Genomic DNA, 72,089 nt, shown 5'->3' on the forward strand with positions numbered 1-72,089 from the left:
TTATGTGCCAATTTGATTGGACCATGGTGTGCCCAGATTAAACATTATTTCTGCGTATGTCTGGGAAGGTGAAGTTCTGGATGAGTTTAGCATTTAAATCTGTGAGCTCTGTAATGTAGATATCCCTCCATATTGTGGATGGTATCATCCAGTCTCCTTGATAGCCTGGTTATGAAGAGGAAAATTACGCAGAGCAGACCCAGGCCCGGCAGGCCCCAGAAGATGGAAATTTACTAGAGATAACCAGAAGCCCCACTGGGAGCAAGAGATAACCAGCCGTTTCTGCTTCTGTAAGCAGGCTTCCCAACACGAGCTTCCTGCACTGCCCTAACCACTGCCCTAACCGCTGTTCCTGCCTAAAGCAACTCCCCCCACCCCCAATTAAACCCACCTACCAGCAGTCAGCACAGTCCTTGGAACCTGGCCCTCTGCACTGTCCTATAAAAAAGTGGAAGAAGGAAGGATTCCTTCTTCTCTTGCCTGCCTGTTTGAGGTGGAACATCAGTCTTCTTTTGCCCTTAGCCTGACATTTACATTATTGGCTCCCCTGGTGTGTATATCTTCATACTTGGACTGGAACTACACCCACTAGCTCTCCTGGGTCTCCAGCTTGTAGATGGCAGATCATGACAAGATTTCAGATGGATCTCACTTCTCCCACTTGCACGTCTCAGGTTCTATAATTGCATGAACCAATTCCCATCCTATTGGTTCTATCCTATTGGTTATGTTTTCCTGGAGAACACTGACTAACACAGATTTTGGTACCAAGAGTGGTTCTAAAGGAACAGGATTTTAAGATGAGTTTTCTGAATTGGTTTTGGGGTTACTGGAATTGGTTCTGTAACCTGATTCGGTTTAAAGATGCCTAGACAGTATTGTTAATAATGAGAGCACCGATAGTCCATGGCATGATCAGGTGATAGAGATATGAAAAATATCTGCATTGGATATTTCTAAGCAACCACTTAGAAGAATCAAGGAGCTGAGTCCCTCTGTATATGATACTTTCAAGCACTTTGGGAAACTAATGTTTATAATGATGCTGACCAGTTGCTCCTAATGTGGCTGGATAAAGTGATAAAAGAAAAAAATAAGCCCAGGGGGTTCACATTTTGAGCTCAAGATCTGGGTTGTCACTCCCACCAGACCAAGGCCATGCCATATCAGGGAGACTGTGGGACAATGGCAAACAAAAATGCCACAAAATTCCCTGCTGTTCTGAATGTGGCTTTTTTCTTGGGTAGACGCTCTGCAAGTCTTTGACTGTTTCCCAGAGCACTTATACAGTAATTTTAGCTAGTCTTTAATCATCATTTTCAATATTTTTATGGGGGAAACAAGGGCCTGGAACTTCCTAGTCTGCCATTTTGTTGACATCACTCCAACTCTCTCCAATTTTTTGTGATGTATATATATATTTTTATCTGTGACTAAAATATTTTTTTAAAATCTTGGCTTCTCTACCTTACATTATAAGTATTTTTATGGTTGTAGAGAGAGAAGCTTGTTAACTTGCTAGATGATTTGGTGAATCTAGCTCAGGTCAGATGATCCCTGCCACTCCCATTCCCTCTATAAACATATGAATCTGAAGGAAATCAGAAGTCTTTTCCTGTTGTGCAATGTATAGTATGTTCAGTTGTGCTCAGCCCAAGCTCATCTTTCTTTGGTCTGATCAAAGTCTGTGGCACCATGTGTTATCCTTAGTTTTCTTGTGCCTTCTTTCATGAGTCATTTGTGGTGTTTGTCCTATTGAATTAGTAGACAATTTTTTCCCATCATGGGACATAAACTACTCTTTCCCAAGATAATGGCCTTTTGGAAATGGAGCAAATTCTGTCCAGCAACTTTGGGGTGAGGGGGTGTCTTCTTTTGAGGAACAATAGTGGGGCATTCAGCCTAAATAAGATAGTCAATGATAAAATGATAATGGGAATTATGTCTGGGGACTACAAAATCCTGGTGCAGAAGATCTATTGAAAATAGAAATTGAGATAATACATATGTTTCAAATCTCAGGTATTGAAACAGTTGGAAGAATCAATTACTACCAGTTCCACATAGAGACAAACTAGTCTTTACAGAAACAGATATGTCTCAAGGGGAGGAAATACTGCAAAAGAGACCTTTGAAATTTATTGTAGGCCTTCACTTGAGACTGAAAAACAAAGGGAGAGCAAGAATAACGTGAAGATGAAGCTTCTAGGGGTACCTGGGTGGCTCAGTTGGTTAAGCGTTTGCCTTTGACTCAGGTCATGATCCCAGAGTCCTGGGATCAAGCCCCACATCGGGCTCCCTGCTCAGCAGGGAGTCTGCTTCTCCCTCTCTCTCTGCCGCTCCCCCTCGCTCATTTTCTCTCTCTCAAAAATAAATAAATAAAATCTTTTAAAAAAATGAGGCTTATTAAGATGTGACTTCCTCACAAAACTACATGGCTATTTTTCTAGAAAAAGAGGTTGAGAAAAATATATTGTGGGTTACCAATCTCTCTCTCTCTCTATAAAGCCAAGGTAAGTGATTCTGTAAGAACTGTGGAAAATTGTGACTCAGAGGTACCTGGGGATGCTTTCACTTTTGCCCTTAGAATCATTCATTCTCATTCTCCAATATCCACCCTCAGTACTTTATGGGCCCTTGAACACTCAGAAAAGACCCAAAAGATAAGGCTGAAGTTCTTGTTTGAACTCCTGCATCTTTGTCTAAAAATGATTCTGATATGAAATCTCTTCCTTCATTGACTTCATTGAATATAATTCTACTAATTAAGTTATTCAATAAATTATTGTTCCATTAATTGAGATAAATTCCTTCACTATATTCATAGTTTTATAAAATTTTGTTATTATTTTAGTGTTTATCCTGAAAATCCCAACATGTGTCCTTGACTTATTAATGTCCAATATAAATAATTGTTTTACCTCTTCTAGACATTGTGATAAACTTAGGCCCTTTAAACTCCACTTATCCCCCTTTTGGTTTAATTGCTACACTTATAGTGTACTTTAAAAAAAAAAACAAACCTTTTATTTACTTATTTGAGAGAGAGAGAGCACACGAGTGGGGGGAGGGGCAGAGGGATAGAGAGAGAGACAGAATTTCAAGCAGGCTCCACACGCAGCATGGAGCCTGATGCAGGGCTCAATCTCATGACCCTGAGATCATGACCTGAGCCAAAATCAAGAGTCGGATGCTTAACCGACTGAGCCAGCCAGGCGCCCCCACTTAGAGTGTACTTTGATTTTACACAATTTTAAACCATAGACATTAATATTATGGTTTTATATAATCACTGTTTCAACTTATACCCACATTTACCTATTTCATTGTCCCTTCGAGGTTCCATTTGGAATAATTTTCTTACACCTAAAGAACCCACTATAGTTTATATCCTTAGTGCAGACCCAAAGTAATAAATTCTTTTTTCTCTATCTTTAATTACCTTTATTTCTTCTATGAAATATGATCATGTACCCATACGATTCTTATATATTTAGAATATTTCCTCTGGGAATAGAGTTTTAGCATGGCACTTTTCTTTCAGTAAGTATGTGGCTTTCATGGTTTTTTTGTCTTATTTATTATTTATTTTTTTAAAAAAAATTATTTATTTGAGAGAAAGAGAGAGAGAGAGAATGAGTGGGGAGGAGGGGCAGAGGGAGAGGGAGAAGCAGACTCCCCAAAGAGAAGGGAGCCTGACATGGGACTTGATCTGGGACCCTGGGATCATGACCTGAGCTGAAAGTAGATGCTTAACCAACTGAGCCACCCAGGCGCCATCTTTGCCTTTAAGAGTTAGCTGCCAATTGCTCATTTGAAGGTAAATTCTATTTTTCTCTGACTGCCTTTCAACCTTCTCCTGTCTTTGGTTTTCAGCAATTTACAAGATACACATAAATTTGTTTTCACTTTGTTCACCTTCCTGGGGTTCATAAGGCTTTGTCAATATGTAATTTGATGTCTTCTGTCAGTTCAGGAATATTCACAGACATTATCTCTTTCACTCTAGGTTATAGGTAAACTGATGTACAAAAGTGAATTTTGAGGTTTAGGAGACATTACCTTAGCAAACTCATTATATACATTTTTACATGCTTTTCCTGAAAGAGTTCACTGATGATCTGTATATACAAGTTTAGTTTAAAGCATAGTGTGTGGATGAGATGAGAGCATCACCACTGGGGAAAACTTTTAGGTGTGCTTTGTTGAAGATTACTCAAAGTGGAGTTCAGCCTCAGTAAGGAAGAGTGTTGTAATTATGAACGAGCCTTCCCCAGAGCACCATATAGAAATCGTCAGCATATATGCCACAAATTTACCATCGCAGATGTAGATTGAAGTCTTTATTAAAGGCAGTAACAACTTGAATACAGTGCAAAAAGAGCAACAATATAAATGCAAGAGTCACATATTGGAGGAGAATTAAAAATAAAGGAGATTTATATTCTTTAGGCTTGTTAGAGTCTACTAGGGGAAAAATCCCTTCTATTAATCTTTTTTTTTCATATTCCAAAGAATAATTAATATAAACATGTCAATCCTCATGAACAGCTATCATGATATTTGATTCTTGAAAGTTCTTTTTATTTGTCCGTTTCTGAAAGATACATCCAGGGGAGAAAAATATAAATCTGCTTGTATAAGCGCATCTATTTCCAACAAAAGCAATATTCTTACAACTTGGTTTAATATGATCTATTGTTCTGGGGTTAGCATAGCATAATGATTATGCTAATGATCTCTAGAGTAAGACTATCATGGCTTAAATCTTGTTTCTAATTCTTGCTAGCTACAGAATCCTCTCTGGACCTCAGTTTCTTTATTAATATGACAACAGTAATGACAGTATTGTCTCATAAGATTATTGGGGCAGTACATGTTTTAATATATGTAATCACTCAAGTATTACTAGGAATATTAGAAACAATCAATAAACATTAGCTGTTTTAAGGTGCCAATTGTGACCAGATTCCCTTTAGTTCGTATGTCTTATATGATTTCTACTCCTCCCCATTTATTTACTAAGGTATGAAATTTTTATATATTAGTATATACTTCTATATGCAAATATATTAAAAATTTTAAAATCACATAAACATTTTAAGTCCATTTTTTAATATTTTCAGTTTGATTGAGATCTCCGCTTATAATATGTTGAGAATTCTTGAAAGCACACAAGATATTAAAAGGTTTATAATTATGTTCTGTATAAGAAAATATGGTAATGAGTATCATGCCATACACTTCCAATTCTTCCTTGCCATTTGTCTTGATAAGACTGGAGCTCAGTACTTCAGAACAGTTTTCTTGTTGCCAAGATTTTATTTTTCAGTGGAAATAAAATACCAGTTTTCTTCAGAAAAGACCAGTTACCTTGACAAAAAAAAGTACATGCATGAAGATAACTTTGTCATCATGTTTGCTCAATGTATTATAATTTTTGTATTATTATTTTTAATTATGCTCCCTAATTTCAAGAGTTACATGAAACTTTTTTTCTGATACCTATGCCATAGTTATCTAACTTTGATGTTATATTTATTAATTGCATATATACATCTAGATTTAAACAGTTTATATGTGATGCCAAGATTCCCATTGCAATCCAATACATACCTCTGCTTTGTTATATTATTTTGCAATATGTCGTGTCATTTTGCTTAGCGGTTTCGTGTGTCATCAGAACCCCTTCTAGACAACGAACTGAAATTCATAAAATTTGCAAAGAAAAATACATTTTAAGACTATTATCATTTTCAAACAGTGTTGCAAATAAAATAGAAATCTAACATTTCTTCAGTACAACTTAGCCATTTATTTTTTATTATTAACTGAGGAATGAATTGTAAAATATCATCAGCAAGTAACTGATCTAAAATCTGAACTTTTCCTTATGGCACATACTTAAGAGTTAATTACTGGTGCTTTGATAATTGTAATTTTCTACATCTGATTGATGCCATTCTAAGCAGTTAGTAAACCTGGACAGTCTGGACATAATGACCTAAGTTATATTTGAAGCAAACATCTTTGACATAGCACACATCCAATCAGCCACAAAGTACTATTTATTCTATCACTACATTGCTTCATATATCTGTTCCCTTCTTCACAGTACCATAACCTTTTTCCTATTCAGATTTTCATTATTTTTGTATTGAGCTATTATTATATTCTACACTGTTTCTATCTCTACCTCTAGTGCTTCTTTATCACTATTTTCTTCAAATTGCCTCTAGAATTCACATTTCCAGTGCACAGCTTGAGTTATGCTACTCTATCAACCATCTGCAGAGACTATCAATTATTTATATGCTAAAATTCAAACTAAAAGGAAAAGTTTACAAAATTGTATCATTTTTCTTCACAGCTCCATTTCGAGCTATCTTCAAATATGAAAACTTTAACCCACATCATTTCACATTGATGTGCTTTGTTTTATTTTGAAGGATCTGGAACTACATGGCATGACCTGAATTTAAAAAATAATACGCAAACAATGAATCATGGAACACTACATCAAAAACTAATGATGTAATGTATGATGAGTAACATAACATAATGAAATAAAATTAAAAAAATAAAATAAAATAAAAATTAATAATAAAAATAAGAGTGAGTGGAATGTTCCTAGCTTAAATTTATTTTAGTCTGAATGGCTCATGGTTACTTCTAACAGATTTTGGAGACTTCACACAAATTATAGAGAAAATCTTCCTGCATGCTTCCTTTACCAAGATTTGATTTCAGTCCACTTACAAGAACATGAAACTTGCTGGACATGGGGCTTCAACTTAGTCAAGTGCAGACGCATATCACCATGACTTTAAGTTCTCTGGACCATATTACTCCAGCTTGAGTCCCAAATGCATTTCTGGACACATGGGAATCAATGTAATAAATATTGCTGGGTCATTCCCTCATCAGACCACTTAGAGTATTAAAGTTGAGTATTTTTGCTATGCCAATTCAATGGATAAAGAAGAAAGTATTATCATCAACTTTCCATTCCCTCACACTTGCATCTTTCATATTTGTTTCCTAAACAGTATTACATATTTTAAACATATTCTCCTGTGAAGGATGCTGCTAGTCACTGATGTGATGTTAGTTGAATACAGACCTACAACTTTTCTTTCTTGTTTAAAATGAGAAGCCAAATAATTAAGCTAAATCTTATCAATTGAATGAGCAAGCCATGCTTAATTAAATTTTGTACCAAGAACATTCTTGTTTGTTTACAAAGTTGCCCTTCCATTTCTGCCATATGTTTATTCATGCATGGTTCATTTACATACTAAAACCTAAGTATCCAGGAAGATCTTCCTTCGGATTGGTAATTCACAGATAAGATTAGCTACTTGACACAGGGAAATACTTCCGCTGGTTCAACTGCTTCTCTCCTCTCTTGCTTATTAAGACAAAGTTTACTAATAGTAAAACAGAAGAAAAAGCTGTGTTTATTAGGATATTTCACCAATTTATTTTATTTATTTCATTCACAAGTTAGTATTCCATATCTAAATTATATTGGTGTCTTCATGACTTTTCCAGGATATGCTGATCAAAATAGTATGTGCAATTGCTTCTAAGCACAGCTTGGTCCTCACAATAAAATAGTCTTCTATACTTAGTGATAATTTTAAAACAGGCTTTAAAAGCACAATATCTTAGATGAGTACCCATCAGAATCCTAGTTACACTTTATTTTGGTATTTACTACCCTATGTCTGTCATACCCAAATACAATTTCTTCATTTCTAGAATATAATATTTTTCTTTTTAAATTATTTTCTCTTTTACACAAGTAATACATGAATTTATTTATTTTACAAAAAAAGTGAGTAAGTGTATGCACCCGTAAGGAGTAGAAAAGAGTCCCTTTCATTGTCCCTACAATACCACTTACTTCAGCAAAGACAATTCTGTAAATAGCTTTATATATATCATTCTGGTTGTTTTCTAATTGTTTACATGTCTAAATACTCCTTAATATTTCCATCTTCCATATTAACAGGCTATTGCTTGCTTTCATATTAATAATTGTTTCCATATTAACAGATTATTATATATCTGATTGCTTTGTATGAATTTATATATGTGTATGTGTTTGTATGTATGCATGTATACTTCATCCTTATATTTTGTAAATAAGCTTGATAATTTCATACATCAAATGTGTATGAGAAAAAAAATGTGTATGAGAGTGTTTACTGTCCAAGTATTAACCCAAACCTATTGTTAAATATCTGTCATTTTGAAGAGCTTACTGTATTATATACTAAATATATATATGCCATAGGTATGAGCATGCATGTGATTTTATTATTAGGCTGTTTTTTCTTATTTTGATATATTTATTTTATACCAGTACTATAATGTTACTTATAGCTTAATAACTTTATAGACTATTTTGATACCCGACAAGGCTAGATCTGTACCTCTCTTGTCAATATATTTCAATCTGTATTGTGTTAATCTCATACATTTTTACTTCTTTGTATAATTTTAATTAATTTATTTATCATGAAAATATACTTGCATTGGAATCACATAAATCTTAGATGAATTTAGAAGAGTATTATCATCTTCACACTTTTTTTTTTAAAAGATTTTATTTATTCATTCGAGACACAGAGATACAGGGAGAGAGAAAGAGAGCACGAGCAGGGGGAGAGGCAGAGGGAGAAGCAGGACCCCCACCGAGCCAGGAGCCAGACGTAGGGCTCGATCCCAGGACCCCGAGATCATGACCCGAGCCGAAGGCAGACGTTTAACCGTCTGAGCCACTCAGGCGCCCCTTCACACTATTAATCTTCCTACCAAGGAACATTTAATATATATTTAATTCATTAATGCCCTTCTTTATGCCTTTTAACAAAGTATTATAATCTCATATACATTATTAGGTATATGAATTTATTTAATCAAAAATGTTCACTGAGTACCTATAATGGGTTACCATAATATTCGAAAGCAAAGGATAAAATGTAGAGCAAATACAGATATGAGCTGTGTTCTAATGAAGCTACCAATCTAGTGGGAAAGACAGGCATTGAATAAATAACCACACAGATGTACAGGTAAGACTGTGAAAGATGCTACAAATGGTGGTACATAAGATACTGTAATAGAGGAAGCTGGCTTAATTATAAAATTATAAAGGAAAATTTATTTTCTGGGACAATTGATTACTCTAGGATTTAGTTACTCCAAAAAACTGTATAAGTAAGGGTACATAGGGTAAAAGGAATAGTTTATGCATATGCTCGGTAGCCAGAGAGATCATGGATCAAGTTACAATTCATGTCAATCTGCCCAGAGAAGTCCTGATTCATGCTGGTTGTCGTCCCAGAGTAATTATTAATAGCATCTACCCCATTCTTAAAATTATCTTTGTCTTTTTTTTTTTTAATTATCCTTGTCTTTACAATAGTAACTTTAATCATGAGTCATTTAATGAACTAAAAGACAGCAACTGTGGCTGGAGCCTAGAGAGTGAGAAAGTACGTGGTACTAGCTGGGGTAGAGATCCATGGACCGAGTAAGAAAGGACTTTATAAACCATGTTAAGGATTTTTAGATAATATTGAATTTAGAGTATTAAGAAGCTAACAGTAAAAGTATGGTGAGTTTATAAAATTTATATTTTTGAGGAGGTTACTCTGGAAATTGATTAGAAGTCATGAGTGAATGTAGTTAGATCCCTTGGTGGCTTGTAGAGTAGAAAGAGAGGAAGGGAGAAAGAGAGAAAGGGAAGGAGAGGGAGAGAGCAGGTGAGAAAGAAGGAGATTGTCTTGGATTAGATGGGTAGTAATGCAAATGTAAAGAAGTGTATTAATTCACTAAGTTGAGATAATTAGTAGCACTTAGAAACAGAGATGACTCCTAGGTTCATTTCACTAAACATCAACCACCAAGAAAGACAATAGTATTAAAACATCTGATTTTTCCCTTGATGTTGATAAGGATCCAGGTTAGGAAGATAGTCTGTTTGGAAATATAGTATGCTAGTTGTTTTTTAAAGATATCTCAGAAGAAATGTTAGTAAGAAACTTAAAATGAGGACCTAGATATTGGACCTTAGTTCTTGCTTGTATATAGTAACACTACATTAACTTTGTATCTAGCTTCCTTATTGAAGTGTTCTTTTATTCTGATTTTTTTCAGTAGATTTCCTTGTAATATATGGGTAAGAATGCACGTCATCTGCAGATAACTTCAGTATTTAATTTGTAATATTTATATTATATCTAAATAGGTTTTTCTGTATGTTTGCTTTTCTTTTGCCAGGACATCCAAAGAAATGTTGAAGGATAGTAGTTCTATCAGTCATCCTCGTCTTACTGATTCTATTGAAAATGAGTCTAAATTTTTACTATGAAAGATATTTGATTCTTACGAATCAAATTAAATATATTTCCTTCTACTTGGAGCTCTTTCTTTTTCTCCTCAATATGACAAATTTCTTGATAAATGTACAAGCCCATCCCTGATTTTAACCAGAATTTGGTTATCACATAGTATCCTTTTAGTATAATAATAGATTATGTTAGCTCTTGTATGTAGGATTTTTGCTTCTATGTTTGTTAGGGGTGTTGTCCTAAAATATTTTCCTGTGTATGGAGATAATTTGGAATAATGCTATGCTTCTCTTCCTGATCTGGGTGGCACTTTTCTTTTTTGTTAGTTTATAAACAGTTTATCTTGAAGTCAGATTTGTTATTAAGATATTTTCAAATTCATCCTTTAAAAGTTATCAGTCAGGGACGCCTGGGTGGCTCAGTCCATTAAGCATCTGCCTTTGGCTCAGGTCATGATCCCAGGGTCCTGGGATCGAAGCCCGCATCGGGCTCCCTGCTCTGCGGGAAGCCTGCTTCTCCCTCTCCCACTCCCCCTGCTTGTGTTCCCTCTCTCGCTGTGTCTCTCTCTGTCAAATAAATAAATAGAATCTTAAAAAAAAAATAAAAAAAATAAAAGTTATCAGTCAGGTATCTACGTGAAGGTATATCACTGATTATTTATCTACAGAATATAGCATATATTTATCTATAGAATATAGTTATTTTATTCAATTTTTCTACATTATCTTGAGCCTTTTATCATGTGTCTTTGCAGGAAATCATACATTTAATCAAGTTTTTTGTGTTTATTATTAAAAATTATATATTCTGCTTTATTCTGAAACAATTCACTTTGAGATTATAATTGATTTAGATGTAATTATGCTTCTTAAATAAATTTATTTGCTATGTGTTTTGAATTGCTGTTTTCTCTGACTTATAAATCGTATTTATCTTACTTTCTATATTTGATGAAATTTTTCACATTTCTGGCCTGTTAATAGTGCTGTGTTATAGATTTATTCTTTTAAAAGCTAAATATTTTTTATAATGTGATGAAGTATTGAGTTTGAGCAATGTGTAGGCTCAGTACAGTATCCTGATCATTTTGCTTTATTTTTTTTGATGAATACCTATCCACCATCTTTTCTTTCCCCTGTTAAATTCTCTTTTTCAAATTACTTGATTTCATGCCCTTATAGTTCATTTTTAACTGCCCTGATAGATAAATTCTATAACTGTTTCCAGTTTTTATTACATCTCACAGGTGGTGAATCTAATGTCATTATGATATTACAAAATATAGAATGCTGGTATTATTTTCCACTTTTATTAAATACCCAACTATTCACTGACATCTTTGATAAGATCACTTGGGCCTTTGCTATTGATAATTCAATAAATCACTGATTTGATAAAATACTCATATAATTAAAATATATAATATAAGAAAATACCTTCAGGAAAATATTGTAATCAATTTAAAGACCTTTAAAAATTATATTCTAGTAATTTAAAACAAATTAATGAAATAGCTCTAAAAAGTACTTACCCTTAGCTGTCATAATCGCAGCTAGTCCCAGAAAAATAAGGTAAAGGAAGGCAAATAATATTGCAACAAGGTACCATGGAGACTCTGTCCAAAGAGAGGGAAGTGAGCTACTATGATGATCAATGAAAACAAGATTCTGTAGTTGGGATTAGAAAGAATTCTGGACAAGAACATCCAACTCACTTGAATTGGACTGAAATCTAAGCTTATGAGAGCACCGAATTGTGGAAAAATATACCCCAGCCTGAGAGGGGAACTCCCAAACTTATTTTGCAGATTTGGGTACAGCCAGAGAATATATGAATATTTTTATGTAGGAAGGGATTATGGACTAACAAGTTGCCCTATTAAAGAAGTCTTTTTAAGACTACAAATGAGTACTTTTAAGTCATTTTTAAAAAATGACTTCTTTGTTTTTATAGTAGAACTAGGTTAAGAACAAAATTCCTGCATTAGCTGTTGGTCCAGACCGATATTCTGTGACAGTTTTGATAAAAGTCTATTTATCATGAGATATCTCACAAAATACTATAAAAGGGACACTGTGCAAGACTAAAATATCAAACTGAGAAGGTATATATGAAACATTTTTTAAAATTATTATTCTATGGGTATGGTACATTATTCTAAGCCATGTGGCCATCAGTAATACATTGTCATTGGCTTTTAATGCAGCCCTTCATGTCAATATGACCACTTTAAAGGTGTTGATATGAGAGATGAACTCCGATTCAGAGGTTTGTCCAGGAATATTTGTTTTTATGATTGGTTCATTAAAATATTCAAGCAAAAAAGGAGAATCTAGAATTTTAAATGTTTTTTACCGTTCATCTTCAAATTCCTAGTTGTTTTTCTCTTCTCAGTACTTGAAGAGCCATGAACTTTGACATCTGAGTAAGTTACACTTTCGTCACAAAACTCTAGAAAATATGTAAGAAAAACACATAACAACTATTTATATATAATTAATATATGTATGTGCATATACATATCTGATACATAAACATACAATTGAAAAGCATGCTAAAACTAGAAACAAAAATTATGTTAAAAAAAAGAAGAAGATAGTAGGAAGGGAAAAATGAAGGGTGGGAATTGGAGGAGGAGATGAACCATGAGAGACTATGGACTCTGAGAAACAAACTGAGGGTTCTAGAGGGGAGGGGGTGGGGGGATGGGTTAGCCTGGGGATAGGTATTAAAGAGGGCACGTACTGAATGGAGCACTGGGTGTTATATGCAAACAATGAATCATGGAACACTACATCAAAAACTAATGATGTAATATATGGTGATTAACATAACATAATAAAATTAAAAAATGTAAAATAAAAAAATAAATAAAAGAAAAAAATTGTCCCATCTTATGCTTATGAGAAAGTATTAAAATTTGCTCAATCATGGAGCTGCTTTGTGAAATATGACAATTCTTTTTCTTTTTTAATTCTTTGTTTCTTTATAAAATAAAGATAACAACAGTATTCATTCATAGATATATTGTGGAGATTAAATGTATATAAAGTCGATAGCACAGTGTTTGAAGCAATCATGTACAAAGGTATATGAGGAAAAAAAATCATGCAAATGATCTTATTATTGTAGAAGTGGTAATAGTAGCCGTGTAGAGTAGTGATTGTAAGAATATAATGGGCAGTAGCATTAAGAGTAACACTGGTTGCAAAAGCAAGAGTAGAAATATAAAACTTAACTTAAATGCCTATCTTGCCCCTTCCTATAGTTGAATTTAATCTTAATTAAAAGAGCGTGAAAAAAATTCATCTGATTCTCATTAGGTAGGTAAAGTCCCTTAGCAATATATTGCATGTACTCCTTTAGTACAAGTAAAGTAGAACTCAGCCACCAAGTCAGTAACATTTTCTGAATGATCTTAACTCTAACCCCATTGTAAATATTGACTTATCAAATGATGATTGTCTGAAATTTAAATCATCTTCAACTGGAAAATCTTAAATTGATGCATACAGAGAAAAGATTTTCAACTCCTCATTTGAAAGTATCTGGCTATGAACTTTGTTGTTCATAATATTATTTTCTCATTAAATAAAGGGACTACTTAGCAATAACGGCAGTATCTGATTTTACCTGTATTTATTTCATGAAATTCCACTGGCGAAGCATGAAGATCAAGACAAGGACTGGACATTGCTGATGTGTCTGGTTCCATAGTTTAGATCAGATTGCACGGGTCATATGATGAGCAGAGGGTTAGAATGAGACAGAATCCAGAAAACAGATCTCCCTATTGCATCATCAGACAGGATGTTTACTCTAATTTTAATATGTAAACTACTTTCTCCCCTTAAGAAAATAAAAGGCAATGTAATCCAGTCCCTATAGATTAAATTTGTTATTCTTCTATGCATAATGAAGCACATTTTTATTCCCAAAGATAACGTTTAAAATTATCTTAACCATACTAATTTCTTCTCTGCCATATTTTTAAAAAAGAATGAATAAACAATAAAGACTAAAACATTTATATAAATAAATGATATACTGTATTTGAATAAGATTATAACAGATACTGATTTTTGGAAATATCTTTTTTATAGTTATAAGTATCCATTCTCATTACAAATAATTGAAAAGATATTAGAATGTCTCCTATAGAAAGTGAAAATGATACAACCCTGTTTCCTCAATGTACTGTTAACATAATTATTCATAACTTTCTAATTTTTCGAGTGACCAATGAATGTTTTGTTTAAAAAAGTAAAAAGAATAATTTAACTATCAATAAATTAAATAATTAAATGAATTATAATGTCTTCCTACAGTAAAGCTTATACAGTCATTAAATATAAATAAGAGTTCTTCAAATACTGATATGGATAATATTCCATAATATATTAAGTGGTGAAAAGTCACAAAGTATTTCATAACATGATTTTATATTGTATTTTGTAGAAAAATAAATGTTGCTATGCATGTGTTTCTAATACAATAATATCTGCCTAACCTGGTAATTTAAGACTGTAGTGTAATAATATTTAAGTGACTAACTTGGTAGATTTTTAGTTTACCTACGTGGTTTTCCATTTTTGTATGACTGTTGAACATTTATTTTTATCATTGGTAGGAATAAAGTGTTTTATATTCAGCTAATGTATGCTTTGATATATTCACACCACAGTGACCACAGGGGCCCCTGCCCTCACCTTTGATCAACAGAATTAAACTTCATAACAAAAGTATATAATTTGGGAGGCCATAGACCATTCTTGGACCTTATATTGTTTTGGAAGAGTGTAAAGATAATGATCAATTTCAGACACTGATAATTTGAGTACACAGGCATTAAATTCTAGAGTAAATGCTGACAGGATGGAAAATATAACTTCAAAAATTAGGAAAGAAACATAGATGGAGAAAAGTAAATAAATACAGAAGAAGCTAGAAAGGAGGGGGGAAAGCCCAAGAGTAAGTAGGACAAAGAGAAAGCACAAAGTTATGATATTGATAAAAAAGAAAATATATCTGGGATGCCTGGGTGGCTCAATCGGTTAAGCATCTGCCTTTGGCTTAGGGCATGATCCCAGGACCCTGGGATCGAGTCCCACATCCAGCTCCCTGCTCAGCGGGGAGTCTGCTTCTCCCTCTGCCTGCCGCTCTCCCTGCTTGTGCTCATTCTCTCTCTCTCTGACAAATAAATAAAATCTTAAAAAAAAAGAAAATATATTGTCAATAAATGTGAACCCTCTAAATGCTCCAGTAAAGAGATAAAAATTAACACATGGCTTTAAAAAAAAAAAATGTTATATGCTATTTACAAAAGCCACCTTTAATAGGTAAGGATGAAGTGTTTGAAAATAAGAGATGAAAACATGCGTGATGCACACAAATTAAAGCAATCATAGCTTCTAATATCTGACAAAATACACTGTGCAAAATGTAGTATTTAAGGTAGATTTCTTAATGATTATTATGAAAGTTTCAATTTGATAGTAATATATCACAATTTTGATATAATCTTTTTTTTTCAAGATTTATTTATTCATTTTAGACAGAGAGCATGAGCAGGCGGAGGGGCAAAGGGAGAGGGAGAGAGAGGATCTCAAGCAGACTCCCCACTGAGCATGGAGCCAGACACAGGGCTAGAGCTCACCATCCTGAGATCACAACCTGAGCTGAAACCAAGAGTTGGACACAACCGACTGAGCCACCCAGGCGCCCCTAATATAATCTTTCAATATAACTTCAAAATATAACAAAGATAAATGATATGTGTATACAGAAAGAGAAATAAACATAATGCAATTATTTAAGGAAATTTTAACATACTTCTGACAAACATCAAGCAGACCAAAGAGATCAGATTTGGACAATCTAATGAAGATTCAAACAATACTGTTTCTTTATTGAATGAAAATGCCAATTTCTCTCAGGTTTTGTTTGAAAAATACATATTTTTTTTCCCTCATGCTTGGGAAACCTGCCTGGGTATTGAGTTTTATCTTGATTCATTTTCTGTCAATATAGCACATGCATCATTCACTTTCCTCTTATTTCCATTTTGCTGTTGAAACAGCAGGTAGAATACATGTTGCTTATTTGCAGTAATTGCCTTTTCCTTAGTGCTGCTTTTGGAAATTTATCATTGTTCTTGGTGTTCTTCAGTTTCTACTATAATGTGTCTTTTTGTGAAATTCTTTTTTTTCTTTTATCCTGATTGATGTTAATTAGACTTCATAAATATGTGGGGTGGTGTGTCATTATCAGTGGACTGAAAAAGTCTTTGCTATTAATTTCACAGAGACCACATCTTCTCCTTTTGCTTTTCACTCTGAAATGCTACCTTTGGCATGTAGTGAAGTTGCTTCATATTTATCTTTTTCTTTTTGCCTCTATATATTATATTTTGAACAGTAGCTTCAGAAATGTCTTCCAATTCATTAATTTTCTCTTCATCTGTGCCAAGGTAGATGATAAATCTATCCAATATTTTATTTATTTTATTTTATTATTTTTTAGAAATTCTATTTAGTACATTTTCAAACTTATTTGATCATTTTTAAAGTTTCTTGTTCTCTAAACACATTTCTAAATTCGCCCTATATTTCTTTAAACATAGTAAAATACAGTTAAAATTAAGAATATAAATATACATATAAATTTATACAATGTGTTTGATAATTGCAGTAATGATTTAGAATCTTCAGCTGTCATTTTGTTCCTGCTGCTTCTTTCCAAAATGACTTGTTTACTTGTGTGCTTAATTTTTCAGTATGTTTGTTTCTGGCTCTGAGTTTCTTATCTGCCTCACTAATTTATTTATGGGAATTTAATAAGCCTGGGATGAAATGAGTTGTTCTAGAGAATATTTACATTTTCTTCTGTTAGCTGACAAACATTACTAATTTTGGATACTTTTAAAATACCGGGGGAGTGATGTCATCAAGATGACAATAAAAGCCATTCCTGACTTCCATCCCCTTCAAAGAAGACCGACCAGCAACTATCCATAGACAAGACACCATAGGGAAAATCCTAGAACACAACAGTGAGGGTAAAGTACCCTTTTGGACTACAAAGACCAAGAAGGACTGCATTAAAAGGTAAGAATAATTGTTACACTCTGATCATCACATTAATAAAATGAAAGAAAAAAATCATATGCTCATATCAATAGATGCAGAAAAAGCATTTGGTGAAATAAACATCCGTTCATGATAAAAACTCTTAAAAAATTAGGTAATGAAGGAATGTACCCCAACATAATAAGGCTATATGTAATAAGACCACAGCTAACATTGTACTTAATGGTGGAAGGTTGAAAACTTTTCCTTTAAGGTTAAGGATGAAACAAAGTACCCACTCTCACCACCTTCATTCAACAGAGTACTGAAAGTCCTTGTCAGAGTAGCCAGACAAGAAAAAGATATAAAAGACATTAGAATTGGAAAGGAGAAGTAAAATTATCTCTATTTGCAGATGACAGGATTTTCTATATACAAAATCCTGTTAGAGCTATATACAAAAATCTGTTAGAGCTAATCAATTAATTCAGAAAAGTTGCAGGATACAAAATTAACACCTAAAAATTGCAGCATTTCTATACACTAACAACAAATAATCTGACAAAGAAATCAAGAAAACAATCCCATTTACAGTAGCATCAAAAACAATAAAATACTTAAAATACTTAGGAATAAATTTACCCAAGGTGGTGAAAACTCTCTACTCTGAAAGCCACAAAACATTGATGAAAGAAATTGAAAAAGGTACAAATAAATAGAAGGATATCTCATGTTCATGGATTGAAAAATTAATATTGTTAAAATGTCCACACTACCGAAAGCCATACTTCCTGATTTGAAGCTATATTAGAAATTGAATTGAAACAGTATGGTTCTGGCATAAATACAGACACATAGACCAATGGAACAGAACTGAGGACCAAGAAATACACCTTTGCATATAAGGCCAACTAATATTTGATAAGGAAGACAAGGATACTCAATGGAGAAATGCTAGTCTCTTCAATAATGTTTGGAAAATTGGATATTCACATGCAAATGGATGAAAATAGACCTCTCTCTTAACTACTCACAAAATTTAACTTGAAATGGATTAGAGATTTAGATGTAAGACCTGGAACCACAAAACTCCTAGAAGTAAACATAGGAAATAATCTTTACATGGGTCTTGGCAAAGATTGTTTGGACATGACAACAAAACAGAAGCAACAAAAGCAAAAATAAACAAACGGGATTACATCAAATCAAAAAACTTCTGCACAGCAAAAGAAATGATCAACAAAATGAAAAAGCAACCTACTGAATGGGAGAAAATATTTACAAACCACATCTCATAAGGGGTTAATATCTAAAATATACAAGGAACTCATAGAACTTAATAGCAAAAAACCCCAAATAATCCAATTAAATAATGGACAAAGGACTTGAATAAACATTTTCCCCTCTAAATATTCAAATGGTCAAGAGGCAAAGGAAAAAGTGCTCAACATTACTAATTTTTAAGGAAGTGCAAATCAAAACCACCAGATATCACCTCACACGTATTAGAATGACTGTAATAAAAAAAGATGAGAGATAACAAATGCTGGTGAGAATGTGGAGAAAAGGGACCCTTGTGCATTACTGTTGGTAGTGTAAATTGGTAGAGCCACTATGGAAAACAGTATGGAGGTTCTTCAAAAAATTAAATAGAACTAAATCTGCAGCTCCAAGATTTTAAAGAACATTTATCGAGAACATGCGAGAAAATGAAACTGTTTCATTAAAACTGTTGTAGTGGCATCTCTAGTATGTCACGTGGCCTGATCTCATTGTTCCCAGTGACTCCTCGGACTTTCTGGAATGTGTAAATTATGTGAGGCTGGTGAGAGTGGATGGTGAACCCATCTTAGTTCATTGCAGTGCTGGAATAGGTCCAATTGGTGTGCTGGTCACTGTGGAAACAGCTGTGTGCCTAATTGAGAGAAACCTGCCCATTTACCCCTGGATGTTGTCTGGAAAATCTGAGACCAGTGTGCCATGATGTGCAGACATCAAACCAGTACAAGTTGGTATGTGAAGTGATTCTTTGTGTTTATGAAAAAGACTTAGTCCAAATGCTGGATCCCAGTTAAGACAACTGTGAAAACATTCATTCCTCTTTTCCAAGGATATCCTCCTTAAGGACAGACTTTCACTCTGGAAACAGCAAGAGGACTTTGTAGGCCATGGGAAAGGAATGAGCACATTTGAACCCAGATACTTGAAGAGGTCTATAGAAGAGGTATCGTGTACATAGAAACTGTGTAGATAATCATGCAGTTACACCATCCTTTAGGCCCCTTTTTCCTCAGATAGAAATAAGTAAAAGGGGATCTCAGTTTGGGGCTGGAGAAACAAAAGCATATTATCAAGAGACAGAAGCTTGCTTATGTAATGAATTCCTATAGAGAATAGTGAGGGCACATAAAAATACACCCCTTTCTTGATGAACTAACAATCCGTAGGACTAGACCAACAATCCCACAGTTATGGTTTAAATATCTGGAGGTATGCTATGGGTTTGAGAAAATGAGACGGTAACAGTAAGTAGTCATAAAGGATTAGAGGGAAGAAGCCCTGTGGATAGCAGGGGAATACCATTCCAGAAATGAGAAACAGCAGTGTTAAGGCTGTTATGTTGGAGGAACAACAGCAAGGAGACTAGTGTGATTGGTGCAGAGTGACCCAAGCTTGAGAGTAGTGTGGGATGAGTTAGAGAAATAATGGGTATAGGGGCAGGTGGGGGTACTGTGAGGACTATGGCTTTCATATTGAGAGAATTGGGAAGCCATTGCAAGGTTTTCATCAGAGGAATGATGGGATCTGAGTTGTGTTTTAAAAGGATAATTGTAGGTACTGGATGAGAAAGAACTGGAATGGGATAAGGGGAGATGTAGAAGATACTGGAAGTTGCTATTGAAGCAATGCAGACCTTAGGTGATGATGGTTTGCAACAGGTAGGGAGTGAAAATGGTCAAAAGCCAGACTTTAGATCTGTTTGAAAGGCAGAGGAAATAGGATTTCCTGGCTGACTGAAGATGGGTATGATACTAAGCCTTTTGCTCTGAGCAAATGAACAATACTGTGGCCATCAACCGAGATGAAGGAGAGTGGGGAAGGAGCAGGTTTGGGGAAGTAAGACATTAGGAGCCCAGTTTCAGATATGTCTTACATTCAAATGTTTCATGTTCATTTAGAGTCAAATATGCCTAAATATATATTTTTTATAACTTCAGGGTGTTGTCTTAACAACCACAGCATACCACAGCATAACCACAGCAAACACCTACACATTATGGATGCCTGCATGTATAAAAAAGTATTTGATGGATTTTCATGCTCTCTACCATCCACAGGTGTTTGGTATTGTTGAGTTTTGGTATGGCCTCCTCAAAAATACACAAAAGAAATGTCTGGGTCTATCTTTCTCACCCCTTCTTGGTCCACATAATATGTACTTAAGAACAATCCCTGAAATAATGATGTTCTAATTATTCCTCTTTATTTTCTGACACTTACTTCCCTTGTGCATTCTGTACAGGCTGTGTTTCATCATAAGCATGGATTTATAAGCCATTAGCACTATTTGCAAAGTAAGACCTTAGTTTTAAATTATATTCTTCTTAAAACTGCCACTTATGGGAGGGATGGGGTGACTGGGTGATGGACACTGGGGAGGGTATGTGCTCTGGTAAGCGCTGTGAATTGTGCAAGACTGTTGAATCTCAGATCTGTACCTCTGAAACAAATAATGCAATATATGTTAAGAAAGAAAAAAAGAAGAAGAAGAATGTAGCAGGAGGGGAAGAATGAAGGGGGGGAAATCGGAGGGGGAGAAGAACCATGAGAAACAATGGACTCTGAAAAACAAACTGAGGGTTCTAGAGGGGAGGGGGTGGGAGGATGGGTTAGCCTGGTGATGGGTATTGAGGAGGGCACGTTCTGCATGGAGCACTGGGTGTTATGCACAAACAATGAATCATGGAACACTATATCTAAAACTAATGATGTAATGTATGGGGATTAACATAACAATAAAAAAATTAAAAAAAAAAAGTCCCTCTTTTGAAAAAAAAAAAAACTGCCACTTAAATGCAGAGTTTTTGTTACTGATCGCTAAGAATGAATTGTTTCTTTCAATATATTCAGCAAACCATGGCTATTTTACCTTATTGTTTCAGAAATTATTTTTATCATGGCCTCGCTTTCTGTTTCTCTAATATGAATGTCTGAATATGTTTTACAAAAACTTCCTTATCCATCAATTTATTTTTGTAGAAAGTTTAAGATTATAAAAGAGTGTTTCATATAAATAGTATGACAGGGGTTCTTCTATGCATTTACTTGCTCATTATTTTTATTTACAAAATATGTTACTTAAATAGACCCAATTGAGAAAAAATTTCCAAGAAACACATACTTGGAAATGACTAACATTTACATAGTCATATGTAGGACTCGCATCAGAGATATTTTCTTTTCTTTTTTTTAAATTTAAATTTAAATTTTTTATTTTTATTAGATTTTTCAATTTATTTATTTGACTGACAGAGAGAGACAGCAAGAGAGGGAACACAAGCAGGGGGAGTAGGAGAGGGAGAAGGAGGCTTCCTGCAGAGCAGGGAGCCCGATGCGGGACTCGATCCCAGGACCCTGGGGTCATGACCTGAGCCGAAGGCAGACGCTTAACGACTGAGCCACCCAAGCACCCCGCATCAGAAATATTTTCATCCTCATGTTGTATCTCAGTCTCATTACATCAAAGATTTTTCTAGCCTCATGTTATTTCACTGTTAGGTTTCTCTTCATTCCTCCCTCCTTCCTCTTTCAAGGAAAAAAGCAGTTATGATGCTGAAGCTAATGTTATTAGTTGTGATGATGTGTGTCCAACTCATAAGGATGCAAATGTGACTGTTTCAGTGGTAGTGATCCCTACATCCAAGCTTGTAAATCCCAGTCTTGATTTCCTTCTCTTCCTTGAAGCTAATTCTACTGCTTCTTGGCCAGCTACACAGGTTTTACTTCCAATATCTTCTACAGTAGAATTGTTTTTTCATCAGAAATTTCAGTCTCTTTTACTATAGCCTCCTTTGTGATCCCCAAGAGTCATTACAAAAACATCAACAGTGGTTTAGGTGCTAAACGCACTTTCAAATATTAGCAACACTGTGGTTGGAAATATTCTGTACAGAGGAGTGGACAGTGAGTATATATGTCAGCAACAGCTTTAGTACTTAGAGCATATTGACCAGAAGCATGACGATTAAACTAAAAATAACCGCTGGGTTAAATGCTAAAGAAAATGTTGTATCTTTCTGAAAAAGGCCACATATATCATATCAGAATACAGATGGTTTATTTATTTAGTAATTATATGACAAATATTTTTTAGCAGCCAATATTCTAGAAAACTGCCACAGAGCACTTTATCAGGACTCAGTTTTTATTCCTTAATGAATAGAATACATTGATTTTTTAGTAATATATATCCTAGGCAATGTTTCGTAGGGCATCAGGATAATGATCATGTTGTGTTCCACTGTTGAGTGTCAGAAGGATACCAGGAGTTCACAGGGACAGATTTTAGCCATTTCCAGGTCCTGATTAGTCAGGGAGAAACTGAAGAATTAAATAATTTGCCTACTTTCTCCTCTCACCTTTCTTGTCAATGTCTCCCAGTGGCTGAAACTAGCCAGAAGCCAAAGCGCAGGGAGGGCTGAGTGATGCAGTTGTTACGAGTTCAGCTTCCAGGAGCATAGAACGCAGCAAAGAATTACGGAGAATGGATGTGGGTGTGACATTATGAATAAAAGATACTAACATCATGCCCACTGAAGTAGCCTATGTGACAGAGTAGTGAAAGTTCCCTTGAGAACACAATGGCATGTCTGCAATACCGGGATAAACTGTCTGAGTGTTTCTTGTGGGCTAAAAAGGGCCCAGGTGGGGGCAAAACTCAACCTGGGGCATCTTGGGTTATATGGTAGTCTGAATAATGGCCCCCAAAATATCCACATCACTATCACTGGAAACCATCAATATTACCTTCTATGGCAAAAGGACTTTGCAGAAGTGATGAAGTTAAGAATCTTGAGATGGAGTGAGTATGTTGGATTTTCCAGGTGGGCATGAAATGTAATCACAAGTATTTGCAGAAGAGGGAGGCAGAGGGAGATTTGAGTACAAAAGGGAAGGCAATGTCATCATGGAAGCAGAAATTGGAATGATTCAGCCATAAGCCAATAAATGCTGGAAGACATGAGAGCTCCATGAGGCCCGGGATATATTCAGCCCTGCTGCAACCGTGATATGAGCCTTATAAAACTCTTTTGGATGTTTAGTCTCTCATGGGACACACGGTGTCTTCAGTTCCAGGGAAGAATTGGAACTAGACCACAAACCAATGGAGGTTAATGGCCCATGTCATAGGACCTGCACGTATAGGGTTTCATGGGGACTTCTCCAGGAACTCCCTGAGACTGCAGTGGGGCAAAGAGAGAAGTCAGACACACCCCTTATTCTGTGCTGTTTTTCTGTTCTGAGTTCAGCTGAAGCTATAAGAAGGAGAGAAATTTTAAATTTGCATTATATTCCATAATTTGTTATTGTACCGAACTGGACATTTGAATTGCTGAACTGGCATGTTCTTGTGGTTGACAATAACTGAAAGATGCAACTATCTGAGAATTACTTATATTATTGGAGACCCAGGGAAGCAGGTAAAGAACAAAACTACATATCAAGTTCAAAGGAAATTGAGAGAAACCTTGACCCTAAATTTACACAGGCAATATCTGAATTATTTTAATTGTTTTGCTTTTATGAACAGGATTTTGGAACCCTGAGTAACACTGATTAGCCCAGAAATATACTCCTTTTTATCAAAATTCTGTTAAAAATATCAATAATCTAAAATCTCTTTTGGTTCCAATCTTCCTAGGGTATCTGGTATTCTTGTCTGTTTGAAAATCAACTCTTCTGGTGGTTAAATGTCCCTGTTTTGTTTATTCTATTTATTAAAATCAAACTATCTGATCTCTCTAATATTTGTCAGTATTACCTAGTCATAGAACTGTCTATAAAATAAAGTGCCTATAAAGATATAGACATTCAATAAAAATACACTTGACATAAAACTTACATATAAGAATACATTTAAAATAGTGAATCACTTTAGATTTTGAATTTCAGTTGTTGGTCCTGTGAAGGAATTTTGGCCTCTTTATCTGTCACAGGAAATATTATAGATCATATGGAATGATAAAGGCACAAATTAAGAAGGTGTGGTCAGAGAGGTTCACATCTTAAAGGGGTGACATTTGAGTAGGCCCAAATGAAGGGCTCTAAAATAGTTGGGGGCGGAACCGTACAAACAATCCAAAGACTCTAAGATGGAAGATTGCATGCTTTGTTTGAGGAAGACTAAGAAGGCACCGGGACTGGAGCAGTCAGTGAGGTAGGAAAGGAAATCAGAGGACTAGCCAGGAAAGTGAAGGTGTGGCAAATAGTTTGGATCTTATTTAAAGTAAATAGTGTACTGGTGAGGGTCCAGGAGGTAAACAAAGCCTATGGCAGATCATTAAATGGGGGGAACTTAATATAGGAAAATGGAGGGAATTTAATATAGGAAAATATTTATAAAGCAGTTGGAAAGCCCAAAAGGTAACAGGAGAAAGAAGACAGCACGGAGATGATCAAAACAGAAAGCTGGTGCCGTTCCTAGAGATGGAGGGACTGAGGGAGGAGGAGGGTTCACTGGAACGACAGTGGATGGTTCCTGGTGAGAGCTGGGAAGAAGAGGCAATTGTGTGGCAGGACCACGTTGTATGTGCAGCCCTGGCAAGAGATAAAGCCCGAAGCAGAGAGAGGAAAGAAAAAACACCATGCTTCTCCCCTCTTCCCACCTTCCAAATATCAAGCCAGTTGCTCCCATTGACTGAACCTAACTGAAAGCGGGTTGGCCATGGAAACTGTGAAATGTGTTTTGCAGGAATCAGCACGCCGAGTTATGGGCAGAGCAGGGAAAGGCCATGGAGACCAAAGAGGAAAATGATTGTGGAAGAAACCAGATTGACCACGGCATAGAATCACAATATCTGGGGACAGATGTTTCTCATATCCAAATAAAAATATGATTTGTTAGCACAATATTCTGTAAAGAGAGTAAATGTATCTTATCCAATCTGTGTCAGTCTCCTTACTGTAACATGTGGGTAGGATTTCTCAGATAAATTATCAGTATGAAACTACATATGGAAGGGTTTGATAAGAAGGGAAAGAATTTTGGAAAAAAGGTTTTGAAGAAAGAATTGAGTATACTTTAATGCATATACTGACTTGGGAGATACAACTTCCCACTTGCTTATCTATAATGCTAAAAGCCAAATATCTATAAGATAAAATATTTTTATTAGTTTGGCTCCAAAACCTGAACTCAGTTGATTATGAGTTTGGTTTTATATATTTTGCTAAGGAAATATTGTTGTGCTTAGTTATAGGGTGAACCACCACCAAATTCCACTAGTATTGTTAACTTATGACTATGCACAGATTATATTTTAAAAGACAAAATTGTGAATCTCATAATACATTTCTTTCCAGGGATTTTGGGTATAGGATTAGGGGCTATACTTGTATTTTGCACATCACTTAATTTTCAGTTCTATCTCTTTTAAAGAAATGGTGAGAAACCACTGTATAAAAGAACAACCTCTGATCTATTCTGCTTGATTTCTCCGTCTCTGTCTCTCCATCTCTCTTATTTTTTGGCTATATTGGTGTTGTTGGTACACTATGACAGTGATGTTGTGTGTTAACCTGGATTAGAATAACATTTTCTTATTTTCAGAAAGACTTTACTATTTACAAAATAAGCTCTCACCTTTAGATCATGTTCTTGATAAAATTAACATTTAAGTATGGTGTCTTGCTACCGATTGTAAAGAATGGGTTGCTTTTTTAAAATACTCAGCAAAATCATGACCGATTCACTTGTATTCCTGGAATGATTTTTGCCATATACTGACTTCTTTTTCCTCTCACGTAAATCGACTGTCTATTTTGAAAACTTTCTGTTCCAGTCACTGTGTTGTTATGATAACAGTTCAGGAGGAGCTCAGGGAGAAACAATTCTTTTCACAAACTTTTATATACACAGGCACTCCAGTAACTTTTGTATTGTATTATTTAACCATATTATTTCTCCATGGCAGTTTAAATGTTAGTTTTTTGTGTCCTTACTTATTTACCTTTTCCATCTATAAAATATGCTACCGGTAAGCATTCTATCAGAAGAAAAGTCCAGATAAAAGAAGACCTCATCTAAAATATAACTCCAGTATTTACAGTCTAATCCATGATTTATGATCTTCATGTTATTTTTCTCTGTGTTTGGCTCTTTCCTCTAACTTCCTCCCCTCTTAGTGGGTAAATGCTGTCATAATTCTGAATTTAGTGTCATTTCCGTGGTCACGTTTGCCCACATGATAATGACACAGATAATGACATTAAAGTGATAATGATCTCCACATCCAGGCTTGCAAACCTCACTTTTGGTCTCCTCCTTAAACTTTTTTTTTTTTAAGATTTTATTTATTTATTTGACAGAGAGAGACACAGTGAGAGAGGGAACACAAGCAGGGGGAGTGGGAGAGGGAGAAGCAGGCTTCCCGCTGAGCAGAGAGCCCGATGTGGGACTCGATCCCAGGACCCCAGGATCATGACCTGAGCTGAAGGCAGACGCTTAATGACTGAGCCACCCAAGGAGCCCCATCTCTTCCTTAAACTTTATCTTCTGTTCCATGACCAGGTAAACTGCTTTGATTCCCAGTATCTTTTATAGTAGTTACAAAATAGCAGACATGCTATTTCCTCTGCCCGATACCCATTTACCATCCCCAGGATGGTACAGTCATGTCAAGGCTAGTGTGAGCATTAAATGTTATTTCAAGCAGCAACAAGTCTGTGGTTAGAAATATTTTGTACAGTAAGTGCAACTTTTACACACATAATGTGCACTGAGCTGCTGATGAAGTCTGACCAAAAGAGCCAGAGTCATATCCGAATCCAGACATCCTTCTTGAAAAACTTTAATCTCCAAACTGAATGTAATTAATGGCCTCTGTCCATAATATATATACATTATATATTACGTATACATTATATATGTATATATCCTAATGTTTTTGAGCACTTATTAGATGTTAAAAGTATTTATAAGTTATCTTGGGCGCCTGGGTGGCTCGGTTGGTTGGGCGACTGCCTTCGGCTCAGGTCATGATCCTGGAGTCCCGGGATCGAGTCCCGCATCGGGCTCCCTGCTCGGCGGGGAGTCTGCTTCTCCCTCTGACCCTCCCCCCTCTCATGCTCTCTGTCTCTCATTCTCTCTCTCAAATAAATAAATAAAATCTTAAAAAAAAAAAAAAAAAAGTATTTATAAGTTATCTTTATATTGATACATTAAACTATTCTTACAATATATTTCTAATAAACTATTCCTTGCATTTTACCTTTTCTGATGATGAAAATAAATATCAAAGGGGTTCTGTAACCCATTCAAGTTTACAGACCTAACAAAAGAACCAGACTCAGACACTTGAAACTACTGACTTTTGACACCTCACGTTTAACAGGCTGAAGAAGGGAAAAAAGTGATCATCTGATTGGGATCAATTAGAAATTGGTTTTGAATTCTAAACATTCTTTTTTAAAAATATTTTTTGGCCTTTGTATTGTCTTCTCATTTAGCTATATGTTATTTTTCCAGATTCTCTGTGTGCCTTGTTCACATTAGCTTATTCCACTGATATCATAATTTCCATGGTACTGAGACAGTTGTGTTGCTTCAGACTTCATCTGGTTTTTAAGTGTCATTCAGTTTTTATACATCTACTTATCACCTGATTCCATTTCTATATTCACACATTCATTCATTAAACAGATAGTTATTTTTTAAAAATCTTCTGTGGTTTAGGCATGATTCTGGGAGCTGTAGATACAGAACTAAACCAAAGAGATACAATCCCCACTCTCATATTATTTTTTTCTGTCAAGCCTACCAGAGATAGGTAACGACAAGACAGGAGCTATTTTATTTTTTGAGGTTTTACTTATTAATTTGAGAGAGAGAGAGATAGTGAGAGAGAGCACGAGCAGGGAGGAGAGGGAGAAGCAGGCTCCCCGATGAGCAGGGAACCTGATATGGGACTTGATCCCAGGACCCTGAGATCATGACCTGAGTCAAAGGCAGACACTTAACTGACTGAACCACCCAGGCATCCCGACAGGAACTTGGGCTCAGGTCATGATCCCAGGACCCTGGGATCGAGTCCCATATTGGGCTCCTTGCTCAGCAGGGAGCCTGCTTCTCCCTCTGCCTGCGCTCCCCCTGCTTGTGCTCTCTCTGACAAATAAATAAATAAAAATCTTAAAAAAAATAAAAATAGGTTCATGCCTTTCACTGTCTTCAAGTTTTGGAAGTTTTGTCTACAACTCTAGAAGTTTTAAAACTGATAGAATATTGTCAAACTCCAGCTATTGTCAGTAACAGACTGAAACATCGTATGAGTCTCCATTGGAGGGGTATTATCAGGAAATGATCAGAATAACTTTAATTCTAGCTTGTTTCAGTTTTTTAATTTTCTATACCTTTGTTATGGACATTATTATTTAAAAAATAAACATTTATTTTCATAAAGTTTGAATCCATCTAGAGGAAACATCAGTAACACCAAAAATCAAAAGCACATCAATGGGCCCCTTTTCATTCAAAAGAGAGGGAGATACTAAACTCCTATCCAGGTCCTTGAGTTTCCTCATTACTTTACTGGTGTCCAGAAAAAAGACTGGTTCCAAATCTAAACAGTGATTTCAGTGACAAAAGCAAAGTGTGCTTTCCTCGCCCTCCTGCCCCTCTGTCCTCATTCTCTAGTTCCCGTTCTCAGAGTAGTACTTGTTGCACTCTGAACCAGCTCAGAATCTTGCTTATTTTTTTCTTATATATAGCTTAATGTCCCCTATACTGTCAGTATTTCCTGCAACTTCAAAGGTGTGATGAGAAATGGTATTCACATCAATGAGCATAAATCCAGCGTGACATCTCCTCTGAATGACTCCAGGACTGTTTGTTGTCCAGACAACTGTTGGTGGTTGCAGAAAGGGAAATGGCCAGCAGGTGGGGAATAACCTTTACTATTTATCTGACATGCAGAAACCTTGCGATGTCAGCAACTACAGAACTCCACATTCTGCCATGAAAAGGAGGAATTAGTGATCTTCCTATTTTGTCTTCTGTATGATATCTGCATTTATCTTGTCCTTTTCATCTGGCTACTACTAATAAAACACCATTTATCTTTTGTAGGTCAGGATAATTATTTTGTACCCTGTAATTTACACTCATTTTATTTAGTCATCCCCAAACCAATGAGTTAAACATATAATTTTAGAAATTATGACATTCTGGCTGAGTAGTTGTAATTTATTTAATTCACCAAGCTAGAAAGTGGTAGAGCTTAGCTTTGAATCTAGATCTTTCATATTCCAATGCTAAGCCTGTGAAGCTCTGTTATTCATGCTGTTTTCTTTTTTAAAAGATTTTATTTATTTATCTGACAGAGAGAGACTCAGTGAGAGAGGGAACACAAGCAGGGGGAGTGGGAGAGGGAGAAGCAGGCCTCCCGCAGAGCAGGGAGCCTGATGTGGGGCTCGATCCCAGGACCCTGGGACCATGACCTGAGCCCAAGCCAGACGCTTAAAGACCGAGCCACCCAGGTGCCCCTATTCATGCTGTTTTATTCACTATGTTGGCTGAGGCCAATTCAATTCAGTGAGTAGTTTGAATACAGAATTTTACCTGTAATTAGTGCATCTCATTTAAGGAGAAAAATGAGAAAAAAAATAGCTTAGACTCATTAATTATAAACTCACACAACAGATCAAATGGGAAGAAAAATCTTTTATCTCAAACTCTAGTTGGCTCAGTCAGAACTAACATGTTCTCATAAAAATGTTTCTATTCTTTTATTTGAAAAATGTAGATATTAACCATGCAAGCTGTCTTGATACATTATCATGTGCCATTCAATTATCTTTTAGTTTTAATGATATCTGAAAACAACAAAGGGAGGGGATGGAAAGAAAATTACAATATAAAATCATCCAAATTCATCTTTTACTTTTCCATTAAAAAAAAATGGACGTCAAATTTTATTGTTAGAAAACTGCTACTGGATGCCTGGGTAGCTCAGTTGGTTAAGCGTCTGTCTTCCGCTCAGCTAATGATCCCAAGGTTCTGGGATGAGTCCTATGTCGGGATCCCTGCTCAGCAGGGAATCTGCTCCTCCCCCTCCCATTGCCCCTCCCCCCCACTTGTGCGCGCGCTCTCTCTCTCTCTCTCTCTCAAATAAATAAAATCTAAAAAAAACAAAAGAAAACTGCTACCATTTTAAACATAACTGTAATCCTGATATATGCTTTTCATTATTGTTAATTTTTTAACACAGTTTTAAACAAGTATTAGATCTACTATTAGAGTTCAGAGAAAATTTATTCGAATATATTTTATTTTTTTTAAAGATTTATTTATTTATTTTAAAGGGGCAGAGGGAGAGGGAGAGACAATCCTCATGCAGACTCCCTGCTAAGTGTGGAGCCTGACTTGGGGCTCCATCCCAGGACCCTGAGATCATGACCTGAGCCAAAATCAAGAGTCAGTCATTCAAACCGATTGAGCCTCCCAGGCATGCCTCGATTATATTTTAAAGTTTATTATTTATATTTGTAAAAAAATAAAGGGAAATAGAATGAAATAAAATTGTAAATGAAAAGAAGAAAATAGGTATGTAATAGTGATCATATTAAGATGAAATATCATACAGCATAAGCAAAATGCTAAAGACAGGACCAGAGGAGATAGAGATTAACAATCAACAAGACACTTTAGATATGAAGGTAAGTTAAAGAAAATCTGTGATTAATGAATCAGATCTGTTACTGATTCCAAATAATGACTGCTCCATAATCCTTGTTTTAAATTAAACATTTTATTAGGTTTAATGTACAAATAATGTTACTTTTTGAATATATTTTATATGTGTGATGTGACTGAAACTAAGAATGTACTAAAATTAAAATTTTAATTAAAATTGAAATGAAACTGAAGTGTCCTGACTAGATAAGATGTGATAGATTTCTTTGAAATGCTTTAGATAACATATGTAAAAATGATGTATGTGAAGGAATGAAAGGACATACAACTCTTAGAGAAAATAGTGGAACAAGACAATGTAAAGATTTCAAATGGGTAAGTTCTTTTTTCTTTGAGAGAGCCTTTGAAACTACTTGTGTATCTCATACTGTTTTGGTTATCTATTGCTGTGTGTCAAACCACACCAAAATTTAATGGCTTAGAGCAACAAATATTTTGTTTCTCATGTTTCTGTGGGTTGGCTGGGAAGCGCCCAGATGGGATAGTTCTTCTTTCTGTTCCATATAATGTTGGCAGGCTTCATTCATGGAGCTGCTATTGGCACGGAAGCCTCCATGATTCCATTAATTCTGTCTTGCCCTTCAGCTAAGATGGCTGCAAGGCTGAGGCCTGTCTCTCCTTGGTCTTTATTGTCAAAGACTTCTTTCCCTTCATGGCTATTCATCTTCTGTGACCCATCTCACCATGTGGCCTTGCCAGCATGATAACCCAGACTGCTTGGTAACTTAGTTCTTCACAAGAGAGAAAAAGATTCAGGGCCTCTTAAGAGTTTGGTTAGAGAACTTGAGAAAGAAACATCATGTCCACCACATTCTATTGGTCAAGGCAAGTAACGAGGTCAGTTCAGGTTTAAAATGGAAGGGAAGGGCACAAGGGCATGAATACAAGAAGATATTATTTGGGGGTCACATTATAACAATCTGCTACACATATTAATCAATTATCAATTTAGTCTTGAGTCAATACATGTGAAAACTAACCATGAACGTCTGCTATGGCCCATTGATATTAAGAGCCAGATATGCGAAGATAGTAAAACAGTCCAAGCCTGATGTTTACAATGTTATGGGTTCAGATTCTTTATAGAATTTAATTCAATCAAAAAGGACTTATTTTTACTGTATTGGTCTGGTTCAGAAAAAAAAAAATCAAGCAAAATCTAGAAATAGGAATATAGTTCAAGCAGATCTACTAAATTGTGAGTATTAAAACAAATAAATATATAATTTCACTCATGTAGAATTTAAGAAACAAAGAAAAAAAACAAACAAAGAAAAAAAAAGAGACAACAAAAAGAACAGATTCTTAAATGTAGAGAACTGGTGGTTGCCAGTGGGGAGATGGGTGGGGGGGATGGGTGAAACAGGTGATGGGGATTAAGAGTACACTTACCATGAAGAGCACTAAGTAATGCATAGAATTGTTGAATCACTATATTGTACACCTGAAACTAATATAATATTGTACATTAACTATACTTCAATAAAAAATCATAGATTTTGAATGTTAGAATGGATGTTGATCATCTAAATAAGTTGCTTCTAAGTTTTAAAAGTAGCAACCTTAGATCCTCCAAGGCAAGTGTGGGGAGAGTTAAATGGGAGGGTAGCCCTGGCTTCAGTAATAATACTTCTGGATTTTGTGTATTTTATTGGTTTATATCTCAACTTAAAATTTTATTTATATAAAAGTTCTGCTCTAAAAGATAAAAGTATGAAAATCGCTGATTTAGATCTAAGCACTCTAGCAGTGCTGCAGTTGATACCTAGAGAGGGGGCTTGTTCTGAATCATGTCCTGGTTGGTTGTGCAACCGTGAAGTTCTGTCTTCTAAGTCCCCCGTTAGCATTTTCCTCACTGTTTCTTCCTGAATATAGATGTGTTTAATTAATTTATTTTGATCCTGAACATGGAAAATTCTAATTATTTCCTTTTTCTCCTAAGAATTAACATTTTAACATATAAATAATTCATTAACTAGTTATTGCTTTAGTCCTTCAGGAATTTTCAAGGACCAAATCAATGTTTTTATATATCAAAGGTTAAATTTGGAGCTGAAAAATATTCAAAATGACATAAATTGATCTCTGATAAGAAATCTATAATAAATCCTAATTTGTTAACTCCAAACATTTTATTGTAACCTTTTGTTGTGTTTCCCTAATTTTTAAATGCATATCTTTTGTATCTGTGGTGAAAGATGTTGTTCACTGTTGACTTTTATTCCCTTGGCATTAAGTATTTTTCTGAGTGTTAGCCTACTGTAGGATATTGTGAATCTAGCTTAGGTAAAATTCTTCCTGACATCTTCAACCTCTTTATAAACATATGAATCTGAATGAAATCAAGATTGCTTTCTCATAGCCCTATCTACAGTGGCTTTGATTGTACCCAGGCAAGCATGCCTCTCTATAGTATGAGCAGAGTCTTCTGCACCATGTACATCCTACTATCCCTGAGTTTCCTTGAGTTGTATCTTGTGTCTTTGTGGTGTTTGTCCTGTTTCATTACTGTTAGTGCCCAACATGGGACAGAAACTACTCTTTTCTGATATATGGTCTTTTGGAAGTGGAACAAGTGTTTTGCATCCACTTCGGAAGTGGGAGTCATCTCCTTTTGGGGGGAAAAGTGGTGAGCATTCAGTGGAATGGGATGGTCAATGATAGGATGATTCTAGGAATATAACTTGGGGCTACAAATCATGAAGCAGGGGATCTACTGAAAAAAAGTAGAGATCCAAGATAATAAATTTGCTTGAAATCTCAGCTATTGAAACAGTTGGAAGAATCAACGGGGGCACCTGGGTGGCTCACTCGGTTAAGTGAGAAGCACTTCTGGGCTTAGATTGTACATTTCCTAGTAACAGCTGCAGGCTCATGTCAATAAAAGAGCCAAATGAGTACTTACACTGCAACTGTGGAGGCCACAAGCATTCAGTGCTCCTTCCCCTCCTGCATGGTTTGCTCATTCACCTCTTTTCTTTTTCATTTTTCTTTTTTTTTTTTTCAAGTAGGCTCACACTCAGGTGTGGAGCCCAATGGGGGCTTGAGCTTGCAACCCTGAGATCAAGACCTGAGCTGAGATCAAAAGTTGGCTGCCTAACCGACTGAACCACCCAGGTGCCCCTTCACTCGCTCACCTCTTTCCTCTCTGCTCAGTTATCTTTTTCACAGTGAGGCTTTCCTTCATCATCTGCTTTAAAATTTTATCATCACACTTCACACCTGTCCCAGCTTTTCAAGTCCTTCTTCTTTGTTTTATATTTCTCCATCTGATAAACTCTTTTTACATATGTGTGGTCTCATTGCTAGATTTCTGTAATAGAGTTAAAATACCACAAAACACAGATTGTTTTTTCTTTTGTGGGTTATTGTATTCAAAGCATCCAAAAGAGTGTCTGGCACTTAGGAGCTACCCAGGAATATTCCTTAAGTAAAGACATTGAGTTTAGCTTGAAATATCTTCAAAGGAAGTATTGATGCTTGTTAACATAAGAATTGGGGAAAATCTTAATAATTTCAATATGAACTATCTTTAAAATAGTATTTTTTTTCAAAATATTGGCTTTAACATATTCAGGTATCAATTTACTTTTCCATCAAAGTTCTTCCTAGTCTAGCCATAAAAATTTATAATTCTCATATAATAGAAAATGTGATTCTGTTCTCTATTTACTGTTGAAGAGGAAGAATGAAACTCATTCAGATTTAACTAATGGCAATTTCAAAATACTTAGTATTTCACTTTAATGATACAAGAAGACAAATAGCCAAGATATGATACTCTTCTGGGATACCTCAGCCTATTGATCAACATTCTTACAGTGTTCATAGTGGAATAGCAACACTCAACACTCACTTTCCTCTCATGCCAGTCACTGCAAAGACTAAGAGCATCAACTGCATTTAAATGACTTGGGAGAAAGTAATCAGGATACAGGCTATTTCTGTTCCTTTTTTTTAATTTCCAGCAATCTGAAGGTGACTATAACCGGGAAAAATTCATGTTAAACAAGTAAATTGTAAAATGTAGTATATGTAATATAAAAATTTTTGATTATCTTAAGGTTACAGGAAAATAAAAACAAAGTCTTTATCACTGACAAAGAAGGTTTATCTCAACTGAGACAATTTATATTTTCTACTTCATGTCATGAAGCTGACTTACCAGACCTAACTCTATTATCTCATAGCATGTTGGATGCACCCTTCTTATGTTACTAAAAAATTGAGTTACAATTTTCTAAACTTTTCACTAGACAGAGATCTTAAAATTAGAGATAACATTTATTCTCATCATTCTACCTGTTAGTGTCTGCCTGGAACATTGTAAACATGATATTCACATACAGTGAATAGTAAATATCTTTAATTGCTACTGACAAGTTATAATGTTTACTTTGCACTTACATCTTTCTGGTTAAAGATTTATCACCTCTCTCACCACACACACACACACACACACAAACAGAATAGAAAGAGGGAGCAGGGTAAAATTTTTTTTTTTTCTCTATGAAGTCTAACTGCAAACAAACCTAAAAAATTTTAAAAAGAAGCATCCACTTTGGTACCAATACCCTCTTTTTTTTTTTTTTTTTTTTTTAAAGATTTTATTTATTTATTTGACACAGAGAGAGAGAGAGAGGAATCACAAGCAGGCAGAGTGGCAGGGAGCAGCAGAGGGAGAAGCAGGCTTCCCGCGGAGCAGGGAGCCCGATGTGGGACTCGATCCCAGGACCCTGGGATCGTGACCTGAGCCGAAGGCAGACGCTTAACGACTGAGCCACCCAGGCGCCCCAGTACCAATATCCTCTTAAAGTGAATTATTTTATATCTGAAAGTATCATTAAATTCACAAATAGATATTAGTGTATATAGACAGATTAAAAAAATAAGTTATATTTTTTAGAAGACAGAAAGAATGAAAACAGGCAAACCAGGAAGCAAAGCATATAACTGAAAGCTATTAGAGGTTATACAAAATTTTGGTGACAATCTAGTTTAGTGATCTGTTGAAATCTAGGTTTTATCTTCATAAAAATAAACGGTACATAGTCTAGTATGTGTGCATGCATATATTTACATATTTATAATTTATTAAATATTATGTGTATTATTAAACGCTAAATATATATTTTTAAAACATTTAATTTATTTATTTGAGAGAAAGAGAGCACAGACAGGGGTTGGGGGAGGGACAGAGGGAGAAGGAGAAGCTGACTCCCCACTGAGCAGGGAGTCAAATGCGGAGCTAAATCCCAGGACCTTGGGATCATGACTTGAGCTGAAGGCAGACATTTAACCGACCAAACCACCCAGGTGCCCTTAAACATTAAATATTTATATATTTATAGATATATACAAATATATGTTATTATTATATAGAAAATATGCATCCAATACATCTATGGTTATTTATGTATCTAAAAATTGAAGATTCAAAATTACTAGGACAATGAAGGACAAATAATATACATCATCTTACAGTTATGAAAAGTGACTCTCTATATTTTGACCTATTAGAGGTAGAAAAAGCTTAGTGAGTCTCAGCTCAGCTGTTGCTAGCTAGTTGACTTAAAGCATACTTCCCTTGATAATCCTCTGTGTTTTCAACTATATAACTTAAGAAATAATGCTAAATAAAGTAAATTATGCAAAAGATCTACCACAAAGCCTGGCATATAGTAAACTGAAAAATATTTAACTGCTTTAAAGATAATTATTTGATATGAAAATTATAATATATTATGAAAATTGTGTGAATTTAAAGGAAAATAAAGTGTAAGGTATCATTATCATTGGCGTTATTACAGAATGAGAAAAATGATACAAATGGAAAAACTAGAATGTTAGAAATGTTGGAAACTGAGTCTAATAGTTTCTGTTAATAGTTTCTGTGCCACCCTCGTAACTTTTTTCTTTCCTTCCCTCTTTCCTTCTTTTCTCCTTCCTTCTTTTTTCTTTTCTTTCTTTCTTTTTTTTCTTTCTTTTTCTTTCTTTCTTTCTTTCTTTCTTTCTTTCTTTCTTTCTTTCTTTCTTTCTTTCTTTCTTTCTTTTTCTTTCTTTCTTTCTTTTTCTTCCTTTCTTTCTTTTTTCTTTCTTCTCTCCTTTCCTTCTTTCTCTCCTTTTCTTGCCAAATCTATGTACCACCTAAACGATGTATTTGTTTTTGTATAACTTGATAAAATCACAAATAAATAAATAAAAGACTACTTCTCTACTAAAGAATTAGAGACACATTATAACATTTTTAAGAATAATCCTTTATGGGGAGCCTGGGTGGCTCAGATGGTTAAGCGTCTGCCTTCGGCTCAGGTCATGATCCCAGGGTCCTGGGATCGAGCCCCACATCGGGCTCCTGGCTCAGCAGGGAGCCTGCTTCTCCCTCTCCCTCTGCCTCTCTCCCTGCTCATGCTCTCTCTCTCTCTCTCTCTGTATCTCTGTGTCTCAAATGAATAAATAAAATCTTTAAAAAAAAAGAATAATCCTTTATATGCCTCTTTTCCTTCAGATTTAGTTCACGCTACTGGATTTTGGAAATGTATAGGTTAATTGATCTTCACTGGACAAGAGATCAGTATGAAAACTAAAAAGTGAGTTTTCCAGACTGATAGGTTTTTACTGATCTGAGTAACCTCCTGTTTGGTACTTATGTGTCTTACTATTCTTAGGGAATTCTTTTACTTCCCCTATTTTTTCTTTATGCTCAAGTTTCATCAAGAGATACTGATCATAGAGTTTTATAATGCATGTATTTTTGTCTAAAGTCAAGAAAGAGGCTCTGTGCCGTTCCACAGATATTTAGTAAAAATACTTCAGTTTTAGACTTTAGGAAGTAAACAATGTGTCACTTTGGGGTGTTATTTCAGAGTGAGAACCTAAAGACCCACCAACAGCTCACCGCAGACAAACTGTTTCCATCTACATGGGGACCGACAAGCCACAGCTGCAGCCAGCAAGGTCTTTGCGACTCTTACATGAGGTCTTACACTCTACCCAAGTCTCCTGCGATGGGACTTAGTAATTAGAAGACATATGCTTTAAAGGCTGCGATTAAGAAATTTTGAAACAAATTGTATGGTTTTTTTTTTCCCCATTCTGGTTTTATAAACCCCTCTCTGCCCTTATTAATCAGAGAATGCCAATGTTTTATCCAAAATCTAGGTTACCGATTAGGACATTATTTTGAATGCTTCTTTTCCTGTGTAGACATCTTACTTTATAAAACAGCTATTAGGCAGGCTCAAGTGCTGAGAAAAATCTAAATATACCCAAAACCTTCACACTATTATTTTTTCTTTCATCTGAATCTGAATAAGCTCTTCCTGAACCAGATGCAGAGTTGCTTGTTTCTTTGGTTTTGTTGCTTGTTTTTCTACTTCTTTTGATGGGTAGGAGTTTCCTGGTACTTTTAATTTCATGGGAAAAAAGGGAAACATTCTTGCATAACATCTTTGGTTAATATCCATGATTGAATTTAAACGGTCATTTAAATCACAACTGTAGAATGATACCCTACTTGTCAAAACAACAATGCAGTATCTAAAACCCATAATATAATTGCACAGATATTGGGTAAAAAACCCGAGATCAAATTAAAACAAGGTATTGAATAAGAACTGAAAAATCAGCATTTCTACTAATGGCAAATATTTCCTCACTTGATGGAGCTACAAAATGATCATCTCAACTCCTTAGAGAAGGCCAGAGCAAGATCCTGTAAGAAACAATTCTGGTCAACTCTTAGGAAAGCTCTATTGGTGGAACTGAATGACCAATAAGAATCTGGTTACTCAATTTAAAGTGATGTCAGGATCTTTAACTCTAGGACAAGAATATTCAAAGGTGGGAAAAATTTAAATGATTTCCTATTGCTATGTTTACTTGTATAATCTTTACATTAAAGAAAGTATTGGATAAAACAGAATTTCTGATGTATTAACAAATTTCTACATCAATGAAACAGTAGAGTGCTCAAATATTTTACTAGAATTAAATGTACTGATACTGGTAAATGTGTACTCATACACTTAATGAGACATTCAATTAAACAGTAGAATAGACATGTGATATTTGCTCAATAAATGTTAAATTTTCCCCCCACTAAATCAACTTATTAAAATGAAAATTGGTAAACAAAGGAAAAGTTCCAGTCATTTACTTTGTCTTTCCTTTAGCAACCAAACTTCAGAGTAACAAAATAAATGGTGGTAATTACTTTCTAAAATATAAAAACAGAGATTATATGATAGTGGTTACACAAATTTATACACAAGACAAAATTGCATAAAACTATACACATACACACACACTCAAGCAAATAAGTGCATACAAAACTGGTGAAATCTGAATAGTGTATGGATTGTATGAATGTCAATGTCATAGATTTGATATTATACTCTAATTGTGTAAGATATTACCATGGGGAAAACTGAATGAAGGGTACCAGGGAACTACCTGTACTTATTAATTTTGCACTTTTATGTCAATCTATAAGCATTGCAACATAAAAAGTGAAAAAAAAAAGAGGTTAACAGAAGATAGTGTATTCTCTTGGTATTAGCACTAGCTATCTTCTTTTCACTTTCTTATGTCTCAACTACACTACCCTCTCTCTAAAGTCAAATTCTGTTATATTCTTTAATAAAATATTCATTCCACCTCAGAAATAGTAAATTCATGGCACCTGGGTGGCCCAGTAGGTTAAGCACCTGACTCTTGATCTCAGCCCAGGTCTTGATCTCAGGGTCATGAGTTCGAGCCCCACACTGGGTGTAGAGCCTACTTAAAAAAAATAGTAAATTCAGAGATGGTGGATGTGCTAAATGTTTTCAAATCAAAGCTCATGGAAGTCATTGCTCATCTTTATAACACTGTTTCTTGATGAATCTGGACTTGAATTGATTATAATTGGTACACAATAAGAAGTTCACTCTTTTTCTGTGCTTCAAAATAAACTTTTACATGTTGATCAGTGGTAGACTCATTCATAAAGACCTATTTTAAGAAAAAAATAAAGGAAATAAAACAAACAAACAAACAAAAACTAAAAATTATTGAAAGGGGTCAACAATTTCCCAAAGTTCATCTTTCTAGAAATTTAGTGCTTTAGATTTCCTTTAGATGATCATTACTATTCATTTTGTTTTGAGTAAAGTTGACCCCACTCCAGTGTCCAAATTAGACCCCAACTGATTCAAACCAATCAATGTGTCTTATCCACTAGCCACAGTAATTTGCATATGGCCTAGTCAGTGTCAACAAGATGGAGAGGGATCCTTGGATGACTCTCTCAAGAATGTGAGGAAAATAAGCTAGAAACAGAAGAGTTTATTTTATGTTGTTCTAGTTATATAAATTTAAGAAATGGGCAAAACTAAACTATGGTTTGCATTTGAGGTTAAGATAGTTTTGGAGTCAAGATGGTGATGATATCCAGAAGGAGAAAGAGAGTAGTAGTACCAGTTTAAGTGAGGAAAGATCTTGGGGGTGCTGGAAATGGTCTATTTCTTGATGGGGGTGGTAGTTGCAGGTCTTGCCTTTGATAATCATTAGAATTTTTGCTTTTATTACTTTTCAAAATATATATTTTATTTAAAAAAATGGGAAGAAAATATGTGTGTTGAATTTTTTCCATCTTATTTAGGTATCAGTTTGAGGCATGTCTGTTATCTACTCTCACTGTAACCACAGTTCTGTATTTCCAAGTCCAATTTATCCTACAAGCTCATGCTCAAATTTCAATTTTATTTTATTTTATTTTATTTTTTTAAAGATTTTTATTTATTCATTTGCGAGAGAGACGGAGAGAGAACAAGCAGAGGGAGAGGCAGAGGGAGAGGGAGAAGCAGGCTCCCTGCTGAGCAAGGAGCCCGATGCGGGACTCGATCTCAGGACCCTGGGATCATGACCTGAGCCGAAGGCAGACGCTTAACCATCTGAGCCACCCAGGCGCCCTCAAATTTCAATTTTAATATGAGTCCTTTCTTTTTCTTTCTGAAGTCATCTCTCCCTCCTCTGTTTCTCTGTTCTGTTCCAGAGTGGATTGGGAATAGATTCAAGGGCTACCTCCTTTGTAATGAAGCACAAATGAGAGAGAGCTGGGGTCTCCTGTGCTTGAGGATTGATTGAATTGGTGTATTGTTATATTTTAGAGTTTTAGTGTATTTCAGTTAGAGAGTAGAGATGAATCAATATTTTCTCAAACTGAGTGTCACACATTTTCCTTTGGGTGACATTGAAAAACACTTCAAGATTAAGCTGAATGTTTTTGATTTGATTGTTAGGTTATTGAATGAACATTTGAACAAATTATCTGGTTGTTCCTTGTACCTTAAAATAGTTATTATAAAACTGACATAAGGTGCCTTACCAAATTACGTGAATAGCATAAAATTCAGGTTTCTGGGAAAAGGTTAAGATACTCTTATGAAAATTTACAATGAATAAAAATAGACCATTATGAAATATTAAAATACAGTCACCTGTGTTCCTATGAAAATAAATTGTTTTAATTATGAATAAAAATACGTATTCTTACCAGGTGGTGTTTCATTTAAATAAAGTGATTAGGTTCATGTTTCATACTTTAGGTGATTGGAGATAAAATAGGTAATCATAATTCTAACATGTGGCTTTAAAATAGAGTAGAATTTCATTTTATCCATTGTTTTATTCAACAACCAATTAAACTTGTTTTGAATCATAACAATTTTAACTCATTTATACCATTTGTTTTAAAATAATGGGGCTTTTTTGCATCTCTGAAATAAGATGTGGAGCCATATTAGAGGTATGAATATAAAAACTAGTCCATCCTTTTAAGAAAAAAAAGTTCTTGCTATGGCTGCATTTAAAACTTTTGCTGACTTTAGAAACTATAAAAAAAAAAAAAAGAAGATAGCAGGAAGGGAAAAATGAAGGGGGCGATATCGGAGGTGGAGACGAACCATGAGAGACTATGGACTCTGAGAAACAAACTGAGGGTTCTAGAGGGGAAGGGTGTGGGGGGATGGGTTAACCTGGTGATGGGTATTAAAGAGGACACGTACTGAATGGAGCACTGGGTGTTATACGCACACAATGAATCATGGAACACTACATCAAAAACTAATGATGTAATGTATGGTGATTAACATACCATAATAAAAAAAAATTGTGGTAAAAAAAACTAATGGTGTAATGTATGGTGATTAACATAACATAATAAAATTTTAAAAAATAAACTATAGACATACGCACATGCTTTATTCACAAAGTTTCATTAAATTCAAATGTCCCAAGATGGGACATCTAATTACTTAGGAAGAAAGTGTTGCTTAAGATATTTATGTTCTGATGTCTCGTAAGATGAGTACAGTTTGGTGGTGATTCATAAACCATAAGTGAATGGGCAGAAAGAGAGGGAGAGGAAGAGGAAGAGAAATGAGTCATATGATTACTTGCTTATTATAAGAGAAAATCATGTTGGAGCATGAGGTTAAATAGCGGAGTCTGATGGCATTCATTTACTTTACTCAAAATGCAATGTGCCCAGATTTGCATAGGCAAAAATAAATCTGTGACTCTTTGTGTAATTGGGGCTGCAGGGACTGGGATTTATTTTATATGTTCCACTGTGTTTCTAACCAGGGCTTTATGAACTCCCTACCATCTTAGGTCAGACATTCACTTAGTACTTGGTTTTGGGAGAATGGCTCCACTTTCTCCCATAATTTGTTAAGTGTCAGGTAGTTCTGGTGCTCTTCTGAAGTCTTTTTTTTGAGTTTAACCTCAGGTAACACCAAGGCAGTTTTGTAAAATTGCCCTCAAGGTAGAGCCTCAGGGTGTGAAATTTGAGACAAGAAAACAAAGGAAACAGGATAACAATTTTTTTTTTTTAAGATTTTATTTATTTGACAGAGAGACACACAGTGAGAGAGGGAACACAAGCAGGGGGAGTGGGAGAGGGAGAAGCAGGCTTCCCGCAGAGCAGGGAGTCCGATGCGGGGCTCGATCCCAGGACCCTGGGATCATGACCTGAGCGGAAGGCAAACGCTTAACGACTGAGCCACCCAGGCGTCCCCAGGATAACAATTTGACAGGATAAAAAAATCTACCTAGATTCCCAGTAAACTCAAAGGATGAAAACCATACATGTCCTGTTTTCCAAATGATGTTTTAAGATGACTTTGATATTCACATATTAAAAAAGAAATCCCACTCATTTTCTTTTATGATAGTCAAAGGGTTTGCATTACACATGTACTGTGGTAATTTCCTGTGTTGTGGTTCCTGGAACATTTTAGAAGCTAGAGACTTTACTGCTTCTTGTTCATATGATACATTCACCAATAGAAGATTCAAGAACATTGTTCAAATAAATAATTTTTCTCTTTTTTTCTTTTAAATTTCTTCATGCATGACTTCTGGATTGTTTAGCTTCCGGCTCAGCTCTGTGAACCAACACAACACCATCCTTCTTGATTAAGCACACGTTGTACCTTGTCGGCATCGATACTGGATCATTTCTCATGGCAGGTATGTGAGGCCCGAGTCATAAAATTTAAAAAAATGAAATGAAACAGAAAAGGCATCTCAGGGATATGGCTAATTTCAGGGCAGTGTTTTATAGGAAAAAGTAGACATTTTTAGGCTTTCTATGTATCAGCGCTTTCCACTTCTGATTCTTTATCTGTAACTTAGAAATGATTTTGTGAAGATTTTCCAGCAGGTTTAAAGAGTGGCTTCTGACAGGGATAGCTCTAAACTCTGAATGTAAACTGAATTTACCAGGTTAAATTATGAACAACATAATGCTAGCACCAAAGTAAATAGAGAATGCCAAGTATTAGTGACAATGCTTACAAGTGTTTTTTAAAAATTTACCATTTGTGCTGTGACACCCCAAATCACCTAGATTAATAGTTTGACACATTGGACTGTCTGTTAGTGGCTCTTTGGGAGTATGCTAATGTTAATGCCAAATCTCCTAACATTAAATTATTTTAGGGTAAATGCCAATAAGCAGTAATTTTTGGTATGAAAAAGCATAATGTTCTTGTAAAAAATGGTTGCTTATATATCATAATTTAATGTACTGTGAAATGAATCCAGGTCCCCAAGGTATTACCCATACATCACACCAGGTCTGGAGTGCTCCTATGTCTTATCTTCCCTACAAAAAAAACCTCTACAAAGCTACAAGCAGCCAGATATTTCTTAGGTAGAGAATGCACTAAGATGAATAGAAGGGCACATTTCCAAGTATACTATTGTGGCAATGACAGAATTTGCTAAGTAAAAGACTCTGGGTAGACAAACTTTCATTTGATTTCTGACTTGGATACTTACTAGCTTTGGTATCTGGAGAAAATAACATTATTAATGGACCTTAAGTTTTCTTTTTTTTTAATTTTATTTTATTTTGTTATGTTAGTCACCATACATCATTAGTTTTTGATGTAGTGACCTTAAGTTTTCTTATCTACTTAATGGGAATCATATTATCTTGTGATTCTTGTTGAGAAAATAAATACCTGTTACGTAAGCCCATAAAACACAACCTGATGCCTGCTGATGTCTTCTTACTCCAGATCCCTAAGCTTCTTTGTGGAATTAAGAAATAAATGGTAAGTCCACTTTATGGGGACAGGACTGGTGAAGGAGAAAAGTTATAGATAATCTCAGTAATAAATAAATTACACCACATAAAAATTTGGGTATTGGGGCGAGTTCTGATGGGAATATTTTCATTTTCCAGTGTTTCATTGGCAAGATGATTGGGTTATCAAATCAAAGAATGTTTTAGATTCTCTCTCACCATGTTGCTTTTAAGATCTTCAGCTCCTGCCTTTGTTCTTTAAATAACCACTGTATCTCTCTTTCACTACAGGTTCTCAGACCACTCCATGGAATTTGATTTCTGGGATCTTAGGAGTAATCTGCCTTTTTTTGATGGCTACTATGGGAATTTTGTTGAAAGATTGTAAGTTTTTCTAGGCAAGTTTGTATAAAGACCATAACTGTGGTGAAACCATTTAATACAAAGGTTTCATTTTATTAATGTGTAATATTTTATTATTTCATAAGCTTGTATCTAATGAAGTAAATTTTTAATCATTTCTTACAGTATATCCTAAACAAAGTATTCAGCCAACATTGTCTCCAGATGCAATCACAGAACTCCAGAAAGGTAGGTTCCATACTTTGGAAAACCTTAGTGTTGGTAGAGGATGAAATAGACAGTTTCTTGTTTTTCTCACACAGAGCATAATGGAATAGTACACTTGGTAATGCAAGTTTACCTACTAATTGTAGGATAGTAACATTTCATTATTCTCTAATGTAAAATGCATTAAATTACATTGAACATGGATCATTTACATATTTAAGTCATAAGGAAAATATTAGCCTGAAATGACATTTTTTTTCCTATATGAGTGCTCATGTTTAAATAACAAATATAAGTTACAGTAAATACTATGGTTAATCTTAATTACCTGCTGGTTTGCTCATAGCTCATACTTTTATATCTCTTTACCTTTGCTTCTGCTTCTTGCATGTCTCAGAATATAGTGCACAGATTTCTGTTATTTTAAACCTTACTTATCCAGTGAAAGCCAGCTCAAAGTCCAATTTTTAAGGTATTTTTTGCAAATGGTCTCCAAATTGTCTCACCATCTTCTGTGATCATAGTTATTTATCTTTTTCCCCTTTGCATTTTTTCCATCCGTATTGAGATATTATTGACATATAATGCTGTGTAAGTTTAAAGTAATCAACAGGTTGATTTGATCACTTATATGTTGCAATATGATTACTACCATAACATTTACTAATACCTCTATCATGTCACATGATTACCATTTCTTTTTTTATGGTGAGAACATTCAAGATCTACTTTTTTAGCAACTTGCAGTGTATAATACAGTATTGCTAACTATAATCATAACTGTGTGCATTAGATCCCCAGAACTTATTCACCTTCTACCTGGAAGTTTGTCCCCTTTGACCAACATCTCTTCATTTACCCCACTCTCCAGCTCCTAGTAACCACCATCCCACCCTACACTTCAGAACCATTCACTTGACAAAGATTTGAGTGCCTACCATGTGTCTTGACTTTTATCACTGAGGATAGTAAATGTTCAAGACCCATCACTGGTAGACTGTAGTATTAGACTTCAAGCTAATTGTTTTATTTATCTCTATTTTGAAAATAAAATATCCAAACATCAGAATTCTCCAATTTGTGCTATATTCTTCTCTGACTCGGGAAATATGCTAAAATATTTCCCTTTAAATATCTCTTTAATCTAGTTTATTCCTATTTACACAACAGAGCTCAATTTGGGGTCACTTCTTCAAAAAGGTTCTTTAACCACCCTCCAATTTATACTCCGCTACCCAATGTTTTAACATACTGACTTATTCTTGTGTATACTTACCAAAATTATCATTAAATATAATAGATAAATGATTGGAAATTATATAGTTCTGACTCTATATCTCGAATATAATCTCTATTAGGAAAAAGGGTTATGTCTGACTTGTTCACATTAATAGCCCCTGAACTATAGTATGTGTAGTAGATTCTCAAAGAATATTTGTGGAAAATAGTGAAGAAATAACAAATGATTTTTGAATGAGTAAATAGCATTGAAAAAATTGAATGTCATAAGTCATGTTTTTTTTTTTCTCTTAGGCTCTAACTGTTGTTCTTGCCCAAAAGGGTGGATTGGGTACCACTGCAACTGCTACTTCTTTTCTGGTGAATTAAAAACCTGGGAAGAGAGTCGTGATTTCTGTGCTTCTCAGAATTCCAGTCTACTTCAGATTGAAAACGGAGATAAATTGGCATGTATTTAATTCTGGTTTCCTACCTTTTCTTTGACCTAGGAAAATATGCTACCTAAGTAAGCTGAATACTTTTGTTTGTCTTTAATTATAGTAAGTGGATTGTTATTATTTGAACTAATGACTTACTAATTTGCTATATCTTGAAACAATCATTATAAAATCTACATAAAATTTCTCAAAGATTTATATTATAGGAATAAAAATCAAGTTACATTCCAGATAAAGCACAAGGAACATTTTAGAGATAATTCAAAGAACGAATAATAGGCCATTATTTTTATTCAAAGACTAATAAAATAACTTCATAATTTTTAGTTCATTAATTAAATTTATAATATTTTTTGTAATTATATCTTTTGTCATCACTCTGGGATATAATGTGTGATAAGTACAGAGAGTATGATCAAAAAATTACCCAATTTAAGAAAAAGTGAAAAATTTCTATAGCTGTATGAAGAACCTGTCCCGAGTATAAGTTAAGTAGACTATATCTATGAAATATATCCTCAAGATACTGTTGATGTGGGATCAAATTTGATTTAATCTTCTTTGAAGGAGGTGTTCCATGAAAACTCTTACTTCCCTCTAATGTCTTATTCCTTTAAGAAGTGATATTTTGTGGCATTTATTTCTATATCTTAAATGAATATTTGTGGAAATTAGTGAATAAATAACATAAGGAAGAAATATGAGGCATGTGACTATACTTTCTAAACTGGACATTAAAAATTATTTCAGTTTGTGTGATTAAAAAGCTAAATCTGATGCTGACACTTTCTTCAAAGTACATTATTCCCAGAATAGATTCAAGTTTGATTAATGTGTTTGTCTTTGTTTCCAATCAGCATTTTATGAGCTCCAGTAAATATTATTACTGGATTGGACTCTCTTACCATAAAGAATGTGATACCTGGCTGTGGGAAGATGGCTCCAGTGTCTCCCAAGATCTGTAAGTTTCTGGCAGCCAAGTTTCCTTTTAGTTCTTTCTTTCTTTTTTTTTTTAAGGTCTTTTTAGTTGAGTTTTTTTTTTTTTTTAAGATTTTATTTATTTGACAGAGAGAGAGAGAGAGAGAGGGAGAGCACAAGCAGGGGGAGCAGCAGAGGGAGAGGGAGAAGCAGGCTTCCCGCTGAGCAGGGAGCCCGATGCGGGGCTCGATCCCAGGACCCTGGGATCATGACCTGAGCCGAAGGCAGACGCTTAACGACTGAGCCACCCAGGTGCCCCTCTTTTTACTCTTTTATGAGTTTATCTATAGATCTCACCAGAGACTGTAACATTTGGGAGCACTGTAGCTAGGATAACCTGTTTAAGGCATGAAAATACAGAAAAGAAAGGAGATCTAACAATTTTAGCTCCACCTAGATCATCCAAATTTATGCTCAACTGACATGAAGTTAGTGTACTTGTGACCATTAAACAGCTTTTGACTTTTTTTTTTGCTTTGTATAAGCACTTGGATGAGTATGTGCATATACAGATGCTTACCTTCACAGAAGCTCTCCAGGGAAAATAACATATTTATTATTTTTTTTACTCTTCTTGAGCCTGTTATTTTCAGTATACTCCCATGTTTCAAATATTCTGAGGTTATTTTCTGTATATTTGTAATCTTTAGTTCTCATTTTCATTCATAAACATTGGATGTGCAGCATCAGACAATGACGAATCTTATGCTTGGATTTGTTTTCCCAGGCTAGATTATCCAGTACATTTTTAAACAAAATAGAGGTATACCATATATCAAAACCATTAATAACAACAGCAAAAACACAAAATCCCTGGCCTTAATGCTGTTGATTATTGGGGCAATAGCTGAGTTTTTGTAATACTGTGCTCTGAAATTGTGAAAACATGGCTCTTGAATAAAAATCAATTGACTCAATATATTAATATCTCATTCAAGTGCTTTAAAAAATTCTATCATTTAATAAAAAAACACAATCCCTAGATATTCTCATTTCCTTTTCTCATAGTTAACATTTTATTTTTCATTACAGATTGCCATTATTTCAAAAATTAAGTCCGGAGAAATGCGTAATGTATAGCGCAAGAGGAAGTGTTTTGGATGAACCCTGTGGCAATAAATATCGTTTTATATGTAAACAAAAAATTATTTAGTGTTTCTTGGAGTGGAAGGGGTGGGTGGTGAAGATTCAGTAGTATAAGGACATGACTTTACCTCTTATATTATTGCTAATTATCTACTTCTGGGATCTGTAAAATGTTTCAAATCATATCTTGTGATACAATTTCATATATTTGAAATAATGTTTTAAAATTGGTGAAATTTGTGCACCTATATCTGTAATAACAATGCATCAAGGTAAAAAAAATTTCAGGACTATTGTGATTTAATGCATATGTTCAATATTAAATTTAATATATTTTATGCATATATTCTTGTAAATTTTCTTTGCAGTAATTCAAATAAAATAATTTGCATCAAATGACCTATATCAATGTCATTTAAGTTCTTTGTAAGGCATAGTAAATTGGAAGTCCCATCTTCATTTTACTTTTCTGGAACTTAGTTCTTTCTAGATATCTATATATCTGTATGTTTTAATTCAGAGCTTAAAGTGTCGTATGACAGCTTCCTCATGTGTATCATCAGACTTTAGAGGGGAACATATTTGTGTTCTTCTCTTGATAGTCCTGAGTTCTATAGAATAATTTTAAATCTTTGTCCAAATAGTGGTTCCCATGTGATTGTTTTTAGATTTTGCAAGGGTAAATGGAATCCAAGCCTGATCACATAAATTTGCAATACTTATTTTTCTATCTTACACATCTTTCTTGCTTTATGGTTATCCACCAGTAAAAAGTCACTGAGATGTAAATTGAAGATCTTAATCTCTAATCAACCCCAAGCCTTTTTCCTAAAAGTTAGGTGTGAAATACTGAACAATTCCCTTTTTCTGTCGGGGGAGGGAGCAACCCATTTAACTGAGGGGTTCTGACTGTGTCAGAGAAGGGTGGGAACATAGTACGGTCTGATGTCTGTGACCTGGATGGGGTTTTCCTAATATCACAGATATCAAAAGCCAATTCCCTTTTTTAAAACTATTGCATATACATCTTTAAAAATTTATATTGACACATCTTTTTGTTTTATATTTCAATTAAGTTATAATAATTAAGAACCTCAATTTGATTTTTAATAAAGAGCCAGGAGGAGAAAAAGCCCTGTGTGTTTTAGTTCTTAAAATATAAGTATAATAAGGGGCGCCTGGGTGGCTCAGTGGGTTAAGCATCTATCAGCCTTGGGCTCAGGTCATGATCCCAGGGTTCTGGTATAGAGCCCCACGTCAGGTTCCTTGCTCAGCTTCTCCCTCTCCCTTTGCTGCTACCCCTGCTTGTGCTCTCTTGCTCTTTCTCTGTCTGTCAAATAAATAAATAAAATCTTAAAAATATATATAAGTATAATAAGACTACAAACTGCACTCTTCACATTCTCGTATGAAGATTAGGAAAAATGCACTTAAGTTATGTTATGAAAACTACAAGACAATCTAAATCAAATGTTTAACTTGGACTAGGAGGACACACATTATACTTTCTGGATATTTAAACTGTTTTGGCTTTGGGGTGCCTGGGTGGCTCTGTCGGTTAAGTGTCTGACTCTTGATTTGGCTCAGGTCATGATCTCATGGTCTTGGGATCAAGCCCCATGTTGGGCTCCACACTCAGCAGGGGGTCTGCTGGAGATTCTCTCTTTCCCTCTCCCTCTGTCCCTCCTCCCCACTCTCTAAAATAAATAAATAAATATCTCTAAAATGTTTTGGCTTTGTTGTCCATGTAAATTAAAAATAGTATATTTTTAATGAAATTAAAAAATAGAGATAAACATAATGAAAATTAATAGTTTTCCATCCCAACTATCCCATCTCCCTGTTCTCTTCCCATAAGGCGATTTCCTCTTGGTTTTTTGTTTGCTTTTCTATTTGGGGTGGTTTTCTCTGAAGTGAACCAAGGATGGTCTATTTTTTATAATTTTGTCCAGAATGAATCTCAAGTGTTTTCATTTAGCCACAGCCAAGTATACCTTCAAATTGTTACTTTTCATATCATCACCCTATGAGGTGCCCAGAGCCCTATCTGCCTTTATTCTGAGAACTCATGAACATTCATTAAGATTGCAAGAGCAATGAGGAAACAGAAGGTGCTAAATATGATGAATTAGATCTAATTTCAGAGAGTCATCTATGTAAAAAAAATTGTCTCTACTGAGAGAGGAAAATTCCTGTAGCCTCCCATTATAGCTTAGGTGGTTTTTTCAATTCCCATATAATTTCAGGATATTTATGATGGAAACTCCTGGATTGAAAAGAAGATACTAGTCCTCCACATTAGGGTGCCTTTCTCACAGCATGATCCCATCATATTAGTGACACTGAGTCCATGACCATTAGACCCATTTTATTTTAATTAGTCTTCCTCCTACTCTTACCTGCATACGGCCTTCCTTCATCTTAAAAATATCTTTGTCATCGTTGGGATAGGAAAGACTTCTTTTATATAAAGGTCTTCCTATTAAATATCTCTTTTCTCTTCTAACGTGATTTCTGATATATTTTTTGGGGGAGAAATGTTATTTTTCTTTTGTTCTTTGTTTTTTTTTTTTGTTATGAAATGGGCTAATGCACATGGAAGGATCTAGTTGAGTGAATATCTCAGTCTTGAATGTGAAACTAATGAAAGAGGGTGAGAGAATGTCCACCCCCCCAGTAACAAAATAATATTGCCAAGAGTTAGCTTATCCTTCCTTAATTTTATCCTGTTACTTAAGTGTATTACTCTGAATGTATTGGTGCATGACAAATTATGATAAATTTAGAAACTTAAAACAGCACATGTTTGTATGTCATAGTATCTATGGATCAGGAGCTGAGCATGGCTTAGACCTTAGCTCAGGGCTTCACAAGGCTAGAATCAAAGTCGTGGCCACATTGAATTCTCATCTAAAACTGAGTCCTCTTCCAAGTTTATTCAGGCTGATGGCAGAATTTAGTTCCTTGTGGTTGTAGAACTGAGACCCTTGCCTCCCAGTGGCTGCCCCTCTTTATAGATGGTCACACCGTGGATGCTTGCTTCTTCAAGGCCAGAAGGAAAGCACTCCTTTCTCTCTCACCTCTAGAGTCTTTTTTAAGTATGCAACTGATTAGGTCAGCTGTACCCACAATATTTTCTTTTTGATTAACTGAAAATTGATTAATTTAGAACCTTTGTTACATCTGAGAAATAGCCTAATCTTTCCATTTAACGTAATCTAATCACAAAGCAACATCCCATCATCTTCATAAATCCCACTGAAATTCAAGGGCACATGATTATACATATGTACACCAGGGCATGGGAATTTTGAGGTCATCTTAGAGCTGCCTACCATACCAACATATTCCTTAAAAATATGCTGTAAGTGCTGCTACATAGTTTATTGAATTTAAACATTGCCTTTTGATTCCTGGTAAGATAACTAAGAATTGAATTCATATATGCCAGGACAAATAATACTTTAAAAATTTTTTTCCAATGTATTAATTCTTAGTTCCTCCACTACTGACATCTAAGTTTGCTTATTAAAGACAAAGTTTTTGTATAGCTGGATTGAGACAGCTCTTTGCTTATCTCCAGGGATGCTTGAGAGTTGATTTTTGACTCTTGGCCATGTAGGGCAGTGAGCTAGCTAACTAAGTAACTAAGTCAGTTAACATAAAAACTAACTAGCATAAAAACTAATGGTAAGTTTTTTAAAAGTTCAAACTTCCTGTGTGGAACCTAGAACCAATTTGTTTATTTACAACATACTTGAGATAATTAGTTATATTTCCTGTCTCTACCATATAACCAGACTATGCAGGAAACTTCTGTCTGAGCTCTCCTAAAACCAAGTTTTTGCATATAAGAATCAGCACAAATATCAGCAGTTTTATTCAGAGATGAATCATGCCTTTGTAGAAGTAAGAACATTGGGAAGCTTTTTCCTACATGGTTTTTTGGTCCCCAACTGCTTATTTGAATTTTCTCCTGCTGTATTATATTATGTGCCTTTTTAAAAATCCTTATATGGGTATGCTTACTAAAATCTTATGATTTCTTTCAATTATCTAAACCTGGAAATCTTTGGAACATTTATCTTTTTTTAAGATTTTATTTATTTATTTGTCAGATAGACAGAGAGCACAAGCTGGGGGAGTAGCAGGCAGAGGGAGAAGCAGGCTCCCCGCTGAGCAAGGAACCTGATATGGGGCTCAATCCTAGGACCCTGGGATCATTACCTGAGCCAAAGGCAGACAGTTAACCAACTGAGCCACCCAGGCGCCCCTCTTTGGAACATTTAAACCCCCTTTTGCATTTCCATAATTTTGGACTTTTTGAATTTTTTCTCTTTATGTTTTAGTGTAGGAGTTAGAAAGTCTTCTCTGAAGAACTGGATGGTAAATATTATCAACTTTGTCGGCCAATCTCTGTTCAACTATTCAACTCCGCCATAGTAGTGCAAATGAAGACATTGATAATACATAAATGAATGGTTTGGCTGTGTTACAAAAGAACTTTATTTATAAAAACAGATGGTGGGGTAAATTTAGTCTGTAGGTCATAGTTTGCCAACCCCTGCCCAAATGGCTAAAATGAGAATATGTAGGCACAAACCCTACTCTCCACTTTGCCTTATCACATCTTAGCAGTTGTAAATGTACTTATTAATTTTACTGTACAAAACCAGTTGTGTCTTTTCAGTTCATTGTAAAAGGTAAAAATCCATAAAGTATATGTGTCAGTCAACCTGCAGTGTGTCTGCCAATGATCTTATCTTCTGGTGTACATACCTTTGTATAATTTCCTTCCACATTGTACCAGGGTTGATCTGTGTCACCAATAGAATACAGTGGGAATCATAATATGCCACTTCTAAGGCTAAATCATAAAAGATAGCATGGCTTCTTCCTCTCTTCTCTCTCGCACATCACTTGATATAGGGGATGCCAACTACTGTATCATGAGAAACCCTGTTGCAAGGACAATGTGACAACGAACTAAAGTATTTTATGTATAGTGAGCAAGGAAACCAAGTCCAGCGTCAGGTAATGAGACTCCTCTTCCTTGACAGCTTCTAACTCTCCAGCCTTAGACAAACCTTCAGACGACATAGTCCCAGCCAGCATCTTGATGGAAACCTCATGAGAAACCTTGAACCAAATTCATTCTGCTAAGTTGTTCCAAGATTCCTAACCCTCAGAAAGTGTGTGATATAATACCTGTTTATTTTTAAGCTACTAAGTGTTGGAATAATGTATTACATAGCAATAGATATTTCAGATTTTGGTACTAGAAGAAACCATAAAGAAACAAACAGAGTACTTGAACCATGACAGTGGATGGAAGCTGGGAGGCCTGGAAAGACCAAAGCCTTCTGCCTGCACCTTTTTTCCCCTCCCACGCCCAGCCTGAGCCCCCGCCAGCTGGCAAGTCCAAGGCAGGCTTTCTTGCCTTCATTTTTAGAGACACTTTTCCATTCACTGTAAATTTACTTAATTTTTTAAAAGATTTTATTTATTTATTTGAGAGAGAGAGAGAGAGTGCGTGAGAAGCAGGCTCCCCCCTGAGCCAGGGGCTCAAAGTGAGGCTCCATCCCAGCACCCTGGGATCATGACCTGAACCAAAGGCAGACGCTTAACCAACTGAACCACCCAGATGCCCCTACTCACTGTAATTTTAATTGTTCACTTTGGAAAATTTGGGAACCAAAAACCAGATACAAGCAAAAAGTGAATATGTGTATATGACACATGTCTGTACACATAAATTACTACACATGTGTATATGCAGGGGTTAATGTTTGTCCACCCTTTATTGTGAAATACAACACACTTACAGTGCATGAAGCAGAAGGCGTGTAGTTTAGCCAATAGTCATCACATGCCTGCCATGCCACTGAAGACCCCAGAGACAGTCCTTTGGGATCACCCGCTATGCTGTCCAGTGGCCCCCATCCTGATTCTGGGCATACCATTTCCTTGTTGTTCTTTGTAGTTTATAAATATGTATCCCTCAACAGGTTAGTCTGGCTTAATTTTGAGCTGTATGTGAATAAAACGTCCCATTTATATTAAAAAAAAAAAATGATGGAAGGTTTCTAGTGAGGGCTTACAGGGAAGTGAGAAACATGTTTTAGAAACTGGAGTAAGAAGAATTCTTACTGTTCAGTGCCATCAAGTTTAGCATCACTGTAATATGTGGAATGTAGAAAATGTACCTAATAAATTGAGTGAACAAGCTAAAGTTATTTCTAGCCAGATTGTTGAAGATAGGGCCTAGTTTCTTCCTCTTGCTTATATTACAATGCAGTAGGAGACCCATTAGCTAAGGAAAGGCCTTTAAAACAAGGAGCCAGAGCTCACTGGTTTTGAATATATATACACACAATGGACTATTATGTAGCCATCAAAAAAACTGAAATCTTGCCATTTGCAACCACGTGGATGGAACTAGAGGGTATTATGCTGAGCGAAATAAGTCAATCAGAGAAAGACAAGTATCATATGATCTCACTGATATGAGGAATTCTTAATCTCAGGAAACAAACTGAGAGTTGCTGGAGTGGTGGGGGTGGGAGGGATGGGGTGGCTGGGTGATGGATATTGGGGAGGGTATGTGCTAGGTGAGCGCTGTGAATTGTGTAAGACTGATGAATCACAGACCTGTATCCCTGAAACAAATAATACATTATATGTTAAAAAAAAAAGAGGATAGTAGGAAGGGAAAAATGAAGGCGGGGAATCGGAGGGGGAGACGAACCATGAGAGACTACGGACTCTGAGAAACAAACTGAGGGTTCTAGAGGGGAGGGGGATGGGGGGATGGGTTAGCCTGGTGATGGGTATTAAAGAGGGCACGTTCTGCATGGAGCACTGGGTGTTATATGCAAACAATGAATCATGGAACACTACATAAAAAAATTAATTAATTAATTAAAAAAATACAAGGAGCCAGAGCTCACTGGTTTTGAAGATTCTCAAGCTTCTTCAAAGGTCAAAAAAAAAAAAAAAAGCTAAAATTAACACGGATTCTGAGTGAAGATCAAATCCAGGGTGCTCTCAGAGAAGCACAGTATAAAGCAAAAGCTATGGGTATAACTGTACAATTCTCTGTTAAGGTTACAGAAAGAGCAAAGGTGGTGCCTCAGTTCAGTAAAACAAAAGATTTATACTTCAACTAGCTTTCTAGGAAGTTTGAAATTTTCCTCAGTCATCTCAGCAGGAGCTCTCTGCAGAGAAACTCAAAGAGATGTATGTGTTTGGGCTTTTGGGAATGAAGTGAAGCCCAATAAAATGAAGAGGAAACTCCAAAACATTTTTAAAATAATTATATCAGCAGAAGCATGGCTAGTTTGATAAAAAAAACAACAAAGAAATCTTGTCATTTACAAGGACATGGATGGAACTGGAGGGTATTATGCTGAGCAAAATAAGTCAATCAGAGAAAGACATGTATCATATGACCTCACTGATATGAGGAATTCTTAATCTCAGGAAACAAACTGAGGGTTGCTGGAGTGGTGGGGGGTGGGAGGGATGGGGTGGCTGGGTGATAGACATTGGGGAGGGTATGTGCTATGGTGAGTGCTGTGAATTGTGTAAGACTGTTGAATCACAGACCTGTACCTCTGAAACAAATAATACATTATATATGTTAAAAAAAAAAAAAAGAAGAAGAAGAAGAAGATAACAGGAGGGGAAGAATGAAGGGGGGGAAATCGGAGGGGGAGATGAACCATGAGAGACTATGGACTCTGAGAAACAAACTGAGGGTTCTAGAGAGGAGGGGGATGAGGGGATGGGTTAGCCTGGTGATGGGTATTAAGGAGGGCATGTATTGAATGGAGCACTGGGTGTTATATGCAAACAATGAATCATGGAACACTACATCAAAAACTAATGATGTAATGTATGGTGATTAACATAACATAATAAAATAAAATTTAAAAAAAATCATGGCTAGTTGAGCTGAAAAGGACAGTGACAGTAAAAATGCATACATACACACAATACAAACACACACATACATATGTACAAACATACATAAATGGGAATCTTGGTGTCCCCAAATATTTGCAAGTAGAAAACACCTAAGAAAACTATGAAGCCACAAACAAATGCTGCCTTTAATTAAAAAGGAAGAATGATTCAGGGAGAGAACCAAGAACCTAGCAGTTTGGTCCAGGAGTTATGGAGAGATATTTTAGGGCAAAAGTAGGACTAAATCTTAATCAAGTATCCTTGGTATATTATTTTATATTATTATATCACCTATCAACTCAACCCTCTATCTATCGACATGTATCATCTATAGCACATTTTCTTTTTCCATTCATCTGTCAATGGGCATTTAGTGTGTTTCTACATCTTGGCTGTGGTGAATAGTGCTGCAATAAACATGGGAATGTTAATATCTCTTTTGATTCTGATTTCATTCTTTTGGATACATATTTAAAAGTAGGATTGCTGGATCATATAGTTTTATTTTTAACTTTTTGAGCACTCTCCATACTGTTTTCCCCAGCAGCCACACCATCTTGCATTCCCACTAAGAGTATACAAATGTTCCAATTCTTCCACATCCCGGCCAACACTTTTTTTCTTCTTTTTTTAATCTCTATTCTAACATGTATGAGATGGTATCTTGCTGTGGTTTTGATTTGCATTTCCATAATAATTAGTATTATTGAGCATCTTTTTATGTGCTGTAAATTTGTAAACGTTTTTTAAAAATTTATTTATTTTTTATTATTATGTTCAGTTAGCCACTGTATAGTACATCATTAGTTTTTTAAATTTTACTTTATTATGTTACGTTAATCACCATACATTACATCATTAGTTTTTGATGTACTGATCCACGATCCATTGTATTCGTATAACACCCAGTGCTCCATGCAGTACGTGCCCTCCTCAATACCCATCACCAGGCTAACCCATCCCCCCAACCCCCTCCCCTCTAGAACCCTCAGTTTATTTCTCAGAGTCCATAGTCTCTCATGGTTCGTCTCCCCCTCCGATTCCCCCCCTTCATTTTTCCCTTCCTGCTATCTTCTTCTTTTTTTTTAACATATAGTGTATTATTTGTTTCAGAGGTACAGGACATCATTAGTTTTTGATGTAATGTTCAATGATTCATTAGTTACGTAAACACCCCGTGCACATCACAACACGTGCCCTCCTTAATACCCATCACCCTGTTACCCCCTCCCCCTAACCTCTTCCCTTAAATTTGTAAATCTTCTTTAAAAAAATGTTTATTCAAAATTTAGCCTATTTTTTAATTGTTGTTAGTTTTTTTGGTATGGAATTATAATAATTGCTTATCTATTTTGGAAATTAACTCTTTATCTGGTATATGGTTTGCAAATATTTTGTCTCATTTTATAAATTGTTTTGTCACTCTCCTGATGGTGTCCTTGATGTGCAGAAGGTTTTTAGTTTGGTACAGCCCCACTTGTCTATTTTTGCTTGCTCACCTGTACTTTTGTGTCATATCCAAGAAACAATTACCAAGACCAATGTCTTGAAGGTTTTCTCCTATGTTTTATTCTAGGAGATTTATAATTTCAGGTCTTTTGGTTAAGTTTTTAATCCACTTTGTGTTGATTTTTGTGTATGGTATAAGCTACCATACTTTGCATGTGGATATCCAGTTTTCCCAACACCATTTGCTGAGGAGACCATCCTTTTCTCCGTTGTGTATTCTTGGCACCCTGTCAAAGATCAGTTGACTGTACATGCCTGGATTTATCTCTGGGATCTTTATCCTGTCCTATTGATCTATGTGTCTGTTTTTATGCCAGTACCATATAGCTCTGTAATATAATTTAAAATCAGGAAGTTTGATGCCTCCAGCTTTGTTTTTCTTGTGTAAGATTGCTTTGACTATTTAAGATCTTTTGTTAGTCCATATGAATTTTAGGATTTTTTTCTATTTCTGTACAAAATGTCACTGAGATTTTGGTGGGAATTGCACTGAATCTGAAAATCGTTTTGAGTAATATGGACATTTTAACAATAGAGAGTCGTCTGATCTCACCAACCAGCCTGGCCAGATATTCTGCGGTACCTCCAAACTTTGTGCTAAGTTCAACCCTCTTCGTTCTTAGCAGCTCCAAGTCATCTAATGTATGCAAGTCTTCAGTGCTTTGGCATAAGGGACACTGAATCCAGTTCCTCAGGAAACCTCTGTAAAAGTTAGTTATCAGATGCTCTTTCCACTCTTTTACTCCCCAGGGAGAAGCTAGGAGCTGGAGGGTTTTGTCCACTCACTTTGTGTTGGGCCAGGGGGAGGATCTGTGGAGCTATGACAGCCTCCATCCCACACAATCATCTCTGTTCTCACTGGTACCAGGCAACCAGACTCTGCTGGGTCACATTAACACTTCAAGAGAGGCTAGAGAGAAGTCAATCCTATGGGAAGCGTCCCAGAAAGTTAGAACATTGGATGTGTAGTCCACTTCTTTTCCTTCCCAGGGAGAAGCTGGAAGTTGGAGTTTTTTATTTTCTCACTCACTGCTGAGTGGGCTGTGAGGGCTATGAGACTATGATGACTACCAGCCCATACCACTGTCAAAGTTCTCGCTGGACACAAGCAGCTAGATTATGCTGGGTGTTATCAACACTCTGAAATAGGCTAGACAGAATCCAGTTGTTTGGGTAGCCTCTGGAAAAGTTAGGGCACTTAGACACTCAGCTCACCTCTTCCTTCCACAGAGAAAGCAGAGAACCTGGAGTTGCCTCCTGATTGCATAGACTTCAGCCAGGGTAAACATTATGACAAGAGGGTGTCTCAATTTTCCCTACTGGCTTCAAAGTGGGTAGTTTTGCACCCACCCAGATCACATGAAACCTCTCAGTTAGTTTTAGAATTTCTCACAAAGGGATTCTGTCTATGAATTGTTATTGAATTGGTGTGTTTGTGGTTGGAAAGAGGGTCAAGGGCTTCCTGTTTTGCCATCTTGCTGATGTCACTGGCTGATTTTTTTTCCCCTAGAAGGAAAAATAAAAATTAGCATACTATATATTTATAATTTACATGTATTTATATATACCTATTTCCAGGCTTAAGTGATATAAAATAGAGATGCTTATTACTCAATTTCTAATTTATATCTAAATCAGGTTTGAATTGCAATCAAATGTCGTTTAACTGTATTTAAATGGACAAAAGTAATCACCCTGTGTAAGTGAAAGAATTGTGACTGGATTCATCTCATGACTGGGAGAGCAATTGCCATTGTAAATAATGCCATAAAACATCTCCTTATAACACTAACTAGGAATTTTAATATTTTCTAATTACCTGTTGAGGTTTTCTGAACCATATCCTTTGAGATGCTTCTAGCCCCTATAAAACCTATGGTGTAAAATCCAATGTGATACTCTTTCTCTGTATGTTTTTACTTGCACCAGCATTAAAATTGTTAGACTTGCATTTTTTTCAGCTATTATGGACTACAGATGTTTGTTAAAACACTAAATAAATAACAGAGGTGCTGCGAAAGAGAGCTAATGCATACATGGAGAACACTCAGTTTAGCATTTTATTTTTATTTTTTTAAAGATTTTATTTATTTATTTGACAGAGAGAGAGAGACAGCAAGAGAGAGAACACAAGCAGGGGCAGAGGGAGAAGGAGAAGCAGGCTTCCCGCGGAGCAGGGAGCTCGATGCGGGGCTCGATCCCAGGACCCTGGATCATGACCTGAGCCGAAGGGCGCTTAAGGACTGAGCCACCCAGGAGCCCCACAGTTTAACATTTTAGAGTGCTTAGTCACTGAAAACTAATGAGTCTTCCATATAAGCTTTTGCTGGATAAGACTATGAAGTATATTTTAGAGTACAGATCTAAAAGAAGGGGTATTTTAATAAATATATTAGCTAAGCCTCCAGTTTCATATTGCAGACGTTGCCTGATTTCAAATATCTCCCAGCTCTTCCCCAAATACATTCACTCAATAAGAAAAACAAATAAACCACACAAGACCCATGACCTTTCGCAACTCCTGATACGGAGTACCACAACCTCCAAATTAACCGTAAGCAGATAAAAGAGATTTAACGGAGTTCTTGCTCCAGCCTACTACTTAATGCATATATGGTGAAGCTTCTGGGGATTTCTATAAAAAGGACAACAGAAGGCGTGATGAAGCCAAGACGTAATCAATCCAGGAAGATAAAACTGCAATAATAAATTCCAAAATACTTAACATGGTTTGGGACTTGTATTTCATAAAGGGTTTGAAATGTAAGACATGTGAGAAACTTGGAAAAGCACTTTTTTTCCCCCTTGTGGGAGAAGCAGATAATAATGAAGAAGTGGTGCCTCTTAGAGATGCGAGTGTGAAAGTAATAATAATAATAATAATAATAACAATAATAATAATAATAATAATAGGGATTTAAGGATCCTGAGGAAAGGAAAAAGAAAAAAGACATGCCTTTTCCCCGCACACCGCACTCTTATGTCAGCACCATCCGGAAAGGAAACTGAACAGAACAAGGGCAGAACTGACAGAAGAGGGAGCTCTCTGACTAGGAACCTTGTACCGGTACATGACTAGGCATAGAAAAAAACCAGACTACATCTGTAGAAAATCTCTTTAACAATTCGAGAATATGAATAAAATATTTTCTACCTACAAAAAGTCATGCATCTAAAAAAGAAAACAACCATAAAGCTGATGAAAACCATAGTGCCACACAGGAAATTAAATACAAGATCCTCACACAGTCATAAAAAGGAACAGAAGTGTCCAAAAAAAAAAAAAAAAAAAAAAAGAATGAAATGAAGCAGAAGTCAATGAAACTCAGAAAAGCAACAGATTGCCCAAAGTAAAGCGATGAACAGAGATTTACAAGGCAAATGGAAACATAAGAAAGCAGGTGTTGCAAGCCCCATAACCAGGCAAAGAGGTATACCTAAAGAGAATTAAATGAGACCAAAAAAAAGGACTCTTTATAATCTTAAAAGATAAATGCCACTATGAAGATTAATAGTTATGAATCTATTCAATAAGTAATAGTGACTATATATTATAAAAATTACAGTCGATGCGAGAAGAAATAGGCAGTAACACATTACTAAAAGGTGGTTTTAACAGGCCACCGTCAATAGAGGACAACAAGTTTGAACAAAATAAGTTATGTTATAGAAGCTCTAAATAACATAGTCAGCATGGTAGATATTTTAGGTATATATTGACCACTATACACTGATAGTAGAAAATATACCTTCTTTTCAAATGCATTTGAAGCATCCACAAAAAAATGTATGGATACTTTCTGATCTGGATGAAGTACATACATATACTTAGTTGTGTGTATATATATATGTACATGTATGTTTATGTTTCTGAGTATTCTAAAGTATTTTGCTTTGCAGAAAAACTCTTAAGGTATTCCAATGGAGTTAGGAAAATAGCATAGATGTCGATTATCTCCACTCTTTATTAACACTGTTTTGGTGGTCTTAGCCAATATAACTAGGCTAAAAAAAAAAATAGGCAGAAAGATAAAAAAAAAAACCCTCTATATTTGCACGTGTGATAATATACCTAAATAATATGAGATAATCGATGATAAACCTAACTCTAATAATAAGAAATTCAGTAAGTTAACAGGTTGTGGAGTTTTAATATGCAAAAATAAATAACATCTTGGGCACCTGGGTAGCTCTGTTGATTTATCTACCTTCCCCGGGTCCTGGGATCTAGCCCTGTGACGGGCTCCCTGCTCAGACAAGAGTCTGCTTCTCTCTCTGCCCCTCTCCCTGCTCATGCTTAAATAAATAAATAAGTAAATAAATAAATAAAATCTTAAAAAAATAACATCCATTTACAGAAATAAAACCAGTAAGAAGACATGTTGAAGGAAAAAACTCTATTTATAATCATGATAAATAAGATGAAATATTTGAGAATGAACTTAACAAGGACTATTTAAAATCTATTTTAAAAAATGTAAAACATTCCTGGAAGACAAAAAAATAGACTTTAAAAAGGTAAGAACATCTATTTTTGGTTGGGATCTTTTCTTAAGTTAATTTATACATTTGAAGTGATCCCTCCAAAATCCAATGACTGATGGATCTGGGCAAGTTGACATTGAAATTCATATGGAAAAATAAACACAAAATATGTAGACTGCAAAAGCATAGCTATGAGGAAGTGCTAGACCCACTAATTATTGAAACATATCTCAACAACCTCCAGTTATAGTATGGTTGGTAAAGACACACAAATAGACAGACCAAAGGAATAGAATACAAAGGCCAGAAATAGTCTCAACTACATATAGAAATTTAGATTATGATAAAGATAGTGATTTTAAATCATGGGATACATGTTGTTTGGACAACTGGATAGCTATTTGTAAAAGGTTAAAGTTAGATATATTCCTTAAACCATATACATTTATTTATTCCTATAAACGTCAAAGGGATTATAAATCTAAATAAATAAAATGAATAGAAGAAAACTGGATATATTTCTCTATGATCTGGGGGAAAGATTTCTAATTATCTTAAAAATTTCAGTGCTATAAATGTAATGCTTGAAAAAATATAGCTACCTAAATTTATTTTAATTTACATAGCAAAAAATACCAAAATCGAAGTAAAAATACACATGAAAAACTTGGAAACAAATATTTACAATATACATTACAGGTAAAGGATGATATTCTTTATATATAGAGAATGTTTAAAGACAGAAAAAAGACTAAAAATCCCCTAGCAAAAACATGGGCAAAAACCTGTGAACAATTATTTCATATAAATAGATATAAAAATGACCATTAAACTGAGAAAATCACTGCAGTCATCATGAGAGAAATGCAAACTAAAGTTATAATGAGATTCCATTTCTTTTATTTTTTATTTTTTTTAAAGATTTTGTTTATTTATTTGACAGAGAGAGACACAGGGAGAGAGGAACACAAGCAGGGGGAGTGGGAGAGGGAGAAGCAGGCTTCCCGCGGAGCAGGGGGCCCGATGGAGGGCTCGATCCCAGGACCCTGGGATCATGACCTGAGCTGAAGGCAGACGTTTAACGACTGAGCCACCCAGGCGCCCGATGAGATTCTATTTCTAATCTGCAGATAGACAAAAATTCAAAAGCTTGATGAAGTTGAGGAGAAATGGGCATTTTCATATATTGCTACTGGGCATGCTAAAGGCTACATCCCCATGGAGGAAATGTCTCTTTTCCTCTCTTCTCTCCCTCCGCCCCTCCTCACCCCATCCCCCCATAGAAGGAGAGTTATAGATATTGTTATAGGCATAGGCATAGCGATAGAGCTATAGTAATGGGTAACAACAGAGACACTCAACACACCTGATTGCATATTCATGTATTCCTTAAGTCAGCAATCCCATTTCTAGGAATTTATTTTGAAGGTGATGTGCAAGGGGAAAGAAATAGAAACCCATGGGACATACATGTGCAGGGAAAGGAAGCTGGATTAGAGACGGTATAATGTATCAATTAAGGGTACTCTCTGAAGCAAGATTTCCTGGGTCTATAATTTATGCGACTCTGGACAAGTTATTTTTTGTCAGTTCACACTTCAGTTTCCCAATTAGAAAAATGAAGACATTAATAGCATCTTCCTTGCAGAATTGTTTTTAAGAATAAATGAGTTAGTTTAAGCAAAGTACATGCAATTATAGTGGCCCATTCAATAAATGTTAACTCTTTCTAAGGGAGGAACATTATTTTTATAATGAAATTACCTTAAAAAATTATCTTTTGTTTGCTTATCTTTTGCTCAAATATTTGAATGCATTTTTTCCCAAAATGATATTTGCTTTCATGGATTAAAACAAAACAGCAAAATAAAAAATTCCTTCTCACCTTTATAGGTGTTAATTTAAAAAAATCTTGTATGGTGTTACCCTTTTATTTACTTTTAGAAGTAAGTGTATTCTCTACTTTTGATCATAGTATTATCCATTGCTCACAAAGACACTTAATAAGCGTCATTTATATGTATGGTTTTTCTTTCTCATCTTTTAAAAACTTTTTCTACCCACATCTTTTTTTTTATTTTTTATTTTTTTTTTAAAGATTTTAATTATTTGACAGAGAGAGAGAGAGAGCAAGTAGGGGAAACGGCAGAGGGAGAAGCAGGCTCCCTGCTGAGCAAGGAGCCTGACTTTGGGCTTGAGGGCAGACGCTTAACCAACCAGCCACCAAGGCACCCCTCTAACCACATCTTTTCGATTTCTTACTACAGCTCAAATTCATGATCTGGCACCACTCTTCTCTCTCCTGCACTCATGGTCCCTTGTATACATCTTGGGACATTTTTTTTTAAATTTAAATTCAATTAATTAATATATAATGTATTATTTGTTTCAGGGGTACGGGTCTATGATTCATCAGTCTTTTATAATACCCAGTACTCATTACAACACATACCCTTCCCAATGTCCATCACCCAGTTACCCCATCCCTCAGCCCCCTTCCCCTCCAGCAACCCTCAGTTTGTTTCTTATGATTAAAAGTCTCTTATGGTTTGTCTCCCTCTCTGGTTTCATCTTGTTTCATTTTTTCCTCTCTTCCCCTAAGATCCTCTGCCTTGTTTCTTAAATTCCACATATCAGTGAGAGATCATATAATAATTGTCTTTCTCTGACTGACTTATTTCGCTTAGCATAACACCCTCTAGCATAACACCCTCCATCCACATCATTGCAAATGGCAAGATTTCATTTTTTGATGGCTGCGTAATATTCCATTATATATGTGTGTGGTATATATATATATCACATCTTCTTTATCCATTCATCTGTCGATGAACACCTGGGCTCTTTCCATAGTTTGGCTATTGTAGACATTGCTGCTATAATCATTGGGACACAGGTGCCCCTTCGGATCACTACATTTGTATCTTTGGGGTAAATACCAAGTAGTGCAATTGCTGGGTTGTATGGTAGCTCTATTTTCAACTTTTTGAGGAACCTCCATACTGTTTTCCAGAGTGGCTGCACCAGCTTGCATTCCCACCAACAGTGTAAGAGGGTTCCCCTTGCCAACATCTGTCATTTCCTGACTTGTTAATTTTAGCCATTCTGACTGGTGTGAGGTGGTATCTCATTGTGGTTTTGGTTTGTATTTGGGAACATCATTTTTAATGGGAGGTATGTGGTGCATGAATTCAGAAAAATAATAAGAAACTAACCCCTGGGTGTCAGCATGTGCCTGGGCCTGAAATTATTTAGGGTAATGCTTTTGTATCAGACAGTATAATTAATATTATAATTAAAAGACTGACATGTAAATGTGCTTTTTACATTCATCTTAATTTCCTATTCTTCTGTAATTTATAAATCATTTTGTGCATTTTTCCCAAGGGTCTTAAGGAACAGATTGTATTTATAGTACTTCTGAATTCTGAGTGAGAAACTGAAATCATCTGGTTAAATTATGATCTACAAAATTCTAATATAGAAAAGCAAAATGAGGCCAAATGTAAATGTCATAATGTATAATAGCCTTATATTAGCATTTAGCATGTTTGGTGGAATATCAAAAAATGACTCAGACTTACTAATCTTGGACATTACACTCTTATCATTGACCTCACTCTTCATGACCTTGAACTTCTGGGAATGTGAATTAACATTTTAACAACATTGAGGGATTTAGGAGGAAAAGCCAGTACCAGGTATTTTTATTTTGAGTAAATGAATATGAATGGCTTATATACCACAAATCAATTTTATGGAAGAGAATCCCAGGGCTCTTCCAGCCCCCAGTGCCCCACCAGTTCAGTATTTGCATATCTGCTGTGGAACCTCCCGTGAAACCAGGTACAAAATTGTTTTCTTTTTTCCCCACATACTTCCACAAAGGTATATATACAGCTAGAAATAACTCAGAATACAACCTTCACTTGCATTGAGAAGGATATATTCCAAAAGAGTAATTTTATTTGTGACAATGGTAAAGTAGTTCAGATTTAAAGGCTCTAGCGGCTTAAACAAAGCTGAATTTGAATTCTTACTTGAATTCCTATTATATTTGAGACCCTGAGCAAGTAATATTATTTTCAGAGCCTCAGTCTTCTCATCTATACAATGGGAATATCTACTTTGTGAATTTGCTGAGAAATAAAAATAAATACTTGCAGAGCAAGCATATAAAACAGAAGTGAGAACAGAGTAGATGTGCATTAAATTGACTTCACTTGCTGTCTTCATAATGCTAGATTTCTAGGCTTCTTTGCCATTTTACTGTCTTCAAAAGCTCTGGAAAGACACTAACAGGGGTAGGGAAGGAAGAGCACAAAGAATCTTACTGGAGAATAAAGTAATTCACTAAAAAATTATGGAGTTAGAGGTCTGAACAGAATGTCTTCCTTTTCCAATGTTTCACTGGCCAGATAACTATGTATCAAATAAATGACCTAAAGACTAAAAGATACTTTCATGTATTTATTGTATGGATCCTGGAGCTTTTTGAATTCTCTCCAACTGCTTTTCACCTTTAAGACCTCCATCCCTTGAGTTCTTATCTTAACCTCTCCCCTTATCTCTCTTGCTTCCCCTGGACTGGTTCAGACTGTCCATTAAGGTTGATTTCTGAGACTTTAGGAGCACTGCACTTTGTATTGACAATCATGGTGTGACTCTTGTTACAAAAATGGTAAGTTTTTCCAGAGGAGTCTTTATGAAAATCAAAGCTTTTCTGAAGCATTTTGATCATAAAAGTTGTATTTCACCAATATATAACATGTCTTTTATTTCATGTTTTTCCCGAAAACCAAACCTAATCATATGAATATCTAATGATTCCGTCAGTGTTTTCGAAACACAGTTTTCAGGCAATATCTTCTCCAGGACCCACCATAACCACTCAGGAAGTAGGTTCTAATATGTATTTGTGAACTCCTGTGGTTGGTTTAACCTGAAAATAGAGGGTTTTCTGTACATCACCGCTCAGGAATGTGAGGGAGTATAACAAGGTAATAAAAGTTCCCTTTTCTCAATGTGGGAGAGTCCAATTCCAATGTTCTCTGAGATAAGGATGACAGCAATGCTCAACATCTGTATACTAAATGGGTAATAGAAACATGAGCCCAATTTGACAGATTTTTCCTACGTGCATATGATTATGTAATAAGTGATAAATAAAATACCACAAATATTTCGGGGAATTCTGATGACCTGCCTGAGATTGCTCATAGCCCTTGCTCTCTTAACTCTCCCTTTGCTTCTGCTGTTAACTACATGACTCAGGAAAAAGTACAAATATTTTGCATTTCTAAGTCTTTCTTATTCTAGGAGATCCAACTCAAAATCCAAATGCTATGTGAATTCTTTCCTGAAGGCTTCCTGAAATGGTCCCTTATTCTTCCATCGTCAGGAAGCACTTCTTTCATAACTCATTTTAGTGATTTCTGTGCCATTCATTTGGCAAACACTTGAGTCCTTACCATAGGCTATGTCTTATGGACACTGAGGGAAAGGAAGTAAGACGCCATAACCTTTGGGGGAAAATAAAAACACTTTCTGAACACCTATGAAAGTTTTACCATTAAACTACCTAGTTATTGATGCTCAAGTAAAATTATTTTCTTAATTTATTTGCAACTAAACAAAAAATTCCACCATTACACAAGGGTCTTTCCTGACTCAGGAGAGGTGCAAATGCTATTTCTTTTGCCTGTTAAGCTTTTCCCATTTACTGCCCCCTACAGTTAACTTCTCTTCACCCTTGAAGCTCAGCTTACAGGTCACTTCCTAAAAAAGGCTTTGTCCTAAGCACTCCTATCCCATTCTCTGCTATAGGTTCTTTTAGCATACTATAGTTGTTTTAATACTTTCCAAAAGAATAACTTACTATAATTAATAAATTATTGGTAATTTTATCATCTTACTCTTTACCTCATCTTTTATAATATAGTGTAAAAGATCAGGTCTCACTTGTGCACAGTTATATCCCCTGAGTGCATCACACTCTAGTTTATATAGTAGGTTCTCAATTAATATTTATTGATAGAATAAACAAATAACAAGTGGTTTTTGACTGAGTAAAAACCAGTAAAAATTTTTGAAAATTCCAATATTGTTAACTACGTTTTATTTTTCACTCTTACGCTTTGGCTGCTCTTTGCTGATGAAGAAAGGAATTTACCAGAGAGCTGGGTTCTCTGTGCTACTCAGAATTCCATTATACTTCAGCGGGAAAGCACAGATGATTTACTATGTACTTAATCTTGATTTTACACATTTTCCTTTGGCAGGCAGTTAGATCTTGGAAAACAAACTAGCCATGCAAGTGGAATACTTCGATATGGCTCCTTATTCAGATATTAAAATTGATAGGTATCTTTGAAAAAAAAAAAAAGACTTCTTAATTTCCTGTACTCTGAAGTACTCATTACAAAACTGGGATAAAAAACAGGGTGCCTCATGGAGTGTAAACAACATTTCAGGGAAAATTCAATAAGAAATCATTCATATGTATCTAAAAATATAGAACATTGTGATGCCATGAAAATAATGCTAAAATGTATGTATTCTATGTTGGCTGATGCTGTTTACAGGCCACTTAAGGAAACTTCTTAGTTGCATTTTTACCCTTTAGATGATTATAGGTAAAATATGTCTTATAATTTGAATGCTTAGTTTTAGAGTAATAAATACAGAAGATATGGTTTTAAGAATTACTGCATGCTTGGGAAAAAGTGGAACCTGTGCTGAGTGCAGAATCAACAGGGAGCGCCACGGGTAGTTACCCTTCCAGATAGCACTGATTTGGGATGTTGTGAGGCCAGGACCTCTGATTTTCTATGAAAGTCATATTTCACGAGAACTTTAACAACCTTCATAAAATGTTTCTGTCGTTTATCCTTAGGTAAATGAAATTTTTCTGGTTTGGTTTTGTTTTTGTTTTTCCATGGGTGGATGGGCCTGATAATGAGAACTATGAGCCATAGGACTGTCACCTCTTACTAGAAGTTAAAAATGTTTTGTGATTGACTAGCTGAGTCTGAATCTGGGCTACTGACTTTAAAAAGAAAAAAAAATGCATGGTAGCAAGAGCAGATTGGATTAATTTGATGTATTTGTCCTTGTTTCTAAACAGAGTTTTATGAACTCCCTACTACCTGTTTCCTGGACTGGGCTTTTTTTTTTTTTTTTTAATTTTTTTAATTGTTATGTTAATCCCCATACATTACATCATTAGTTTTAGATATAGTGTTCCATGATTCATTGTTTGTGCATAACACCCAGTGCTCCATGCAGAACGTGCCCTCCTCAATACCCCTCACCAGGCTAACCCATCCTCCCACCCCCCTCCCCTCTAGAACCCTCAGTTTGTTTTTCAGATAGACTGGGCTTTTTTGTAATGAAGATTGTCGAGGCTGACTCTGCTCTGTCCCCAGTCTATATGTTTCTGGCAGTTGGATATCTTTTCCGATCTTTGTAAATTTATTTTTATATCTGGTCAGTGCAGGTTACATCTAGTAGCACTGCAGTGAGAACATGTCTTTCACACATAAAATGTGTGCAAAAGAAAAACACATTTAGCCCCACCCAGAACTTCCAAGTTTATGCTCAAGTGTCATGGAAGTTAGCAATCCTATGTCCTATGATACATTATTTTATGCCAAAATAATCTTTTCTGCTTTTCCTGTGGTATAAACATATGGACATACACACTATCCTTCATGCATCTGCTTTGGCAGTCAAGAGAAATTTATAAAGCCACTATTCATTATTCTAGAAGAGTCCACCATTCTTAGGTCTCACACTTTTTCAAAGATTTCAAGCTCATTTTCCATATATTTGTAATCTATGAATCACAATTCCAGTAATAATTATGGAATATGAATATTAATGCAATCCCAAATGTTCATCTCTGGTGTGTTTTCTCAGCCTGGATCAACCAATACATCTTAAAGAAAACAGAAATAAAGTATATAATACAGTACATACTCTTTTTGCCTGCATTCTTTGACTCAGGATTATATCTGTTTGGTTCTTTATTACTGTGTAGGTTTCCATCAAGTGAATATACAACAATTTGTCAATTCTATTCTTCTACGTGTGATGGTTATTTTGGTTGTTTCCTATTTTTAATGTCATGAATGAAACCTCTCTAAACACTTTTGTGTATTTTGTACATGCTTTTTTGCGACTATGTGTTCTCATTTCTCTTGTATATGTACTGAAGAAGTAAACTTCTAAGTTATGGTCTGAGCATGTATTTAGTTCTAGTGGATAATAGCAGTTTTCTAAGGTGCTATAATTTTACCAGTAGTTTTATGTGACTTTCTGTTGCTCTACATCCTTGCCAATACTTGGTATTATCAATCTTTCTAATTTTACATATTCTGGATCATATGACGTATTGATATGTAACTGTAGTTTAAATCCCCATTTCCCTAGTAATTAACGGTACTGATATCTTTTTGTTCATTAGAATATCCTCTTCTACGTAATGTCTTTTAAGTCTTTGAGCATTATTTATTGATTGTAAAAATGTCTTTTACAGCAACTTGTCAGATATATGGGTTGCAAATATCTTTTCTTATTTAATAACTTTGGTTTTCAAAGTCCCTTGTGAACAGAATGGAGTTTTTCTATAAGTAGAAAATTTGATTAATAAATTCTGGTTAATAAATTTTTTTTCATTATGCATTATCCTTTTTTATCTTAAGAAAACTTTTACCTATAAGATCATGAATATACTACATTTTTTTTCTGGAAATAATTCTTTTCAAGTTAATTTTTTTTTGTCTACAGTATAGATCAAAATTACTTCATTTCTATCAAGAACTATTTATTGAAAAG

At 35.3% G+C, this 72,089-nt stretch overlaps 1 protein-coding gene across 1 annotated transcript; it reads left to right on the forward strand.

Moving 5' to 3' along the window:
- The first annotated feature begins 27,132 nt into the window (after positions 1–27,132).
- On the forward strand, positions 27,133–49,594 carry KLRD1 (killer cell lectin like receptor D1). The gene is made up of 7 exons (XM_032391012.1): positions 27,133–27,221; positions 43,818–43,916; positions 45,271–45,363; positions 45,508–45,570; positions 47,083–47,234; positions 48,083–48,186; positions 49,236–49,594. Exons 2-7 carry the CDS (start codon positions 43,910–43,912, stop codon positions 49,354–49,356), a joined length of 540 nt encoding a protein of 179 aa, XP_032246903.1. The 5' UTR covers positions 27,133–27,221; positions 43,818–43,909; the 3' UTR covers positions 49,357–49,594.
- The last annotated feature ends 22,495 nt before the right edge of the window (positions 49,595–72,089 follow it).

This window comes from Phoca vitulina, unplaced genomic scaffold (assembly GCF_004348235.1).
Source record: "Phoca vitulina isolate PV1807 unplaced genomic scaffold, GSC_HSeal_1.0 scaffold59, whole genome shotgun sequence".
Taxonomy (NCBI): Eukaryota; Metazoa; Chordata; class Mammalia; order Carnivora; family Phocidae; genus Phoca; species Phoca vitulina.

Excerpts from the sequence above, each read along its gene's own strand:
- KLRD1 (XM_032391012.1), top strand. Across the intron at positions 45,364-45,507 it reads GGGAATTTTGTTGAAAGATT|TATATCCTAAACAAAGTATT; the intron begins GTAAGTTTTTCT and ends CATTTCTTACAG. Across the intron at positions 48,187-49,235 it reads TCCAGTGTCTCCCAAGATCT|ATTGCCATTATTTCAAAAAT; the intron begins GTAAGTTTCTGG and ends TTTTCATTACAG.